Consider the following 72,089-nt stretch of genomic DNA (forward strand, 5'->3'; position numbering starts at 1 on the left):
CCAGCATCCACGTAGATAAAAAAGTATTTCTTTATTATATCCAATTAAAAAACATATTTCGCCAGGTCAGAGGTGCTCCCTACCCCAAACACTAGAGAAAATGATGACGTCGGCTGACGCATTTCAGCACATGCGTGCCTTAGTCATGAGGCTATGACTAAGGCACGCATGTGCTGAAACGCGTCAGCCGACGTCATAATTTTCTCTAGTGTTTGGGGTAGGGAGCACCTCTGACCTGGCGAAATATGTTTTTTAATTGGATATAATAAAGAAATACTTTTTTATCTACGTGGATGCTGGATCTTTCCAATTTTTGCATTTCCAGTTATAACCTGAAATATAGCTGAATATTAACTATTGCACAAATAATAATGTACACAGCCATATGTAAATGCTTCTCCATTCTGTGCACAGTGTATGGTATTGACAGTTCTGTGAACTATAAAACTCTATCTAGGTCAGTAGCTTTTGACAACACCTACATATGTTATCCTGTGTTGACTGATTGACTTGTGTTCTATAAGGGTGCAGCTATAATACGTGATTCTCAGGTGTAGACTTATTGCCTGGGTACAGTCTCCTCAGAGATTCAGACTGCTTTGTCCTTCCCTTGTGCTTCCCACATTGCAGATCTAGGGTGGCTATGTACATCTATATACATCTTCCCAGATACTGTAACATCTCTGCCTGGTCAGGTCACTGCACCACCCTCTGCTCGCGTGCTGCGGCGCAGGAGGCGGGCGCAGTTTGGTTCTTGGCTTAAAGTTTTTGGTCGCACTGTGTGAACTCTGCTCTAGTTCTGTGATTGCACCACACCCGTCTTCTGCCAATGTTGCCTCTGTCCATTAAGTGGTTAATCTGGCCTTGCCCTGTGATTGACAGCTGCCTTTCTGTGAACCCCATGGGCGGGTTCTTCCTCCCTATATAGCCTTGGCTCCCATTCACACCAGGGCTTGCTATTGACGTGTGCATACTTGCTCTTACTGTCCCTGTTTTGCTTACACTATTATCCTTGACCTTTGGCTTTCCTCACTGACTATTCTTTTGACTCCGATTTGGCACTGCATCGCTCGACTGTTACTGACCCTTGGCTAGCTGACCTTCCGTTGTTGTTTGTCTTGTCTCCGTTTTGTGTTTCACATATTCAGGGAGGGAACGTCTTCATGGTTGTCGCCTATTACCTAGGATAGGGTCTGGCAATAGGAAGGGAAAGTTAGGGGCTTCAGCTTAAGGCTCACTGTCTCTTGTGCCCTGTCCCAGGGTTTAAACAGTTACTGGGAATTGCTGTCCTAGCAATTCCCTTACAGATACATTGTGTATTATTGATCTAATGCTCTTACAATGAAAATAAAGCAACTGTGTAAAAAGTTGATGCTGCGGTCATTTTCCCTTCTAGCTGTCCATTTCTTCTACCTAATATGTTCTGTACAGGAAGAAGCAAAGAACAGATAAAAGGGGGTGTAGGATCAATGTTTAGATGTGTGCTTGAGAAAGGGAAGGTACTTAGAATTTTTGTTGCATTTGATACAAGTTTTTAGACCATTGGTCTATATTACATAATAAAGAAGCAAAGAATTAAATTTGTCTCACAACACATCCGTTCACTAGCAATTTTACACCGCAACTGTACATATCAGGGCCAGCATTCAGAACCCCTCTATTCCAGGCAGGTTCTGGGCCCAGAACTCTTGGAGGGCCCACTGGTTGTTGGAAATGAGTACATCCATCAGAACATATGGAAGCGCCCATTGTCTGCTAATGGCCCAGGAAGTAAGTAGTGCTACACATTTCCTCATTACTTACTTGTAGATCCAGTACGCTCTGTCCTTTTCTTGCTGAAGAGCTCACATGGTTATATGTGCCGGCACTCAGAGATTGTGAGGGGGGTCCAGGAAGGTGCAAGAAGTAAGTAATGATGTAATCCATAGCATTGCTTCATCCCCGAAGCCCTGCTAATAGAGATAGTACGTATATGGAGCAGTTGGGTCATTATACTGTTTGCATAGGGACCATTAAACTGTGTGGGAGGGTCCAAAAGTGGCTGTTATAATGTGTGGTGGCAAAATTTGACTATTAAATTGTAAATGTTAGTAAAAGGGGCCATTATACTGTGTGTGTGTGTGGGGGGGGGCTAAAGGGGCCAATAACACAGTGTGTGTGTGTGTGTGTGTGTGTGTGTGTGTGTGTGTGTGTGTAAAAAGCAGGCAATCATACTGTATGTGGGAGCAAAAGGGGTTTGTTATACTCTGTGTTAGGTATAAGTGGCCATTATACTGTGTGTTGGGCATTGAGGGGGCTGTTATATTGTTATGCTGCAGAATGCAAACTTGCCATCAGTTAAACCAACTACAGGAGCAGCTCTGTGGATGAGATTTCTACATTGTTTTTATTTATCAAAAGGAAGCTGGATCACTTACACTTACACTTACACTTATCACTTACATATCGGTGGTATGAGTTTGAGTTTCAAAGTACAGAAAACCTAAAGGAGTTTTCCAGGATCTGAAGGTAATTGATATAGGTGACTTACCCACAGGATAGATCATCAGTATAAGATCAGTTGGGATTCGACACCTGGACCCCATCCCGTACATCTGTTTTCGGCCAAGAAAGCCATATAACAGGTATACGTCCTGTGGATAGGTCACCCGTATCAATTACCTTCAGATCCTGAACAGCATACCTTATACTCACATTTTAAACCAGGGGCGGATCCAGGGCCGGGTGAGCCGGGCAACCGCCCGGGGCCTTGCGCTTAGCGGGGCCCCGCGGCGCGGCCGGGACCTAACAAAATGGTCCCGGTCGGCATGTCCCGACTCCAACAGAGCTCAGCGTTAAAGCAGGAGCTGAGCTCACAGCTCCTGCTTTAAACGCCTATGTATTTCATCTCATCGGCGGTAGGACGCCGATGAGATGAAATACATAAGCGTTTAAAGCCGGAAATGTCACAGCTCAGCTCCGGCTTTAACGCTGAGCTCCGGCCTCCGGCATTTGTAGCCATCACATCGCGGCTACAATATGTGTCTGAGGGAGAGAGCTGCGAGGGAACGAGGAATGGTGAGTGTGTGTGTGTGAGAGAGAACGTGAGAACGGCATGGCAATGAGGCAGATGGAGGAGGGAGAACGGCCTGACACTGGGGCAGATGGAGGGGGGAGAACGGCCTGACACTGGGGAAGATGAAGGGGGAGAACGGCATGACACTGGGGCAGATGGAGGGGGAAGAACAGCATGACACTAGGGCAGATGAAGGGGGGAGAATGGCATGACACTGGGGCAGATGGAGGGGGGAGAATGGCATGACACTGGGGCAGATGGAGGGGGGAGAATGGCATGACACTGGGGCAGATGGAGGGGGGAGAATGGCATGGCACTGGGGCAGATGAAGGGGGGAAGAACAGCATGACACTGGGGCAGATGGAGGGGGGAGAATGGCATGACACTGGGGCAGATAGAGGGGGAGAGAACAGCATGACACTGGGGCAGATGGAGGGGGGAGAATGGCATGACACTGGGGCAAATGAAGGGGGGAAGAACAGAATGACACTAGGGAAGATGGAGGGGGGAGAATGGCATGGCACTGGGGCAGATGAAGGGGGGAAGAACAGCATGACACTGGGGCAGATGGAGGGGGGAGAATGGCATGACACTGGGGCAGATGGAGGGGGGAGAATGGCATGACACTGGGGCAGATAGAGGGGGAGAGAACGGCATGACACTGGGGCAGATGGAGGGGGGAGAACGGCATGACACTTGGGCAGATGGAGGGGGGAGAACGGCATGACACTGGGGCAGATGGAGGGGGGAGAACGGCATGACACTGGGGCAGATGGAGGGGGGAGAACGGCATGACACTGGGGCAGATGGAGGGGGGAAGAACAGCATGACACTGGGGCAGATGAAGGGGGGAGAATGGCATGATACTGGGGCAGATGAAGGGGGGGAGAACAGCATGACACTGGGGCAGATGGAGGGGGAGAACGGCATGACACTAGGGCAGATGAAGGGGGGGAATGGCATGACATTGGGGCAGATGAAGGGGGGGGAACGGCATGACACTGGGGCAGATGAAGGGGGGAGAACGGCATGACACTGGGGCAGAGACGGGGGGGGAAATGAAACTGTGGGCAGATAAAGGGGGAGAATGGCATGAAACTGGGGACAGAGATAGAGGGGGGGGACATGAAACTAGGGGTAGATGAAGGGTATATATGAAAATGGGGGGAGATATAATTTACGGGTGACTGTAGGAGGATTATACTGTGTGGAATCACATGAAAATTGAATGAGAATGGGTGGAGTCAACATAAAAGTGGGCGGGGCCTAATTTGCTGCGGCGCGCTGCGCGCGCCGCACGTTTTGTTCCCTCTTTCTAGTCTTCAACAGTTGGGAAGTACAGGTTAGAAGTGCGAGACCCCCAGTAAGTAGGGCCCCGCCAAAGTCAATTGCCCAGGGCCCCGCAAACCCTGGATCCGCCATTGTTTTAAACCCATTTTTAAATATGTTAATCTCATTTACTGACTTAAAGTAGAAGAGTAAGAAACTTAAGATGTCAAAGGCGAAAATATTTTTTTTCTTTTTTTCTTGTGTTCAGTTCTTTATGTTGCTTCTGATTTTAGTGCTAAAGAAGCAAAACTTAATAGAATGCTTCATATGAGAAAGGATGGACAAACGGACAAATTAATTTTTTCTTGATAAACCAGAATAAATGTTTTTCATATCTATATGTTATACTGCTTTCTACCTATATGTTTTTATGTTCAGTGGCTATATATTATGTGTACTTTATGTATCAAATGGAATCAGCTATTAAGACAATTATCAATGGATCTTTAAGCTTATGTGAGAAAATGCCAACAGATAAAATCTGGTGATCTTAAAGGTGTTTTTCAGACCCAAATTGTTTTTTTTATACTGATTGACAGGATAGGTCATCAGTATGTGACCTATGGGTGTCCAACACCTGGATCCGCACAGATCAGCTGTTTTAGCAGCCTCCTGGTACCAGAAGCTGGTAGAGGACAGGGAGAGTGTGCAGCACTACTCCTATCCAAGTAATAGCAGCAGCACAACAGCGCCATCCACTGTATAGTTGTACTTAGGGGAATTGCAGCGCAGTGCCATGGTGAAACATATATAGTGATGCAGTAGGTAAAGAAATATACTATCCAGTTTTATGTACTAGCGCAGTATAACTGTTTTACAGATGGATATAGCATATGTGTGTCTGCATGTTTGTGGCTATGGGTGTGGATGTGTGTAATGTTCTCTTAATTTCTAGGAATCTGATTAAATTGGCATGATTTGGGAGGAAAAAATAACATGTATCAGAATGAGTACCTTACCTAGGTCTCTGTGCTCTTTCCAGACACTTCCTGTTCTTACAACAACAAATGAGGTAAAGCTACCGCAAGCAGTGATATTAAAAATACCTGCATTTATTTGTGGTGAGAAAAGAGAAAGAGCATTACTGCTGTATAAAAGTAATAGTCCCTACCTCAGACATTAGAAGATATTTTCCAGCCCACCACTTCTGCCAAATAGTGACAGGTTTGGAACAGTCAGAATATTTGTCCATATTCTTTCGAACCAGGAAGTTAGAAATACCTAGAGCTGTCATAGTCATATGCCTTTATATGTCATTGGTTTAACCCACGTGTAACATATGAACTTCTCTTCTGAGCACTAAAACATAAGATAACTACTGAATAGAGATGAGCGAGTAGTGAAATATTCGAGATTCGATATTCGTTTCGAGTACAGCCTCAATATTCGAGTACTCGATCGAATATTGAATCCCATTATAGTCTATGGGAAAAAATGCTCGTTTCAGGGGAAACCACTATTCGACTAAAGGAGAGTCACCAAGTCCACGAGTAGCAGGAGGAGAGTGTTTAGGAGGGCCGCTGTGCAGTTAAAGCGCACGGACCCCATTATAATCTATGGGGTCCATGCGCTTTAACTGCACAGCGCTTGCAGTTGCTCTAATATTCCATTCGGGCGGACGGGAGGCAAGCGTTAATGTGAACCAGCCCTTACTCATCCTGCAGAACCAGCATTGATTGGCCGAATGCTATACACTGTATAGCATTCGGCAAATCAACGCTAGTTCTGCAGCAGGCTCATCATTGCTAGTCGGGAGACCGAGCAGCTTGCCTAAGATCGGACCACAATGGAGACTGCTGTTGTCCGATCTTAGACTCCGCCTCCTCACAGACGAGCCTCCGGCAGAAGCAGCGTTGATTGGCCGAATGCTGTACACTGGCCAATCAATGCTGGTCAATGCATTCCTATTAGAAAAAGTCAGCTCCCACATAAACGCAAGCTGCCAGCTCTCCCGACTAGCAAGGATGAGCCTGCTGCAGAACCAGCGTTGATTTACCGAATGCTATACAGTGTATAGCATTCGGCAAATCAACGCTGGTTCTGAGTCGAAAGTTTAGGGGCCTTCACACGGAGTAAAAATACACGTGTAAAAATAAGACTCCCATTGACTTCAATGATATTTTTTACATGTGCAAAAATATGCCTGTAAAATGTCATTGAAGTCAATGGGAGTCTTATTTTTACACGTGTATTTTCACACGTGTATTTTGCAAAAATACACGCGCGTTTACTCCGTGTGAAGGCTCCCTACTACTGCGAATAGCGATAGTATTCAAACGAGTACGAGTATTTCAAATACCGTAGTATTCGTTCGAATACCTACTCGATCAAATACTACTCGCTCATCTCTACTACTACTGAAGACATTATCACTATTTAAAGCACAAATAAACTTATCTTTTTCATATTTTTTCTCACAACATACTGGCCTATTAGGAATTACTTATTAATTAGGAAGCCAGCTTTCTCATGATTAATTTAATTCTCTATATGGCCTCATACATACAGTCCTATGAAAAAGTTTGGGCACCCCTATTAATCTTAATCATTTTTAATTCTAAATATTTTGGTGTTTGCAACAGCCATTTCAGTTTGCTATATCTAATAACTGATGGACACAGTAATATTTCAGGATTGAAATGAGGTTTATTGTACTAACAGAAAATGTGCAATATGCATTAAACCAATATTTGACCGGTGCAAAAGTATGGGCACCTCAACAGAAAAGTGACATTAATATTTAGTAGATCCTCCTTTTGCAGAGATAACAGCCTCTAGTCGCTTCCTGAAGCTTTTAATCAGTTCTTGGATCCTAAATGAAGGGATTTTGGACCATTCCTCTTTACAAAACAGTTCAAGTTCAGTTAAGTCTGATGGTCGCCGAGCATGGACAGCCGGCTCTCAAATGATCTGAAAACAAAGATTGTTAAACATAGTTGTTCAGAGGAAGGATACAAAAAGTTGTCTCAGAGATTTAACCTGTCAGTTTCCACTGTGAGGAACATAGTAAGGAAATGGAAGACCACAGGGACAGTTCTTGTTAAGCCCAGAAGTGGCAGGCCAGGAAAAATATCAGAAAGGCAGAGAAGAAGAATGATGAGAACAGTCAAGGACAATCCACAGACCACCTCCAAAGAGCTGCAGCATCATCTTGCTGCAGATGGTGTCACCGTGCATCGGTCAACTATACATCGCACTTTGCACAAGGAGAAGCTGTATGGGAGAGTGATGAGAAAGAAGCCGTTTCTGCACGTACGCCACAAATAGAGTTGCCTGAGGTATGCAAAAGCACATTTGGACAAGCCAGCTTCATTTTGGAAGAAGGTCCTGCGGACTGATGAAACAAAGATTGAGTTGTTTGGTCATACAAAAAGGCGTTATGCATGGCGTCCAAAAAAAAAAACAGCATTCCAAGAAAAACACTTGCTACTGACTGTAAAATTTGGTGGAGGTTCCATCATGCTTCGGGGCTGTGTGGCCAATGCCGGCACCGGGAATCTTGTTAAAGTTGAGGGTCGCATGGATTCCACTCAGTATCAGCAGATTCTTGAGACTAATGTTCAAGAATCAGTGACGAAGTTGAAGTTACGCCGGGGATGGATATTTCAGCAAGACAATGATCCAAAACACCGCTCCAAATTGACTCAGGCAGAGGAACAATTACAATGTTCTGGAATGGCCATCCCAGTCCCCAGACCTGAATATCATTGTGGGATAATAACATCTGTGGGATGATTTGAAGCGGGCTGTCCATGCTCGGCCACCATCAAACTTAACTGAACTTGAATTGTTTTGTAAAGAGGAATGGTCCAAAATACCTTCATCCAGGATCCAGGAACTGATTAAAAGCTACAGGAAGTGACTAGAGGCTGTTATCTTTGCAAAAGAAGGATCTACTAAATATTAATGTCACTTTTCTGTTGAGGTGCCCATACTTTTGCACCGATCAAATTTTAGTTTAATGCATATTGCACATTTTCTGTTAGTACAACAAACCTCATTTCAATCCTGAAATATTACTGTGTCCATCAGTTATTAGATATATCAAACTGAAATGGCTGTTATAAACACCAAAATATTTAGAACTAAAAATGATTAAGATTAATGGGGTGCCCAAACTTTTTCATAGGACTGTATGTCTTTAGACTTCTTCCCCCTCCCCTCTCCACAGACTTCACTTCACTTAAACGCATTTGCTTGGATATAGAATATGAACTAAAATCACTCAGATAAGAAATAAAATTAAACGTAATAATAACAGGCTATGAGCTACAGGTGGGCATTACACTGTGGGGGGCACTGGGTCGCAACTTAATACATGTGAAAATAAAATAGAACTAAAAATAGCACATCAAGATGTATCTGAATTCACATAAACAAAAAGATAAGTAATGCAACACATAAATATATACACCAATCCAACACACTGGTGAAGCAAACACAAGCAAGATCAAATGAAAGCAAACAAGACTGGATTGTATTAGAGTGTATGGTGTAAAGTTGTACCACTAGAGGGCACTATACTATGTGTGGAGGCTAACAGCTTGTTATAGTCACAGCACAGTAATCAGACATCTGCCTGGTAAGGAGCTGTGTACCTGTGCGCTCACCACATGATACTGGACTGATTTTTATCCACTGGGATTGATACAGAAGTTATATTGGAAAATTTTACAACTTTTTATAATATAAACAATAACATTTGTCTCTGAATATTGGTCTGTTAACCCCTTAGCGACCCTTGACGTAACTGTACGTCATGGGTCGCATGGGGATGTATAGAGCGAGCTCACACGCTGAGCTCGCTCCATACACGGCAGATGCCGGCTGTATAATACAGCCAGGACCTGCCAATAACAGCAGCGGTCGGTGCCCGAGCCGATCGCTGCTGTTAACCCTTTACACACTGCGGTCAAACGCGACCGCAGCGTGTAAACAGCGCAGGCGGCATGGGCGCCGCCATGTTTCCCCGATCGCCGCCCTCCTGAACGTCACATGAGGGCGGTGATCGGTTGCTATGACAGCCGGAAGCCTATTGAAGGCTTCCAGGCTTGTCTCTGCACGAGATCTATTAGACGATGCCAGAGGCATCGTCTAATAGAAGTGCTGGGATTCTGCTATTCACTGCAGTACTGTAGTATTGCAGTGAATAGTATGAGCGATCAGACCCCCTAGGTTTCAAGGTACCTAAGGGGTCTGATCATAAATGTATAACAAGAAAAAAAAAAGTTTTTAAAAGTATTAAAAAAAAAATATATATTAAAGTTCAAATCACCCCCCTTTCCCTAGATTAGCTATTAAAGTAATTAAAGAACATTAAACATAAATATATTAGGTATCCCCGCGCTCCAAAATGCCCGAACTATTAGAATATTAAAACATTTATCCCGTACTCCGAACGGCGTAGCGGCAAAAAAAATAAAAACAGCCAAAAAGCGTTTTTTTCAACACTTTGCCTCCTATAAAAAATTGAATAAAAAGTGATCAAACCATCAGATCTTTCCCCAAATGGTATCAATAGAAACGTCATCTTGTCTCGCATAAAAAGACACCACAACCAGCTCCATACATGGAAATATGAAAAAGTTACAGGTGTTAGAACATGATGACACAAAATTTTTTTTCTATTTTGCAAAGTTTATCATTTTTTTAAAAGTATCAAAACATTTCAAATACTATATAAATTTGGTATCACCGCGTTCGTACTGACACGTAGAACACAGGTAATATGTCATTTGTACCAAAAAGTGAACGCTGTAAAAATTAAACCCATAAGAAAATGGCGCAAATGCATTTTTTCTCCAATTGCACCTCATTCTGAATTTTTTTCCAGCTTCCCAGTACATTGCACAGCATATTGAATGATGCCATTACAAAGTACAATTTGTCCCGCAAACAATAAGCCATCATGTGACTCTGTGAACTGAAAAATGAAAAAGTTATGGCTCTTGAAATGTGAGGAGGGAAAAACGAAAATGCGAAACCAAAAAATGGCCTGGTCCTTAAGGGGTTAAGGAGAGATCATCTACATAGGTGGGAGTCTGTCCCCAGCATCCCCATCAATGAGCTGTTCTCAGCAAGGAGACAGTTCAGTTCTCTGTGTAATGGCCAGTCCAGGTTACAGCAGATCAGCTCAGGTCATTCATATAAATGGAGCTAAACTGCATTGACTCAGTTCAGCCACTACACAGAGAACAGCGATGTCTGCTTCCTCATACATTATCTGTTTATTAGCTGCCTAGTACACCTGTATAAAGATGGTGCCGGGTGATCAGATATCTGATGATCTTTAAAGGGACTCTATCAGCAAAATTATGCTGATAGCGCCCCGCATATGTGTGAATAGCCTTTAAAAAGGCTACTCAGGCACCGCTAATCCAATTTTAAACCCCCCTGCCCGTTTTAAAATAAAAGTATAAAAACATATATGTAAGTGATACCTGAACGTGCACGCTGGGCGGTCGTGCACAATCCGACGTCATCTTCGGTCCCTCCTTCCTCTTCTTTCTTCTTCCAGTGACATCCTCCTGTCCTGGCTCTTCTCCGCATTCATCTTCTTTTCTTCCGGATATGAAGACTTTCGCAAGCGTTCTGCGCATGCTCGCGTAGTTCTAAGGATACTTGGAACTACAACAAAAATGGCGGCGGCACGTGCGCAGTAGCACTTCGGAGGGAGCGCTACTGCGCACACGCGGGATTTGAACACAACCCGCCGGAAAAACAGAAGATGAAGGCAGAGAAGATCCAGAAGAGGAGGACGTCTATTTACGCATACATGGGGCTCTATCAGCATAATTTTGCTGATAGAGCTCCTTTAACTGGTTCCATACCAACCATTGACTATGTGCATCCTGGAGGTGCACCCTTAATTCTGCAATGACATACCTGAACATCCTTTCAGATTTCAGCAGTTGCATGACATTGTACAGCTGCAAAAACAGGGAGCCAGCTGTAAAAAAGGAAAGGTGAAACACGTGTTGGGGCTTTTCTTCCCATTGGTCTGTATTCTCATATTTATTTATTTATGTATATTCATTTTGTTTATGGCCATTCTGAGACTTTATTGATGTGCTATGATTACATATTTTAACTATATGACTCCCAAGTGTATGAATTCATATTGCATTAGTTATATGAGAGCTGGAATACAGTACTTTTCACTGTTATGTCTGTGGCTGTATTTTGCGTTCTATGGTTTTAAATGGACAATAGAGTATTAACCCTTTCGTGACTGGCCTCTCATAGGCCTTGATGACCAGAATAGAGATGAGCGAACACTGTTCGGATCAGCCGATCCGAACAGCACGCACCCATAGAAATGAATGGAAGCACTTGTGACGCTGACTTTGCCGGCGGCCGGCCGGCGTCACAGGTGCTTCCATTCATTTCTATGGATGCGTGCTGTTCGGATCGGCTGATCATCGGCTGATCATCTCTAGACCAGAACATTTTTTTGCGTTTTTCCGTCTTCAAATACCAAACCCTATACCAAGCCCTATAGCTTTTTTTTTTTTTTTTTTTCTGTCAATGCAGCTCTATGTTTTTTTGCGGAAAAAGTAATGGTATTTGATGGCACTATTTTGGGGTAGGTACGTATCATTGATTAACTTTTATTAACTGTTTCTAGGAAAGAAAAGAACAGCCATTTTGTAATTCCCTTTTATTCTATAAATTTTGCAGCCTTCATCGTGTGGCTTAAATAACCTGATACATTCATTCCTTGGGTCGATACAATTAACTTGATACCATATTTGTGCCGTTTTTTGGGTTTTTTAAATTTTACTACTTTTGCTAAATAAAAACCCTGTAATAATAATTATATTTCCATCGCCACTTTTCAAGACTTATAACTTATTTTTTTTAAGGGCTTATTTTTTTATGGGAAGATGTTTTTATTTAGGACATTTTGGAGGATCTAGACCAGGGGTGGGCAATTAATTTTCCCATGGGGCCAAATTGGAACGGTTCTAGAGGGCCATGCGCGTCGCGGCAAATTTAGCTCCACCCACTTCTCTGCTGACTCCACCCATTCTCAATCATTTTTCCATGTGCCCCACAAAGTAAAATCCTCCTGCAGTCACCCTAACATTATACACCCCCACATATAACATTTTCCTCCAAATGTCCCACAGTATTAAGTCTCTCCTGGTGCCCCAGTAGAAACTAGAGGGGGCATTAAGCTGGGGCAGCTGGAGGGGACATTAACTGGTGGCAACTAGAGGCAGATATGTCCTCCTCCAGCTACCCCCAATGGTTCAATATCCTCCTCCATCTGCCCCCTAGTTTAATGTCCTCCCCTCCATGTGCATTCAGTTTAACTGCCCCCCTACATCTTCCCCTAGTTCCCCCCTCTTACTCACACATGCTGTCTCTTCTCTCTTTATCATCCAGCAGCCCAGCCGCTTGCATGAAGCACACAGTCCCGTGTGGCTCCGCCCACTAACGAGTCATAGCCTATCCTGGTGATAGGCTGTGATGACATCATTACAGGTCCTTCAAAAACCTTCCACTAGCTATGCGGGCCAGATAGAAGCAGTCAGAGGGCTGGATGTGGCCCGCGGGCCGCACATTGCCCAGGTCTGATCTAGACCAAAAAACTGCAGTTTTGTTTTTTTTTATTTCAGATTATTGGCAGAGGATTAAGGGGCAACAAGCACTGAAACGCGTAAGCAGCCCAACATGTGGCGGTTTTTTTGTCTTCACTTTTATGTTTTTGTGATTTTGTGTGCATTTTTTTATGTGAATTTTTCATTCGGTAGATGTGTTATTTTTAATTATTGTGCTATGGAGTATTAAAAGTTAAAGGGGTATGCCCAACTGGCTTGTTCACCAACCTGCATGCTGTATGCTCTATTCACTTCCTGGTTTTCTCAGTACATTGGTGGGCGGGGTTTCACTTACTGTCTCCCAAGCAAAGCCAGCTCTGCTATCTCTCTTCATAGCAGTACAAGTTTGCAGTCAGTAATGAGGGATTGGTTGGAAATAAATTAGCACAGTATCACTGGAAGATGCACAATATGAAGCTGATGTAGCAGAGCTGGATTTGATAGATGCAATAAACTCCGTTTTAGGTCTGTGATTACATACAGAGGTAACAGACTCCCTGTCTCAGCCCTTATCAGCAAAATTCAATTAGCCGACTGATGACTGGAAAAGCTGGAGATAAACAGCTCAGAAATACAAGCTCCTGGGTCCAGAGCACTCAGCTCCCCCTCCCCTATGTGAGAGCAGGGAGTTATGTCACGTGTCCTGGGCGGAGAGATAAAGAGCTCAGAAATACAAGCTGCTCCCGAGCACTTCACTTCACTTGTCTTGGGCGAGGAGATAAGCTCATCCCCAGATCCATGGTTATGGAAACACAGTGTAAACAATGAAGTGAATAAATTAAGATAACGGACAAAGAAAGCAGTTTTGATAAAGCAATGTATTTAGGAAAAGTCTTAAATCCACATAAGCTAGCAGTATAGATAGGATACTTGAGATGGGATAACCCTTTTAAGTTTTATACATTTTTTGGTTTCTTCTGTGATGCTGGAAACATTTTTTTGTTTTTTCCATTTGGTTTTCTCCTAGCCGAGAAGTTTTTACCATGTACGCATAGATTCCTGTTTATGGCCACTGTTTGAGTTGTCTGGTAATTTTTGGTTTTTTGGCTTCCCAAATATTTTAGATTGGGGATCAGATGATTGCATTTTTGCTAATTGCCCTTAGAGATAGAAAGTGTATAAATATAATTTGACATATTTATGACATATCGCCAGGATACTCCAGAAATGTGGGTATCCCACATTGTGGGTCCCACCCTTGACCGATGAGAATAGAGAGCACATCACCCAATTCATGTCTACGGGAATTCCAAAAACAGCTGAGCAGGCAGTTTCCCATAAACAGTAAATGATGGGTATACAACATTAATAATTTCTCAATCAAAATCAAAATCTATCATTATCAGTGTTTAGCTCTGATGCCTTTTAGCGCTGGAGTCCTGGGTTCGAATCAAGCCAAAGAAGACATCTGCAAAGAGTTTGTATGGTCTCCCTATGTTTGCATGAGTTTCCTCGGGCACTCTGTTTTTCTCCAACATATTGATATGGAATTTAGATTGTGAGCCCTGGACAATATCTCTCTGGAAGCACTATGGAATATAATGGCGGTATATAAGTAAGCATAATAAATAATAATTAATTAATGGATATGATACTAATTGTATTTTTAAGTGCTTCCCCCAAGGCGTGTTATTTAGCTTTTTCTTTTGTATGTACTGAAGCGAAACCTTTAAATTATCTCAGTTAATAAATGATTTCTTCAATAACCCCAGACATTTGGAAACAACTATATTAACAAGTACTGCAGCCATTTTCTGTCAATAAATGGGGCAATTTTTCAATTGTATCAACTTTTTTGTATCTTTTTCTTATATTATCAGCCATTTCAGAGAACATTTGGGGTTCCTGCACTAAAGAATCCATCACCCTAATGTTCTACACTTTATCTTACATTTTGTACATTCTTTGTTTTCCACAGACATAAGTAAGGGGGCAAATCCACTTCTTTAGATAAATTGTAGTAGTTTATCAATAGGTGGTAGGCATGAGGACCACCCAGCCCAACAAGAGGTCAGTGTGCCCCTCTGACTGAAAATGGGAACATGAGCAGGTAGTGAAGGCTGGGTGAGTTGTTGCCATGTCTGATAAGACCACATTAGGCCTAAGATTATTAGATATTACTCTCTGAGTTAGGTTGCGACTCAGGGGGTCCATAGAGCTGTATAAAAGATGAACAGCCTGAGGAATAAAGCTTTGAATAAAGCTTAGTAGGAATAAAGCTTAGTAGACAGATGAGGGGGAACATTGCACAGATGTGTAACTATTGAGTGCACACATTGATTGTCCAAAGCCCTCCATGTACTTCACTTCATTTATTAAATAGAGATATTAATATCTAGTCAACAACAACTAACCTGCTTCTTGAAGGCTTCCAGGAATCTTCTAGCTAAGACTTTAAGTAACACGGCAAAAAAAGAAAAAATCCTATAAAAGGAAAACAATGTGAGCCTAGGTATATGTATTTACCCCCCACAGTCTGAATTCTATCAGGTCACAGTTCTGTTTCAGTATTGTTGTACTTAGTTTAATTCAGTAGAGGCCATTAATAGAAGCGAGTTATGGGAACAGCACTGTGCTACCCACTGTCATACACTTCAGTGCTCATGCACTTTCTTTGCTTCATTCTCTTACAATCCCTAGAGTTATATAGAAGTAGGAGGAGACGTGAATTACTGGAACAATTTACTTTCTCCTTGCTGTGAAAAGTAAAAGATAATATAAATGGTTTCAATAACTTACACTAACTTTTGGGTATTGGTAGAGTAAAATAATAAAATCCTATTTTCACGGTATCACAATATTTATTTCTCAAATTCTCTGTAGCACAAATGGATGAGCTTTCAAGGAAAATGTTTCACATAGCTATTGCACAAAAGTATTAAAGCCTGCTGTGAAATTTTCATTTATATTTGATATACTACACTGTCTACCAATAAGTATTTGGACACCCTTGCAAATGAAGATACCTGCGGTTGTGATGTACATCATGCTTTCCGCCGTTAAATAGGAAACAGCACTGGCATTAGTCACATGCAAAATGAAGTGCAGAGTTGTCCAATTTCGAGAAAGGGGTAATTGTGGGGCACAACAGAAATGGTTGATCCTTAAGGGATATAACAAGCAAACTGAATTACCCAAAATCAACAGTGGCCTATGTGATTACGAAGTAGAAGGTGAACAGCGATTGTCAGAATGTGCCCTGAGTCGGCAGACTCCCGAAACTGGGAGATAGAGACCGACGGATTCTGGCCAGAGAAACTGCACCCAACCGATGGCTCACATACACCAGGAGTTTCAACAGGCATCCGGGAGTATTGTGTCAATCACAAGGAAGCATCTGCTGAGTTCTACCTACTATTGGATATGAATAAATGTTGTTTTTCTATTCAACCACAGGTGTCCAAATACTTATTGGTAGACAGTGTAATAACACTTGGTTTAGTGCAGGGAAGGGGTGCCCTCTCTATTCATATCCAGTAGTTAGTTCCATCATCTGTGCAAAGGAACTGATCCTGCAGTGATGCCATATCTGACCACCAGACATGAGGCCGCTGAGTAGAAGCCACATTGGGAACCCATGACAATATTGCTGAAGTACTGGAACAAGAAATCAATGCAGATGACCAGGGACCCACAGGATGAAGAAAATGTATCACTTTCTTTTTTCTTTTTTCTTTTTTTTTTTTTTTGGGGGGGGGGGAGAGGGAGGTCAGAGAGGAAATACAACTCAATTGTCAGAATTCTGTAATTGTTCCTGATCAAACTTTCCAGATATTCCAAGACAGGTTTAGGTCCCATCCTTGATACTAAGTATAAAATTTGTGAACATACCTGTAATGAAATCATGTGCATGTAGTCCTTCCTGTTCCTACTGATTTTCTGGGAACTAAAGTGTGTTTTGCTGCCATTTAGTGAAAAAATATAACATTAGCTTATGGAAATGTACTGCAGTTTCAATGAAGATATATATTATACATTTCAACAATGAAATATCATTTATTGGTTACTCAATTCAGAGTCAAGTTACAAATGTCAAGTCTGTGTAAATGTGGAGAACCTCATTACCTGTAGGAATTGGCATTAGGACCATTGATTGAAAAAGTGTAATGTGAATGTCACAAAGAAAAAAAACATTTACTTACTTTTTAGAATATACCTTTGTTCATCTTGACCACACAATAGTCATGTTCTCTGCCTTGATTTAGAGCATGTGCATCCTTATAATAACCAACCATAAGATCGTCCAGTTTAACCAGCTATTAGGCTGCATTCACACTGAGTAACGCTGGCGTTTTTTTGTGCTTATTTTTGCACATAGTGCCGCGTCAATGCCGCGTTTGCGCCGCGCTATTTTGCGGTCGCGTTGAACGGCGCAAACGCGGCATATACGCGGCGTTAACGCGGCGCTATGTGCAAAAATAAGCACAAAAAACGCCAGCATTATTCAGTGTGAATGCAGCCTTACAGTAAAGTGTGCGGAATATGGGTTTATTTTAAATGGGAAATATCAAGCCATGTGATCAACAATATTGCAAATCCTTATTCAGGCTACTCCTTCTTCTAGATAGCGCCTTAAAGTGTCACTGTCATTTGAAGTGTGTCTTTTTTTTCTTAGAATAAGCTTTTGTACACAAGGAATAGCTCGAATTCTGAACAATATATGACTTGTATTCTCCTCTATTTCTGAGCAGGCTCCATGTGATCAGTCAGCACATTAACCAGCACTGAGAGATAATGATGTGAGATACATACTGCTGCCTAGTGTGATCACTGAAGAGAAGGAGCAAAAAGATAGAGTTGGTTAATATGAAGACTGGGTGATCGCATAGAGCTACAGTATATCTGTATTTACAGGATATAGAGAACAGTTTACATCCTTTGCTATGCAGTGTCTATGTGTATCTAGAATGTCTGTATTGTAGAATGCTGTGTATAAGAGCTGTGGGCATGACTGATGGCTGCAGTGACACCCCTACCATAGGTATAGTACATACCCTTACCACAGCAACCAAACAAGCCAACTGTGTAAAGGAGTGTAACCGAATTTGGTCATGTTAACCCTAAAAATTTAGACTTGTACCACAAAATCTGTATAACATTATTGTGGCTGACAGCTATTCCAGGGTATTAGCTCCTATTTATATGAAATGACAAGTACACTTTAAGCCATCATACATCTCTATGCTGAACAGAGGTCTCGACTTAGTACAGTAGTACTTGTGGTCTATGTATTTTGGCTAGAGTATGAACAGTACAAAGTAGCAGCATTACGGCTGCTTGAGAGTGGCCTTAGAAACAGATACGCTTGAGATTAACCACTATTGATTTATAGATGGCTCTAATTTTGGTTCTATATTTTACTTTTTCCTTATTATGCCAATGAAAAATATTTGTAATGCTCTTTTCTCTTTGGGACCCAAAGCACAGGGAACGTTATGGAGTAGGGGGGTAAGTGGCTGCCATACAGGTTACAAGGGTCAATTGTTTTACAGGAAAATAATTTTTCCGATCAGTATATTTTTGCCATGTGGGAGGAGACTGGAGTAGCCAGAGGAAACCCACACAAACACACAGAGAACATACAAACTCCATGCAGAAATTGTCTGTAGTCAGATTTGAACCCAGGCCCCAGTGCTGCTGTCAATGTCATTTCTGTGTATTTATGTGTCATGATATCTTAATTATAGATTAATATTTCATTCTTTTCCATTTATCTAATGGTCTTTAAACTGGATATAAAGATATAGTCTTAAGTGGCACGGTGGCTCAGTGGTTAGCACTGGAGTTTGTATGTTCTACCTGTGTTTGTGTTGGTTTCCTCCCACACTCCAAAGACATACTGATAGGGAAAAAAAATAAATGCAAAAATAAAGCCATATTCTTGTGTAGACAACTGCTATTAAAGTGAAGGGAAATTGAGGCATTAAAGCATTGTTCTTTACTAAAGGCAACTTGTCACATGGAATATTCTGTTCACACTGTAAGGAGCATGTTACAGAGGAGAGGGTGCTGAGCAGATTTATATATGTTTGTGAGAAAAGATCCAGGATAACCATTTAACAACTAAAATCTGTACTGCCCCTATGCTGAGAAGTCATGGAGGCCATCCTATCAGTGACTGATCACTTCCCTTCTATGACTGGGCATACATAGCTGTCAATCACTGATAGGACCGCCCCCTTGACTCTTCAGCATACATTTTAATAGATAAATTTCAAGTTATACTGAATCTTTTCACAAAAACCTGTACATCAATCTTTTCAGCTCCTTCTATTCTATTACGTAATGCCTGTAGATTGAACAGCATTTTCTGTGTGACAGGGACCTTTTAAAGTAGAATATTAGCACCCTAAATGGTTGCCTATCATACCTACCTTTCATCTACCCCCTTATAACAATTTTGCCGTTACTGTCTTTCTTTGCATGGGTGATGGTACGTTTTTATTCGTGTATGGGGGGGGGAGGGGCGGATTCAATATGATCTATCATTGATTTATTGAAGCCTCTACTTTTTCTATACTGAGAAGACATAGAAGTGGTCCTATCAGTGATTGTCAGCCTACCCTCTATGACTATGTGTACAGACATAGCTCTCAGTCACTGTTAGAACTGGCTATTTGACTTTATAACAAAGAAAAAGCAGTTGTCAGTTACCCAACAAACCTAGAAGTCAATCTGCTAAACTACTCCTGCTCTATAACATGATGCCTAGAGATTGCAATCCATTTTCCTGGTGACAGTTCCCTTTAAAGAACTCACTCATGTCTGAAAAAGAGATATATAGATGCCCATACATCTCAGATAAATATTGGCGAATTCTGATCATTTCAAGGATTGGCTAACAATCAAATGTGTATAGGCAGTCCCTGTCTGTATATGCCTGGGGAAACAAGGACTAGGCAACATCTCAACATTCTTCATTCTCTGTTCTAGGGGATAAGCTGTTTCCAGAGGTTTCCCTTGAAGTAAGCATTCAGACTTGCTTGATCTCTTGTCTTTGAGGCGGTTAAGGGAGATATTTGTCTTAGGTGTATAAATGTAATTATAACCAGGTTCCTAAAAACATTGTAATGGCTCATGCACACAACTATATGGAGCTATAATACACTTCCAGTACTATCTATGGGCCCATACTCTATTTCATGTGCCTCCAATGTAATACATACGTATGTAGTCATTTTCTGTTAAATATTGTATGAATGCAATCGAAACAAAATGAAATCACTAGTAAATAGTATAAAGAGAAGTGCTTGGAATAAAGTTATCAAACATGTTCTGAACTGATGATTAATTGTTATTTCAGTCATGAAGCCATGGCTTTATGAGGTGCGTCCAACATACTAGTCTAAGGTCAGATTGGCAATACAGTCTAGAGTCTACAGAACTGGTAATATTGGCAAAATTAATATGTCATTTATAGGACCCAATACTCTCGCCAAATGTTTAATTAAAAACAAACAAGCAAAAAAAAGATAATGAATCGTAATGTCGGGTTTTATCTCAAAATGTAGTAGCCTAAAAGTGAATAAAGCTAAAGAGAAAGGGGGCACTCCATTAAATAAAGCAGAAAAAAACATGAATTTTTTTCACATGCGCAATATTTCATGCTGCAATATTCTGCTATATTTTGGACATGTGTACTAGTTAATATATATGTATATAGTGGCAGCCAAAAAAACTGCACCATTTAACAAAATGTAATGATTGTCTTTTTCCATTTCCATCCTCTTCTCTTCTGGATGACGAGTATTTGGCAATTTTGTACGTCACGTGACATTTTTCTGTTGATTTCGTAGTAGGAGGTATACATATCATCTGCAGGGACTCAATTTATATGCATCACATACATTTCACACTGGTGGTGCATTCTTTTTGGATGCGACTGTATATATATATATATATATATATATATATATATATATATATATATATTTATTTATTTATTTATTTTTTTTTTTTTTGCTGCTTTTGGGTTTAATTTTTTTTTGTAGATAGAAAGAAAACTGTGAGAGAAATATTATAAAGTAATGTGTGCAAAAATTGCTTGTAAAAGGTGAGAAAGGTCCTTTATCAGTGGACTCATGGAATAAAAGGTCATGATAGTTTTGCTCACATTATTTTGTAGTGCTGACATTTTTTCCATTTGTATATTGGAGGACACTTTTTTGCTGCCTTTCTGTGGTTTGCACCAACCACTGCTAGTCAATGAAAGAGAGAGAGAGAGGTACATCAAATGAAGTGGCAAAATATCGTGTAAACTGATGCATAAAATGGTAGTTTGCATCAGTTTTATTTATTATGTTTGGGTTATTTGGAAAAAAATAAAAAGATTCTGACTGACCCAAAAGACTCTATGAAAAGACGCAGAAAAGAAGTGTGAACAAGTTGTAAAACAAACTAAACATACACAGGTTCACTGTATAACTAAAGAGAAACTTTAGTGTGCTTGTATTGTCCAAAGATAAGCATAAGGATAGTTTGAGGATAGTTGAGGATAGTTTACTTATCAGGTTTCACAGTAACTGGTCTCCTGTACTATGTTATATTCGAGGCTAATAAAAGGAATTAGATAAATGAAAACACGGACTTTGGGGGTCCTTAGTCATTTCATCTGCTGCTCAACTATTATTCTTAGCATTAGCACTATATGCCTTGAGTTACTAGGAAAATAAACCAATACAAACCAGTGAGGGATCTCGATAAATGGCATATATATATATATATATATATATATATATATATATATATATATATATATATATATGCACACACACATATGTAATAAAAGAAACATTACGTTCTAACTGTCTGCAGCAGCTTGTTTCTACAGCATTTGCTTGAGTTTCTGCAGCATGTAAGAAAATTTCCAGATATTTCTGCAACAAATGTAGCTATTTTTTCAGCATTTTCAAGCATTTGTAGAAAAAAAAATTCATACACTTCAATAATTGGTTTGTATATACTATTATTTATATTTATATTAATATAATTAGTTATTATTAATAATTAGTATTTTTTTTTTTTAGCTTTTTAAACATACGTTTTTTCACTGGCAGTGCTGTACTTAACATGTTGTTCAAATACAAATATTAAATAAATTTATTTTATATATATATATATATATATATATATATATATATATATCTTAGTGATTAAGATTTCACTTCATTGTGTATTATTTATTACTGTTAATACACTGTAAACTAAACTCCATTTACCAGCTATCTATCCCAGCAGTTTTAGCCTGGCTTATAAAGTAAGCAAACAACAGCTAATAGGAGCCGAGGGCAGCGCAGATCTGCAGGAATACATTTCCACCAGCAGATGGCGCCTGCTGAACGTGCTTTGAAGCCACAGTCTCTTCTATCTGTATGACATCAACAGACACTCAGACAGGTGAGCCATCAGATTTATATCATTACTTTCCGTAATTTTTATATTGTTTCAAGGACCCGCAATGTGTTACAAGCACTGGCCGTATAAATGGATACCACTGTACAGCTATCATACTAATGATTTAAGAAATCAGAAACGCCTTGTAATATAAAACCTGTGTGAATATAGGCGTACAAATAGTAAAATAATAATATATAACATAATAAGAGATTTATATAGATATGTATATTATCTATGTCTTTTGTTCATAATAATAGTAATGTAATGTTTATTAGACAGAAGACACTGCTGATAATAATAACCTGCTTTTAGCTCGGAGATCCATAATCTTTCAGATGTTAAAGATATAAGGAACACAATAAAGCAGCCAGAATTCGCGTCATACTAGGAACAATTCGTATTAATTCAAGGGTAATTCGAATATTTTTTCTAGAACTAAATACAATCCGAAAATATATATAGTCATAGTAGAAATAATGTATTAATCTACTTTAATGTTGTTTTGCACGATAACGAATATCAGTTCTTTGGGTTATTATTCTCTATCTTTTTTGCAGTGACTCGACTTCATATATTACAAGAAAAAAATACAGTCACAGCGAATTTCAGAAAAAGGTCTTCTATAAAATAACCATTGGGCTGTGGTTATTGTGTACAGGATAGTACAGTCCAGACTGAGTACTTAGCTCCTGGTCCTGGGTGTTAGAAGTTTCCAGTGTGCAGCCTTGTATGTACAGGAGTATTTACAGTAGTATCTGTCCCCTTGTAAGCAAACACACTGGAGGTGCTATATTCTCCTATACCTTATGTGTCATGCTGCTCTGCACTCCAGACTTTACATTTCCTGGGACACCAGGGCACCAGACACTACTGGAAAGATCAATGTGCAGCCCTATAACAGCCTGCCACTGCCATGCTTCCCATACACACAGGCAGGGGGCTAAAGACAAATAAGAGGAGGGCAGATTACATTACAAGGTGGATATACAGCTCAGTGTCGCTTCATTATTTAATAAGGAAATAAGCCAGACTCTTAAGTGTTCCCATTCAACTACAACCAGAAATAATAATAATGCAAAAAATGCCTAGGAAGTATGAGGCAGAGGGAAGGATAATGTGTCACAGGCCGAGAGCACACAGGGATTTCATTTCAAAGAATCTATGGACGTTAGTGAATTATAAACAGCAAGTCCTGTGCTCGTACTCTCACCATACTGCACCCTTCTATATATACGAGTGTTTTATGTTATTTTGACTACTTTCATATATATATATATATATATATATATATATATATATATATATATATATATATATATCAGAAGTGGTGCTCTGACTGAAGTCCAAAATAATAAAGGAAGACAAAGCACCTTGATAAAGACTTTATTCCAGAGCAGAAACCTTGCTGATGTTTGTGCAAATAAACCTTCAATTATTTTTGACGGTGTAATTTCGGAGTGAAGCTTTTACATAGATAGATAGATAAATAGATTATATATATATATATATATATATATATATATATATATATATATATATATGTATATATATATATATATATATATATATATATATATATACATCCATGTCTTTCCTCTAAATAGTATATGGCATGACGGTCTTCTCTTGAAGTTGTTGTCAGGCTGTGCGGATGATGATGAAGTAGTAGTAGTAGTAGGTAGTAGTAGTAGTAGTGGTGGTGGTGCAGACGGATGTGGTCAGCTATGGCGCTGAGTGGTATTTCAGGTACTTGTCCTGTCACCATTTAGATTCTTATCATGTAGCTGAGAGTTAGGACTGTCCAGCAGGCAGTCGGCTCCTGAGTGCTGCTGTCTGTCTATGTCTGTCCAGGCTCCTGCTCCATATCTCTCCCATCTACCCCACAGCTCACATTGTACCGTCTAGCACATAAGATTGATGTCGGTGATGATGATGATGAATCTTTTCTTCTGTCCTGTACAGTCCATCCACCATACTTATTATGTGCTCTCCCTCTTTCCTTCTGAGTTTAGTGGATATTTACGTATGTGCGTATTCGCGGGCGTATATACACTCACAGTTTATTTTATTATTATGCGCAATGGTAATATAATAATATAATAGTGTTTGCAATAGCAATTTAATAACAGGGAAAAAAATAATAAAATGTATTATTGTTGTTATTATTAGTATCATTACTGTGGAGAATGTGTTACATATATGTAGCCATAGATTGTGCTGCAATATTAAAGTCCTGTAATAAATACTAGATTAATGTCTTATAGATACTTGCTCAGAGATAGTAAACTAATCTACGTGTGGTTACGTTTTAGGTAAAATAAAGAAAGACAAACTCCGAGTCTATTCCACAACACTGTAATATATTTGTGTATTTGGAGCCGGTACTGGCCCTGTATACATGTAGTACTGGTGTGCGGGGGAATTAATTGCAGGAATACGCATTCATTTACACAATGCGATTACCGAAGGCTTCATAAAGCGCCCATAAATTTCTCCGTGCATGTAATTATCATCGCGCTAATTATCATTCAAATCAATTACTGCTGCCATATTGTGCTCGAGACGAGTATTAGGCGAGGACACCAACTGCGACCTTGCTGAAGGTCAGGCGCGTCACCTCCACCCAAATAGGATTAGGAGAAGGACTATATCTATCTATCTATCTATCTATCTATCTATCTATCTATCTATCTATCTATCTATCTATCTATCTATAAATATATCTATATATCTCTATCTATCTATAAATATATCTATATATCTCTATCTATCTATCTATCTATAAATATATATCTATAAATATATCTATATATCTCTATAAATGTATCAATATATCTCTATCTATCTACCTATCTATAAATATCTATCTATCTATAAATATATCTATATATCTCTATAAATGTATCAATATATCTCTATCTATCTAGCTATCTATCTATAAATATATCTACATCTTTATCTATCTATCTATCTATCTATCTATCTATCTATCTATCTATCTATAAATATATCTACATCTTTATCTATCTATCTATCTATCTATCTATCTATCTATCTATCTATCTATCTATCTATCTATCTGTCCCATGGACATCTTATAACGATATATCCGATACACTCCGCTGATTTCTGTTTTGGAGCCCGCACACCTTCTATAAATCGCATTATCTGATACTGGTGCCTAAGAGTTAAAAACTTTGTTGTACACCCCAGGCTTCTTGTGTTTCATTATACGTATTATGCGCGTTGTATTATTTACATTACGTGTATTCTAAGTGTTAATACATTGTCATAGATTGTATGTAGATACATTTATACCGTTGCTGTGAATATCTTGTATTATTAGAAATATTTCAGCTCATTTACCTGCTTTTTATCGATCGCATTTCAGGAGTCTGTATCATTATATTGTATATGGCTGTTGCAGTCGTCTTCTAGATGATACAAGTCACTAACCTATGTGTTATACCATCAAAGGTCAGATGATTTTTATTTATTAAAAGAAAATCATGTCACCACTTGTGTTTACCTGAATATGTAAGTAGACACAGATGATGAATAAATGGATAGACAGACAGACAGACAGACAGACAGACAGACAGATAGATAGATAGATAGATAGATAGATAGACATGTAGATGGATAAAACCTGTTTTATTTCATAAATGCAGACCTGGTGCATGGAGCTATAACATTCTGGCTATTTGTCGGTGTTTCTTGCAGTTAGGAGTATCCAGAAGCCCCATAATGCTGGAGTCAGACTGTACAATGGCAGTTCTCCAGGAGGCCACTAGGTGTCAGTAGGGGACAGTTGATTTGCACTTAATCCTCCCCTGCAGCTTTCAACAAGATGAAGAGCCATAAAATGATTGGGGATATCAAGCGAGGCGCCAGGTGAGTAATACACTGGATAATCCAGAGATATGACTCTGTCCTCCTACCCACCAGCGCCACAATAGTTACTCATTAACGTTACTATATACAAATAGGATGCAGGGAAGACCAGTTTGGAGCCAGCCTCTACCTGTAGGGCACTGGCCCAAGTAAATATTTGTTTTTATTTAACCTCTTACACCCTGGACAGGAACTTTCTGTATTTCTGTCTTTTGTCTTTGAGGATCAGTCACTGTAAATGTGTCTAGGATTACATTGTATGTTCTGTCTTAGTCTACCATGGCTGTGACTCTTCCATTTACGCCAGGATCCTATGTTGTATATAGCTATATGTTGTTTCTATCCTCTAACCTTCCTCAAGGTATACGTGTCATCTGTGATCAGATGGAATAGATCGATAGTTCACCAGGCAGTGTTCTTATGTACAGTATGTATAGCAGGCTCCAGGCTGAGGTGTGGTAACCTAGCAGAGCTGTACATGATTCAGGTATACAGTATGGAGACTGGCCACTAATATGGCCGAGACAAAGGCTGCAGTTGTCATATAATCTTTCCATATCCCATCTATCTGCAGTATTTGTATTGTTGTTGCAATGTTTTGCATAGTATCTTTATTAGAGATAATAACCACTACTCCTCACCAGACTTCTAAATATAATGCTTTACTTATAACCCACTTCTATGGCTTTACTTGCTATTCTTCATAACTATTTAGTATATAGAATAAGTACAGTATATGATATAGATTACTGCAACTCGGGGTATTTCATCTGATGGAATTGACCACATTTTCAATAAAAATATGTGTTACAGATATAGATAGGTAGATAGATAAAATAAATATAAAAATAGGTAGATAAATATAGCATTTCAGTCTTTCTCTATCTTCTTTCTATCTATCTATCTATCTATCTATCTATCTTCTAGCGATATATCTCTTTTCCGAAGAGAGATAGAGAAATATATATATATATATATATATATATATATATATATATATATATATATACACACAGTATATATATATATATATATATATAGAGAGAGAGAGAGAGTATATATATATATATATATATATATATATATATATATATATATATAGTGTGTTATATTTTCGAAGCGCAAAGAGGATAAAACATATCTACATCTATCTCAAAGAAAAGTAGAGTCAGTAATATACAGATTATTATATAATCTATAGGTCAAACATATATAAATAAGACGGGTACTGATGTAAATTTTAAACAATTTCCAATACTAAATGTTTGCATAAAAAGGAAGTAAAATACAAAATATTGGATGAATTGTATAATAGTATCCTATGGAGCAATAAATATCCCATAGCATTAGTCAGTGGGAGGATTGAAAAGGTTATTTCAAAATAAATAAAAACAAAACATTAAACCCAAACGAAATGAGCACAATGGGAATGAAGAACATTTGGAGTAAATGAATGGTAATGTGCATAGAAGGGTCTGATGGCATATACACATCTAGAATAATCGTGTAGGGAAATGAGTTGTGTGTAGCTGGTAATTTCTGGATGGCTGAGAGGAGATATCAGCGTGTATGTTACATTGTTATCGATCAGTAAGCCTACAGCCCTGTGTTCTTAATAAACCGCTTACGATCAAGAAATAAAATCAAAATGCTTCATCTGATTGTTATTTGCAGTTTGGCACAAGCTGACTACATCCGAGCCAAATCCTGGCTTTCTGAGCAGGAATCTGGAGGTCACCTGGAAAATAGACAGGACAGGAAGCCTATGCAATGTACCGGGCTCCTATGGCTGAAATATACCTGTCTGTGGACTGGACACAACTGGCACTGTGTCTATGTGACCGAGAGAAAGATGATGTCCTATCTCTAAATACATCCCCACCGTCACCGAGGGGTATTACTTACAACTTACATCCAGCAGCTGCCGAGATAGCCCCCTACCCTCATACTAACAAATTCATTACTGAATGATACAGTCACAACAGTCATCGAGGGCTCTGCAGCTAACAAAGACATCACTGTGCCATGATATCAGTGTGCTATCTATCTATCTATCTATCTATCTATCTATCTATCTATCTATCTATCTATCTATTATCTATCTGTCTATCTATAATCTATCTATTGATCTATTCTCTATCAATCATCTATCTATATCTATTCTATCTATCTATCCATCTAGAATTCATTGAGCGGGGATATCCACGGATTGGTGATATCATAAGATTACATATAATATCAGAATATTATTATTATAAAAAGATTTATGTATTAGATATATTTACTAGATAGATCGAGATATTATATCAATAAATTAGATTTTTATTTGATAGACAATTAGATATTATATTAATTAGATAATTGATAAATAGATCGATATGGTATTTGTTAGACTGATATCAATGATATTAGAGTTTATTTTTTATTACATAAAAAGATAGTTTGACAGATATAATATTTATTAGATAGATATAATATTAGGTATTTATATTTATTAGATAGATATGATATTTATTAGATAGATAGATAGATAGATAGATAGGATATTTATTTATTAGATAGATAATAGATATAGATAGATAGATAGATAGATAGATAGATAGATAGATAGGATATTTATTAGATAGATATAATATTAGGTAGTTTTATTTATTACGTAAATACCTAGATAGATAGATATGATATCAGATAGATAGATATTGTATTTATGAAATATATATGATATTAAGTATGTAGATATATTTATTAGATAGATAGCCATATATAGATATTGTATTATATATATGATATTAGTTAGGTAGATATATTTATTAGATAGACATCACAGCAGCAGCACATGGATGTGTGTAGGCGAGCTTTTTTACATTTACACCAAAGTAAAATCAGAATAAGCGATATGGTACAATTCAATAAAAAAAAATTTATTGAAAGTTGTAGAGACTTTGAAAATAAGGAAATACAAGGGGAACAATATCTATGAAACATTCATTACATCGTGTATATATATGCATGTATGTAATTATACCTTCATATATTATCAGCAACACAGCTCAGGGGGAATAATGAACATAGGCCAACAGGGCAGGACAATAAGGTGATTGAGACACAATTATTTATGGAGAAATGAGATTTGGGGTGTTCCTCGGTGTGTATTACCTGCATTATACATGTGAAGCCCTACCCCCTCCGGATTCATTTCTCTAATCTTGAAATGGGTATGTTTAACTCTGTGTGCCATGCACCTTTTACTGCTATTCTTTTGGCACCTAATAGGTTAATCCACGCGAAATAAAAGACAATGATCGAGCAGTATTTACACAACTATGTACAATTTCAATAAATTAACGTTTAATAATCAGAATGTGTATTCTGATTTATTTACATGAGATACCAAATAATTACATAAATACTTTCCTGTTTTCTACACTTGCCCCTCCTGATGATATACATATACATATATACATACATATCTTCAGGGGGTAGGCTCTTCCCACAACATTACTTATTTAGGGCACTTAGAGCAAATGATTTATTCGCATGCAAATGCTCATTCTGTCACTGAAAATAGCCAAAAACTAACGAAAAAAAACAATCTCTTCGAGCAATGGCTACAAATAGGGACTGGAGAAGGGCCTGATCTATGGATATATGATATCTTCAAGTTTTAGTCTGCAATGAGCTCTCTCGCTTACTGGTTCCCGTAGAGATTGACACATGCATTGGCTGTTGGGGCTGACTAGTGGTAGCTATATGTTGATATTGGCATTATCACCTGGGTAGCAGCTTACAAGCTTAGCCCCTGTCTGCTCAGTGTTGGTGCTTGTGCATGGGACATATGAGCACACTGACTACAGGACGCTTCTGGAACATACAAAGTGCAATGAGAGAAAAGTTTGGAATGGGCAGGGATGGCGCCTCCTGCCTGTCAGGGGGAGCCGCTCCTCGATCTGTCCTGCTTGGAATCTAGTCCACTGACAAGACGCTGGATATTCTGCAGTTCACTGCTCGGCTCCTTTTCTGCACACAGTTTAGGGGACAAGGAGACAGATCCAGAGGACAGAGTTGAAGATCTGCTAGTTAATTCAGAGTCCAGGGCTGCAGAGACAGGGCTGGGCACCAGGCTGGGGGCTTTCCCGTCAAGAGTGCCATTGGGTACTGTGTGTAGGGCAGTGGTCAGCAGGCTGCCACTCTCAGGCATGGGCACAGGGAAAGAGTAGGGGTTATACCTCAGCCTGGGGCGGACAGCATTCAGGAAAGGGTGTCTGTGGACAGCAGAGGAGGCTGCAGCAGCTGCGGCCATATATGTGTAAGGATAGGAGAAAAGCCCTCCAAAAGGAGACATAGCCAGACCCTGTAAAATAGAAGACAATCATCATGTATCTTTATATCAACATCTGCTATTCATATCTCTAATTCTCTATGACACAGAGATGTTACAAAAATCCACACACCTATTTCTCACACCTATTCCATCAGATTGAATTATAAAGGCAATTGTGTTTTGTAAAACATTATATATGTCTGACAATGACTGTGGATCTGATAATACATAATTCTGCATGATGAAAGAGGAATGGGTCAAAATGGCCCATGCAGAAGGAAAGCACTAAGTCCCTTAGCTAAACAAAAATGGTGGAGGGGATAAGCTATTCAGACACAGAGCAGTGGTCCTGTATCAGGTCAGAAACAAGCCAATTGCCTATCATGTCGAGTAAAAGCTATTCACAACTGCAGATTAGTGCAAACAAAACGCACATTTGCACTAAGGGCGATGATATAAACCTAAGCAGTAGTGAGGAGCATAGTCTAGGCTGGACCTTAACACATAGCAGTATGGTGGCGCCATGAGGCATGACTCATTTACCTGAGAGGCGAGGACGTGCTGTTGGAGGTGGAAAGGTAAGGAAGATGCCCCTGGTAGTCCTTGAGATGAAGAGGCCATCCCTGTAGAGTCGATGCTGTTCACGCCTGATGCTGCTCCTGACACTGTGGCCAGTAGTGGATTGATACCAGTTGCCATGCTGGAAAACGCCCCTCCCATAGCAAACTGACTGGGATGAAGAAGCAAAGGGTGTGAAGCCCCCAAGGGGTTAAAGAACTGTTGCCCAGTCAAACCAGGGGGAAATCCCAGGTTCTGCAGATGGCCTTGGCTTAGAGGGTGGGAGCTGCTATCTGTCTGTACAGTCAGTGGTGGGTAATGCTCCTTGGAGGGTTTGGGATCGTCCAGTTTATGGGAGTCTCTAGCTGAGGTCTTGAGGTCCTCCACACTCAGGACTCTGCTACTGGAAGATATCTGGCCCGGACTGTGCCTAGAATCTGGAGAACTCTTCCCAGTCCTCATACTCTGCTCCCTGCCTCTGCTTCCCAAGTCCGATGGTAGCAAAGACAGCTTAGAGGGGCTCCTCATTTCTTTAGAGTGCTCGCCAGTGGTTGTGGAAATTTTGGCCGAATCCCCGGTATCTTGTGCAGACTCATCTTTAATATCGTCATCACTGTCTCCTTCACTGTCACAAAGGCCTTAAAACATAAGCACAATTCACTTTTAGCAACACTTTATACTCCCACATTATATAGTTACATATCATACATGCAGTATAAAAGGGAGGGAGGAAATACTATATACAATTGCATCTGAATGAAAAATCATTAAAAAATATATGAATAAATACTAAAAGGCTAAATAAATATATAGATAGATATAATTCTGTAGAATTTATTTATCATATATAATTTTTTGTATTTTTGTATGGTCTACAATACTTCTATACTTGTATTATTTGAGAAACTCTGCACAAACAATTCTTCAACCCTCAGGAGATATATTTGGACATATGTAGTTAAGATATTTTCAGTTTATTTTCATTTTCTATGAATATAGAACAATTTGTGTTACTGGGTACACTTTGTATTTGCTACAAATAATAATAATTCTATAAAATAAGACAGGGTCATAAACCACAGATCCAATAAAGGACTTTCAGCAATGCAAGGGTTAGTAAGCTAGGAGCCTGACCTTGTTCTTGTGTCTTAGAGACCGCTATTGAAGGCACTAGAAGTTGGATAAGTAAAGGGCAAACTGTGGCACGGTGTAGGGGCTCTGACAAGGGCAGGGGCTGAGAGTGATGGGGTTAATGGGAGATTAGGATTGTACCTTTAAGGTTTGAAGTGCCCACTGTGGATGCGCTTGGAGAGGAGGTCTGGGCGAAGCATTTAAAGGCAGTCTGCTCACTGGAGGACTCGTCTGAGCTGCCATTATCTTTCTTCTGCTGCTCATCAAAGGCTCGCATGGACTGGAGGCTCAGTTGTTTCCTTGAGAAAGGCAAATCGCACATTTAATGTGTATAATTCCCTGCTTGAAATATAAACAGCCGGCAGACACAAGTATTTGACCTTTGCCTTATAGTCCTAACTACTGCAGACCTGGCTCAGCCCCAGTAATCTAGAGAACAGGGGTTAACCAGGGGGGACATGGACTTAGTAAACCTCCCCATTATTCTGCACCTTAATGGTAATAATATCAGTAGGAATTCTAATGACCGGACAGGCTTGTGGCTATGGCATATATGGCATAAGCACACGTATAAATCACAGCCATTACTTTCTCACCTCCATTTTCCCTATGTATTTATACACACATATTTGAGAAATGCTACAGAGGGAGACTAAGTCATCTAGCATTGGGGCTACAAAACAAACAGCTGAGATGGCTTCTATTAGCCGCACAGTGAGATGGTGAGATATGTGGCAAAGAAGTGTCAGGCCGAGGTGTCACAAATTCTTAGGACAGGCAGAAATGCTAGAAATGAGAATTCGCAGGAAAAGCCCTCGAAATGTTCAGTTTCATTTTACAGTCCCTGACGGTGCCAGATCTCTGCCCTTATAAAACACAGAATGTATACATTTTTATTATATATAATTATGACATGTAAATATCCAGAATGAGGAAACCCTAAATGGCTGCACGTGAGGACTCCACATCTCATATAAGGCCCAACGAGGAGGTGAAATAACATTTACTTTAATATTACTGGAGCAGCCAAAATACGCAGTGTTCCCCATCCGTGTTTGCTTAAACTGCCTTCACTTTTATGATCACATTCTCAAAACTGAAATCGTTTTTTTTTTCTGGTCATTTAATAGAAACCAACATTTCCTGTAACTTTCATGGGGATTGAATAAAATTAACAATCTCATAGGCACAGCAGATATAGAATATTGTATCCAGAAATCCCCAATATGTATGAAGAATTGCAGCAAATAAACATTGGCCTACAGTTATTCCTCCATGTCTAGCACATAATAACTAATCAAGTAAAAGTAACAACTATATAGCTAGACATTCATATAGAAATTAAAACATCGATATTATCATATTTAATAGATATTTTGTACTGATTCTACTAATTTACCACGATATAAAATAACTAATAGCATAGAACAAACTAATAGAACTAATAAAACTATTTATAAATAAATATATCTAATAAAATTATGTCAAGTAGAGCATATATATACATACATATATATGCTCTATTTGACACATTTGTATTATATATAAATTAGAATATATATATATATATATATATATATATATATATATATATATATATATATATATATATATATCGCTTTTAAAAAATTCTGTCCAACTCTTGCCTGGAGCTTTAGGAGTTAACATTGGCCTAACCTGGTGCCTGGACCAAAGGAGTGGTTTAATAAATATGTACCCCCTCCCTAACGAAATAAATAATTACAGGCTGCCATAGACTCACCTTTTCTCCCTCCTTCCATTGCCCGTGTCACGGAAGCCTTTGGCAAAGGGATTGTTATCGATTTTTAATTGTGTGATCTGGGGATAGAGAAGGAATAGGCGATAATGGATATGAAGACATTGGCATAGAATAAATGGTCAGCCGTCTAGCTGTGGCATTTGGGGGCTCGGTGGGGTGCTCTCCTTCTACTTCATTAGCTCTTCTACTTTCATAGGGAAATGTTTTTTAGATTAGAAGTGGACGCGCCTTGCGATTGTGCTGCCAGCATTTGTTTTCAGTTATCTCCCCCTCTCCCCCTCTCACCTTATAGTAGAACCAGCCAAAGTCACTATATTAGGCTTTTCTTTAACCCCTGTATTTTATGGGTGTCCCATAGAGATATAAGGGGGAAAGACAATAATGCAATATGCATGTGTGTGCTGTCTCTGCAGGGTTGTAATGATTTTAACGTCCTCATAAGAACAGAATGCAATTTCATTTTATATAGTAAATATCCTATTTCTGGGATTGAAATACATATCATTGTCCTGGCAGAAAAGTCCTAGTCACAATGGAGTCCGGGCATATAAAGTAGCACCAAAAGACATACCCAATAGGCATCAAAGCTAGCCATATTATAGCATGTTACCAAAGTGAAATGGGCAGAATATGTAGGATATGTGTAATACGTTTGATAGATCATTAGAGAATAACACCTATGCCAGTATATCTTGGTAATAGTAAGTATATCTTTACTATTGTTAAACATCTCATAGTCTCAATATTGTTAAATATTTACAAGCAGCACATACATTAGCACTTTGATCTTTTTCAGACATACTTTGTACAGACAAAAAGTGGAAAGTCCACTTTTTAGAGAGTTCATAGACTCGTGTTCAGCAACACTGATGATACCCCCCTCTATAACTGATAAGATAGGCAGGCTGGAGGTGTTGTGGGGGAAGGGTGCCTTCTTGACTTGCACTATCAATGCATAATAAAATCTTTGTGGAAAAAAGCCAAACCACGTTGGATAAATCCCTATAAGCTTCTTACCTTATCATTCTGGTATGCAGTCACAGCAATGAATTCGGTCTCAGGGAACACATAGGTTCTGAATGTGCTGTAGGGGAGTTTCATAATGTCATTTGCTCGCACTATATGGAACCTGGGCTGATATTTGTGCATGGAGTTCAGAATAGTCTGAGAAGTACAAAGAGAAAGTAATGTCAGGACTGAGGAGGACTCGGGGCTAAACTATAGCTATACAATGCTATCTGCACAGGTATATGGACGCCATCCTTATTGCAGGACCATGTGTATCAGAAACTGACATTATAGCAGGACTATGTGTATTATAATCTGACATTATAGCAGGACCATGTGTAATATAATCTCACATTATAGCAGGACTATGTGTATTATAATCTGACATTATAGCAGGACTATGTGTATTATAATCTGACATTATAGCAGGACCATGTGTAATATAATCTCACATTATAGCAGGACTATGTGTATTATAATCTGACATTATAGCAGGACTATGTGTATTATAATCTCACATTATAGCAGGACTATGTGTATGATAATCTGACATTATAGCAGGACCATGTATAATATAATCTCACATTATAGCAGGACTATGTGTATTATATTCTGATATTATAGCAGGACCATGTGTATTATAATCTGACATTATAGCAGGACTATGTGTATTATAATCTCACATTATAGCAGGACTATGTGTATTATAATCTGACAGTGTATTATAATCTGACATTATAGCAGGATCATGTGTAATATAATCTCACATTATTGCAGGACCATGTGTATTATAATTCACATTATTGCAGGACCATGTGTATTATAACCTCACATTATAGTCAGCACTTTAATATACAAAGAACTGACTTCTTACAAGGAACAAAAAGTAAGTTACTGAATAAACATGTTTGTAAAGATATGGTTCTGTCTTTATCGAATGTTTTCATAATGTGCTTACATAGAAATCCATTGAACCAATAGATGGCATATAAAAAGAGCCCGAATTTTTTGTATATTATAAATAAAATAAACCATCTATAGTCCATCTGGTGAAGTAGAAATGTTTATTAATAATATACGCAGACTGTTCATGAAGACTTTCCCGCAGTTTATGAGGAAAGTGCTTAGAAAAGCTTTCCTTCTATCTCCCAAGCTCATTTATTATATCTCATGAATTAATAAGCCCTTCCATCTAATAAAGCCAGAATTCATTTACTTCTAATTCACACACGTATCGCAGTCTTCAAGGCCGCACTTTGCTATCTAGCTGTGGCCATCTATACACACAGAAGAAAAAAAGAAACTTTAAAAAATGAGCCGGGCTATAGTCGGTAAAAGTCAGTATGTGTCTGCAGAAGCTCGCTTTACTTATATCTAGACATTCAGCAATAAAATAAAATTACAGGGCACCTATATACAGGTAAATTCGTATCTACAATTGTAATATTTATAAATGTAGAATTAGAGAAATAAAATATAATATAATATAATATATATATATATATATATATATATATATGCGCGCACATTATATTGATATATTTTATTATTATGATGATGTATTAATTAATGGTAATAGAATCAGAATTGCAATGACTTACAAAGCCATGTTTGTCAGAGATGTTGTTAGTAAGCTTGAGTTTATGGAAAGTGACCACTTTAGACATCCATTGTTCTCCTGTAGCCGGGCTGTCCGGGTGAATGTACATTCTCTTGGGCATTTCGGGGTCAGCTTTTCCAGCCACCATCCAGCGGGAGTTATGGAACTTGTATCTGCAGTCGTCTGCAGCCACTATATCCATAAGGAGGATGTATTTGGCTTTTTTGTCAAGGCCTGTGCATCTGACTTTAAATGGTGGGAACATTCTCCTGGAGAAATAAAAGGGAGGAGATGTTGTGTGCATTATAGCTATATTCTGTAAAATCCTTGCATTACCATATATACAGCCTGTCTATCTATAAGGAGCACGACGCTATAAGCGAGAGATCAAAGCCCTTCAGTTTAATGTTTAACCTTGTCAGTTGCAGTTAGTGCTGCTTCATTTGCACTGAAGGAGTTAATGTATGTGGTGGGCCTCGGAGGGTCCCAGTCCTTGTTTTCTACCTGATATTCTATCATTTCTACACATATGTATACAACACCCAGATGATCCCGAGGTATACAAGTTCAGCCTTTACTAGAAGGCCACAAAGGCGCTACTATCTATTCCAGCAGCTAACCAGGAAACGCATGACATCATAAAAGAATCATCATTCTTCACTAACCTTTCATGCAAAACTTTGACCACAACAATCATAAAAGGGTAACAGAGAGGGTGGGGGAATCTCTCAGACTTTTATGCTACTTCAGTAAGTGACTTTCCAATCCTAACATATGACTGCAGCCATGTTCTGTATGCCTGCATATACATAAGTTACACGCAGGACCTCGGCAGGGAATGAGCACTTCATTATTTCCCAGGTATTCAGTCCTTTCTGGCTTTGGCAGGACAACAGTAGATCTTCGAGGAGATAGTCCAAGAATTTCCATTCAGACTCTTGAGCTCTTTTCTCCTAGCAGCTCCTCACTGTCTGCCCTTGCTGTGTCTGTGTGTATATTTAGTGTTCATAGATAGGAAATATACAAAAGCTTTGACTCACCTCCCAGATTTGGTGATGACCATCTCAGTCCCCCTCTTGTGGAACTGTTCCCAGAGATCCTTGGCTTCCAAGTGAACTTTTGGATCATCTTCAACTTCTTCCTCTGGTTCAAGCGTTTTAAGAGGCCTTAAATGAGAAGCTGCCTGGTGACCCAGAGAAGAAAAGGGGATGCCAGTCTCTGCGGCACCCACTAATTGATCCATGATGGGCTTGGCTAGGGCACCAGGAAGGGATAGAGCAGCCCCATTGGGTGGCAGTGCCAGAGTTGGAAAAAAGGGAGGCTGGTGTCCAAGAACAGCGCTCATTGCAAAGTCCGGTGCCCGGTGAGATAGGAATGGGTGGTAAGCCATGCTTGACCCTGAAATTACTGGATCTCTCATGGATAAATTCATCCAATGCGACCCTTTGGATATCACAGCTTAGGGTTTAGTCCACGTTGAGGGACTTTCACATGTACATAATAACAGAAAGAAGAAGTGCACAACGTCCACAACTGCTGTCAATGAAAAGTTAGGAATGGCTGAGACTCCTAAATCTGGCACACAACAAGAAGTATACTTAGAATCCCAGTTCCTTATAGGCAAGAAGAACACTCCTTAATATGAGTCCACCTTTGTGCCCTGAGGAGGACTCGTCAGATGAAAGTTCCTTGCTCTTCTCTGCAGACAGCTTCCGTGCAGACTCTTCCTCGTCTCAGTCGTGCAGTCCGGTAAGGAAGCAGCACCACTTATAGCAGCATTTTTCTTTCTGATGTTCCCCTTTACTGAATGGTGACTGAGTGTTTGAGCATGCAGCCTGCAGGCTTAGGAGATAGTGTGGACAGAATAGTGATGTGCAGAGAGAGGGAGAGAGTAGAAGAGAGTATAACAGATGGGGACACAGAGGAGAGGAAATAGAAAGAGCTGCGAGTATTCTCTGTGTCCTTACACCAGATCCCAGGGATGTGTTGTGGCAATGCTACGAGTCCAGACCTAGTTGATTGGCCCTTTGACGCTTTTGGACCAATTGTGTGGCTGCATAGGCGTGGTTTTGACAGGTCTACTGGATGGGGACAGGGCTGAGTTATAAAAAGAAGGTGTCGGAAGCTGTAACGTTGCAGCAAAGCATCACTACTACATAATGCCGTGTGAATATGTCAACATGATCAGATGGGAGGGGATAGAGCAGGAAGGTGTAGGGGCTGGAAGAACACAACAGGCTATTCAATCACTGGCAGGGAAAGTCAGTAACCTCTAGGTGGCTTTGTAGGAAAGACAGAGAGAGAATAAACACATCGAGCACAGGCAGGGGGAGGAGGGAGGGAGCAGTCTGCATGTGTCCACAGAGGGCAGCCTTCTCTCTGACACCCCAGCTGTAGCTTGGCGCTCCCTTCCACAGCCTGCTGGCCACTTCCAATCTTGACTTATCAGCAGCCTCTCAGTGGGGCTCCCATTTCATCGCCTTGTTCCTGCACAATGGCAGGAAGGATAAGTGCGAGGAGTTCAGAGACTTGGGGCTGGACTGAGGGAAACTGAGCCCCCTGTACATACTCTCCGGCATCCATGTGTAATGTGCGGCCAGTCCCTGCGGGGAGCCTCATAGCACTGCACTGTGAAGACACAGCATTAGTCTAATGTATATCTATATCATACATGTATGAATCTATAGAGCACTCACTATAGCTGTGTACTAGATACAAGCACACACATACCACTGTCTATCTGATTCAGAAGTGCTAATGACTGTACAGGGACTTAGAAGTCTTCTTAGCTTGCTACTTATCTATCTATCTTATAGTAATATTTGTTATATAGTCCTACACGGATTAAGATAAAATGTATTTCACTATTGCAATGATTATTATTCCAATTATTATCATCATTATTATATTTTCAGGCCAATCTTTAATAATGAATGGTACCCAACAATCTAAAAAACTGCAAAGGCCAAACGTACTATAGAGTATCCCATAATCCAGAGCCCTGAGCAGTTCCTGTAGTTGCCCCCCACCCCCCAGGAGAAAGTGTATGTTGTAGGGCTAATGCTTGTAATCTGGCAGACAGTGTGCACTAAATCCGTGTGATATCTCACCCTGGGATCACTAGGACAGATTGCCGGCCCTGTAGCCTTTCTTCACCCCAGTCCTATCTGTCCAGTGATCAAGACATCATTTGTAAGACAACCCGTGAAATGTTCAGTCCCTGGCTGTGCTGCTTGTTCACCACACAATGGGTGGGGGTCAGGGGGGTGACCTTATTGGAAATCAAGGTACTAATCAAGTTGCATTGTGTAGGACACATTTATGTGTGATCGTATAAAACAGTGTAGAGAATTGTTACAGCCGGCAAAGGACGTGTTAAATGTGGAGCAGGAAGGGGTTAATGGCGAGGGTAGATGGCAGAGCAGATTGGTGTAGTGGAGGAAGAAGGAGCCGCATTGTGAGATAGGAGCGGAACATCTGAAGTGATTAGCTCTCCCAACATTGCATTTTTCACTCACATACTTAAGAGCATTCGGCGCCAGCCTGGTCAAGTCTGTTTAGTGGCCAGAGTCTCGGATCCCTCTCATTCACCAGAATCTATTGGATGGGAGGGGGCTCAGTCTGCTACAAGAGGGATCAAGGCCAGCCTGCATCCTCTATCCCACCACAGGCAGCTCGCCTACGGTACTGACCTCTGTCTATGGATAGCAATATTCAACTCACCTAGATATATTTATATATATATATATCTTATAAAATGTATTTATTTCTTAACACACTAGTGTAGAATTTATACATATATTACATTTGTGTAATATATATCGTCATATATAAAATACAGTCACATTACAGTAGAATGTAGAGTCACACTAGTGCAAAATATATAGTCACACTAGTACAGAATATATACAGCCACACTAGTGCAGAATATATACAATTACACTAGTGCAGAATATATACAGTCACACTAGTGCAGAATATATACAGCCACACTAGTGTAGAATATGTACAGTCACATTAGTGCAGAATATATACAGTCACACTAGTGCAGAATATATACAGCCACACTAGTGCAGAATATATACAATCTCACTAGTGTAGAATATATACATGTATTACATTTTTGTAATGTATATCGTCATATTAAAGTAGAATTTAGAGTCACACTAGTGCAGAATATATAGTCACACTAGTGCAGAATATATACAGTCACACTAGTGCAGAATATATACAGCCACACTAGTGCAGAATGTATACAGACACACTAGTGCAGAATGTATACAGCCACACTAGTGCAGAACATATACAATCTCACTAGTGTAGAATATATACAATCACACTACTACATGACATATCAAGTCACACTAGTGTAGAATATATGGTCACACTAGCATATGTAGTCAAACTAGTGTAGAATATATAGTCACACTAACATAGCATATATGTAGTCACACTTCTCCAGCCATACTAGCATAGAATATATGTCCTTACATTAGTATGGAATATTTGAATATATAGTCACACTAGTACAGAATAAATACAGCCGCACTAGGATAGAATATATGTACACATACTGGTATAGTCACACTAATGTAGAATATTTACAGTCATACTACATAATACATGTAGTCATAGTAATGTAGAATATATATTGACGCTAATGCAGAATATATACCGTCACACTAGTGTAGAATATATGTAGACATATTAGTGTAGAATATAGTCACACTAGTGTAGAATATTTACAGTCACACCAATACATAATATATGTAGTCATACTAGTGTAAAATATATAGTGACACTAATGTAGAATATATACAGTCACAGTACTAAATAATAGATGTAGACACACTAGTGCAGAATATATATTCAATCACAGTACCATATAATACAAGGAATGTATATATTTATGTGTGTGTGATATATATACATACTGTATATTACACACCAGTATATAGACACCGTAGTGTAGAAAATGTAGACTCTATAGACTAGTAGAACATTACATATGGAAGATGTGTAACTGTGAATAGCAGATATAACCTGACGGACATCACTCTCTCATGTCTATCTATTATATGTAATATGTCTGCCTTTCTAGGAAATTGTGTGCAGGTATTATTCATGGAGATAAAGAGGCCATTGTATCTTATGTATGAGTGCCAGTGTGTACGTGTGTCAGTGGAGTACACGCCATAGTATTAGGACATGGACGAGTTCCTCCTTCTTCCCCCAGAGGAGCCCTAGTTAAATCCTTGTGGTTACCATTGATCTGAGGGCTGTAGCCTTCAGCCGCGTGTCACTTAATTGGCTCCAATTTTCACCTCCACTCGCCACAAAGAATAACATTGTGAGAGGACAAGCTGAGGGGACACTGCGACATGTGCCACATTGCCTGCGACACTGGTGTATGTGCACAGCGTGAGGAGACACCACCTGATGGTGTTTGTGTAAGGGCGGGAAGGCGGAGGGCAGCCGGCTACTCTTATGGCCTTCTCTAGGATTGACAATTAAGAAGTTCACTCATATATTGGCGGGAAATCCAAACTAAGCGTGTGCGTATAGAGAGATGACACTGCCATTACCTCACACATGCATTAGCCGTACGTACATGCAGCCATAATGAGGTAAAGCCATATGAAATATTAATCTAATGCAGCGGGCCACACAAGTGCCATAGCCAGTCAGCGCCCTAATGCTCAGTCAGACACCAGTTGTGGCCATTCTCTCGGCAGCTCATCCCTCAAGTGCTGCTAGGTCTGCGGCCTCCCTCCTCAGCTCCCCAGACAGCAGTATTGTGGAGGGAGGCTGCAATCTTCTAGGATCAAAAGCCGGAAGGTGCGAAGCGGCTTTGTGTCCTGTGGCCGCCTCCACTCACCCTCCCGAGTGCGATAAATCTACACTGGCGCCGACTCTGCCCTGCCTGATTAATTTGCAAGCAAACAAAGAAAGATCTGATGAGCAGCCATTCTAGTTAAATATTGGCCCGTTCTGCAGCTACTTGTTATCCCCTCCTTCCAGCCAAAGTCCAGCCGGAGCATCCCCTGCCTCAGCTCCTCCGAGACACCAGGCATGTCTAGGCTCTGCTGGGGGAAGTCTGTATCTCACCAGCCATTTATTCTATAGCAATACCTATCAATAAGCCTACATAGCTGTCTATTCACTACAGTTCTACTGTCTACATATCTGGCGGTTTATCTAGTTTTATATACATTTATATGCCTATATATTTTTGTTCTATCTTTCTATCTATCTATCTATCTATCTATCTATCTATCTATCTATCTATCTATCATCTCTCATTCAAAGATACATTATCTATCTATTATCTATCTATCTATCTATCTATCTATCTATCTATCTATCTATCTATCTATCTATCATCTCTCATTCAAAGATACATTATCTATCTATCTATCTATCTATCTATCTATCTATCTATCTATCTATCTTTTCTCATTCAAATCTATCTATCTATCTTTTCTCATTCATAGATAAATATCTATCTATCTACTCTCATTCAAAGATACTCTATCTATCTATCTATCTATCTATCTATCTATCTATCTATCTATCTATCTATCTATCTATCTATCTATCTTTTCTCATTCAAAGATATCTATCTATCTATCTATCTATCTATCTATCTATCTATCTATCTATCTATCTATCTATCTATCTATCTTTTCTCATTCAAAGATATCTATCTATCTATCTATCTATCTATCTGTCTGTCTGTCTGTCTGTCTGTCTGTCTATCTATCTATCTATCTATCTATCTATCATCATTCAAAGATACTTATCTATTTATATCCTTATCTGTCTATTAAGTGACCTTTCTATCTATGTCATATATATCTACCTATCGATCTATGTTTTTTTTTCCTTAACATCCATTACTTATGTACAATATTAAGTTTTAGAGTATTTTCACGCATAGATTTTTTTTTTCCTGTTTTTTTTTTTTTTTTTTTTTTTTTTGTGGGAAAATGTGACTCACTACATATTAGCTGTAAATCAATAGAAAACTATGGGGAAGATTTACCATAGTTGTCTAATAGTTAGTGTAAACTTATCATAAATTGGGTTGTTCTTTAGATTGTCAAGTCTAACATTATTTGTTGGTTACTTTATAACAAAAAGTTTGTCAAAATTTTGACATTTTGTAGCAAACTGTGGGGGAAATGTATGCAATCCTTGCAGAAGATTTGCGACTGTTTGGGATTATTTGCATAAAAATTGCAAGACTTTGCACTGCCGCACCATTCACTTCACTATTGAAATGAGGATGGGAAAGTGGTCCGCCTGTTTAGCTCAACTTTGACTTTTTAAAATTGTTGCAATCTCACTCCAGTGAGTGGGCGTCATAGAAGAAAGAGTAACTGAGGACAGAAGTGCTAGGCTTATTGATAGATATCAAACATTGCACAACATTTGAGCAATTTGGCATAAATTACACCAACACTGACTCCAGCCAAACAGACTTTACAAATTCCTTCATAGTACATGTCCCCCTTTATCGCATCTTAAAGCAGAGGCCCAATGTTGCAGAAATGCATTGTTTTTTGTTGAAAATTTTACTGCATTTTTTTCTAAAACAAACAAACAAACAAACAAACAAACAAACACTGCAATGTAGGTCCTTAGCCTGAAACACATGTTCTTTACTTGTAAGGCATATCTCTTAGGCACATCTAAAGTCTTCTGTGCACCAGAAATAGAAGTCTGTGCTAGTAGGGAGCTAACATACATTTGAGTCCCTGACATCATTTTTAATGTATTTGTCAGGATGCTGTAGGTCGTGTTCCTACTAAGCCCTATCCAACCCATCATTTTGGAAAAGTTACATAAAATGTTTAAAGGTCACCAAAATTTGCGACTTGTGTATGCTTGTTCTTTCTGAGTATGGGTGCTGGTAGGTGCAAAAGACAGAATGGAGCACATTTACTATATAAAATCCATTTAAAAAATGGCCTACTTTAGATGTTTCCTGCACCTCATTTCTAAAAAGTATCAGGAAAAGAGGGTTATCTAAGTGGAAGTTCTTAAATACACTAGATCTATCTAGGTAAAATATATGCAAATCTATTCTCCAGGATGTAATTAGAAGAACAGTGCCTCTGTATGCTGCCCTCTAGGGACAGCCCCCTTAACATCATGCATGACTCAGTTAAAAAGCCTACGGACATGATGCGGAGTTTATTGCCAAATTAGTATTTCTATTCCAAAAGGAACAGATTCCCAGCTATGGACAGGCTTTTTAACTGAGCCATGCATGATGTTAAGGGGGCTGTCCCTAGAGGGCAGCATACAGAGGCACTGTTCTCCTAATTACATCCTGGAGAATAGATTTGCATATTTTTTACCCAGAATCCCTAGCTGAGCAGGAATGACTTGTAAGTCTCCGTACGCCTGTGTAGGCACACATTCTCCCTAATGTGTATGATTATCCCCTGACCCTAGATCTATCTATGCTGTGAGCCGCAATAAGTTTGGCACAAAATATTGGTCTAAAAGTATGCTAGTGCCATAAAGAAGAGCAGAAGGCACATTAAGCAAAAATGTGGGTATAAGAGGTACAGTTTTTGGCACATAGTTTTTGTGGCTTTTTTCACTTTCTGAACAAGTGGGTGGGAAATGGGTGGAGCCTTAACTGACTTACATATTTTGCATATGCAATATGCTAGGTACTCCTTGTACTCTATATGTGGGGCGCTTGAAGAGAAGTAATTTTATGTTTACCAATTACTAATAAACTTCTAATATGCATGAATGGCGAATACACTGGTTCTATTGTATTCTATGATACATATTAACAGGCATATTTTTGACTAAGGCATCTAAAGTGTGGCAACCACATGGTTGCTACCATAGCGAATGGGATCCCCATCCCCCAGAGTATGATCTAGGAGTATGACAGCTGGGAGCCTATTGTAGGTTCCCAGGCCTATCATTAGTACAGTACTATTATAGGCTGCTAGTGGCAGTGCCTAATAGAAGAGCAGTGATTTTATATTATACCTCAGTACAGAAGTATTGCGGTATATTACATGGGTGATGAGACCACCTATGGTTTTAAACCCTCATAGGGAGGGCTAATAAAGTATAAAGAATAAAAAACATTTTAAAAGAATTTAAAAAATATATATTTTAATCAACCCCCTTTCTATAGGTCATATATTAAAACATATAAACAAAACATTAGGTATCTTGTGTCATGAGGCCTGAACTAAAAAATAACTGAATAGATATCCTATACAGTGACTATTGTAGCTGAAAAAAAGGAAAATCGCCAAATCACTTTTTTGGGCCTTTTCGCCTTGAAAAAAAAATTCAACAATAAGTGATGAAAACTTCACACATTCCCCAAAATCATATCAATAAAACTTCAGCTTGCCCTCTAAATAAAACTAAGACATTACAAAGCATCATACATGGAAATATAAAAAAGTCACAGGCGTCAGAAAATGGCCATTCAAAGAATTCTTTTTTTCAAAGTTTAGAATTTTTGTAAAGGTATGAAAACGTAACATAAATGATATAAATTTATATAGCTGTCATCGTATTGACTGTCAGAATCTAGATAACATGTTTTGTTTATTACATAGTGAATGCCATAAAAAAAAATCTTAAAACATAGTTCAATTGCAGTTTTTATCCATTTTTTTTTTCAGCTTTCCAGTTCATTCACAGAATATGAAAAGGTACCATTTGGAAGTACCATTTTTTCCATAAAAAATAAGCCCTCATATGGGCCTTTGACTGGAAAGTAGAAATGTTGTGGCTCTTGGAAAGTGGTGAATGAAACAAAACCTACCTTGTCCCCTGTGTCTTTCCCTTCTTCCCAAGATCTCTCAGTTATCTGCATTCACTTTCATACTCCATCGTCCAACATTTCCATCCATTTAGTTATTACTATTGGTGTGGTCACATATACACACTGCTTCCATTGCAGATTCCCTTTGGTACAATAAAGAAAAGCTGAAGGAAAACTGAACCTGACATCCAACCAGTGTTCCAGGCACTGGCCCAGACCTGCAAGGAGCTGGAAAGAAAAATGCAGTATGTATTTTTTTTTTTTTATCTGACTCCTGCACAAGTCTGGCACCTTCTGGCACAGCAACTGATGCATTGGATGCAAGAACAGATCCTATACCAAACTATGGGATCCATTCTGGCATCAGTTTTCCTTCGACAGTTTCTGCACATCACATCTGAGTAGAGATAAGCCCCTTAAGTAGGCCATACAACCATACTCATCAGAAGTTTATCATTGAATTTGACAGGCCAGCTGTCCATCTAATGTGTTTGGGGTCTGTATGATCCCCCCCCCCCCCCCTCCTCCGATTGCAGATGTTGGGGAAGATAAGATTTAGGCAATAAGATTGCAACTGCCAGTTGTTTTTTTCCTCTGGAAGTCACCACATGGCTCTGACATCCTTTTTCTTTCTTCTTACCATTCAGGACATATGTGCATGGCTGGCTCTTGCTCCTGCTGGCCTGGCACTTCTTAGCTTTTGTCCAGTGACCTTTTTCTTCTTGAAAATTGCATGTATCGGCATCTGGGGTGAAAGTCACAGCTATCTCAACCCTTGCTAGTGATGGGATAGGTGTTAGGGCTTTACCTCATGGATTGTATTTTCTCTCTAGTCCTACATTCATTTTGTTACGTGCCCATCTGATATTCGTTTGACCTATAATGGACACTAGATGACTGTGATCTCCCTTTTTAGTTTTTACTCATTTTACTACTTAATAATTATGTTGAATATCAATATAATTTGTAATATTTAATATTGTGATTTATTTTATATGGTAAAATGTCATAGCATAACTATATAGTAACTGTTCACCCTGAGTAATTTGGGATCTTGCTGGCAAATATAGGGTACAAATATAATGTAATCTGTTGTATTTATCAAAGTCATGCAGCATTTCTGAAAATACAAGTCAGCTTGTAACTGGTCCTTTATATCAGACTGTTTATGGTTTCCTAGTATGCAGCCTAACACTCAAGGGTTGTGGAACATTTTTAGGAATATGGCATAAAGACGGGTAACAGTAAGCAATGCTGCAGTCAGTGCAGCCAACACTACTGAAGCCCCCCATGTACTGTCAGGGCATAACAGGATTGTGGGTAATTGCTTTAGGAACTTTATGCTAAACTAGTTGCATGATAACATCTTGTCTGCAGTCCTGACTGTGCTTTATTTCACAGTGTCCCAGCAACAGAACAATTTACCAACACAAGGTTTTTTTTGAAGGGACAGTCTTAGGATCTCATGTGTATACTTGTGTATGGAAACCATTTTCTGTTAAATTGTTCTTTTGTCTTTGTATTTTCACATTTCTCAATATTACAAAGAGATTGCTTCCAATAAAACAAAATAGTTTAGTAGCAGAAAATATTCTTTAACGCAAAATATAAGTATGACTCACCTGAAATCCCTCTACTCCAGAGTCAACACTCCAGTGGTCTCCACCAGCCTTTGCTTACTTGTCACATACATTCACATGACCCCTGCAGCTAGTCACTGGCCACAGCATTCACTTACAATACGTGCAACTTTTATTGCAAAAGCCAATGACTTTTTTTCTGCAGCTATGTAGATAAACTGTATGGCTAAGGCCCCATGGGATGATACGCAGTGCTAAAGCGCGTGGGAAAACCTGCGGTGGGCATGCATCGTGGTTCTTCCTGCAGCGCTTTAAACAGAAAGTTCACAAAGTTTTCCTCTGCGGACTTTCTGTTACAATTATATCTATGGGGAGGCTGCCAGTGTTTCCATAGATATAATTGACATGCTGCAATTTCCAAAACCGCACCAGTTTTGGAAATCGCAGCGTGTCTGCGCTGCGGTTTTTACAGCAAAGTCGGCATGGGATTCCATCCACTTTGCAATTACTGTAAAATGACATAATTTTTCCTGTGGCATTTCTGCCGCAGGCAAATTGCAGCGTTTCTGACCTGTGGGGCCCCGGGCTATGTCATGTAATATCTGCAGGACAAATAAATAAAACAGGTCAGGCCAAGTTCACACCTGCGCATGGGCTTCCATTCGGGAAGTCCGCTTGGGGCCCCTTTGAGCAGAAATCTAATCTGCATAAAAAAGTGGCTACCTAAGACTATAGACTATAATGGGGTCCATGTGGTTTCCGTTCGGTTTCCACACAAAAATTCGGAGAGAAAACTGCTGCTTGCAGGACTTTTCTCTCCGCATTTTTCATGTGTAGAGGGGAACGGAATGGTCCAAACACAGATGTGAACCAAGCCTCAGGAACAATTGGGGCATTGCCTGAAGCTCTGGGGAATTTAAGGTTCTAGATATCATAGTAGCAGTGATAGTCACAATGATATAAAAGTACATCTGTACACTGGTAACAATTGTGTACAACAGTGGTGTGAAAATGTAAATTCAGCTTTAATGTTAAGGGGTTATACTTTTTGAATATTTTTGCCAAAAGCTTGGATCTTCTTCCTCCCATACACAGACATGTATTCTAACTATGAGCGTGTTCTCAATAGGCATTACCTGTGAGACCACCACTGACTGCGGTTTATCTCCCTTGAGAACTAAAGGATCACACATTATGAAATCCCACATGCCCAGCCCCTTATTTATCTGGAGGATTGTTGGGACAACCCAAACACATTATGCTAGGTTCACTCTAGTGTCACCTCTCTGTTTGTCAGAAGACCAGAGCAAATGAGAAGCAGACCACTAAAATAACAATAACACACAGACTTCAACGGAGCCCATTGACTATAATGGGGTCCGTCAGGTGTCCGTTGTTTTACAACTGATTTAAATCAGTTCCACGGAAAATGGAACCCATTGAATTCAGCGCTGTTTTTCAGCGCTAATTCTGCCGCAAGCTATCGTGCCAGAATCAACGCCAACTTCCTCTGTGTTAATGCCCCCTTATATGGTGTAGAGAGGAGATCTGAAATTATGTTGGTGAAATATTAATATGTCACAAATAAATAGAAAGTAAAATGTAACACTATTAGAGGTTGCAACAGTTCTTGCACAATTATGTAGTTATTAATTCAATAAGTAAAATCAATAGATTTCCTAAAATTACCCAAATCCCATAAACAGCTGGCGCCACCCCATTGTGGTTTCTACAGTATGTAAATCTGTCAGTCACAGAAATAGTTTCACTACACACATTTCTATCTATTTACTATGTAGAAATATCACTGGTAAAGTTCACATAGTTAGCACTTGTAGAGCCAAGTGTCCCTATTTTAACTGGAGGTCGCCATGTACTGCTCATGCCTTTATGAAGGAGCTTCTTAGCAATGTTTCCATAAGGCTCTTGAGAGCCTGCTTGAGCCTAGTGGAGACACAGAGCTAATGAGATAGTGTAGGCAGATGTTTAGAACACTAGAGCTGCCCAGCCCCAAATGGCCCCACATTGTACACTAATAATACAAGCCAATATACAGCTCTTCCTCACAGAGTCTAATGCAGCTGCATTAACTACTTTGCTTTCCACATTTCTATGTCTCTGTAAATCCATACCTCCCTTAATCTGTTTAAGACCAGGAAGGGTATATAGTATCAAAGCTTACTAGGACAAAACAGCCCTGCTCTGCTCATTATTTTAATGGTGTTTATCTGATCGTACCCAATTCCCATTCAATTGTTATGATTTTGTTATTTTAAAGGCATCACAAAATCCTGGAATACAGGTGCAGATATTTGGCACAGGTAAACTGAGGGTGGCTGCCCATATTAGCTTTCCTGTAGATAAAGAGCACTGTACACATTACTTATGTTTTACAATACAAGGCCTCAAGCTGATAAGCCAAAGCATAACTTCATATTACAGCTTCTAAATATAGAAAAATGGAGGGTAATGCATTTCAGGTAAGGATAACACCTCTTATACATCTTTATGTGAGTTCCTTGTAGAATCCAGCACATTCTCATATTACAAATACGAAACTATATGTAATCCATGTCCTTTGCTGTTAGGGTTACTGAATAATAAGAAAGATAACTAAATGTGACTGTAGTATTAGTTCACCATGTGTCTTCGTACATACAAAACTTCTGCAGTTGTTTCCTTAACTTCACTGGTTGTAGATTGTATTGATGAGGATCAGAAGCATGGTCGCAGTTTTTCAGGAGCATGTGCAGTTCAAGTCTGTACAAACCACTCAGACAGCACTTGGACCCATTGTAGTGAATGGATCCTTACAGACGTCAATTTTTCCATGCAAACCCAATTTCTGGTGCCAGAATAGCACATGTCAATGTGCAATCTTAGATTCTCCTGGGCTGCACAATAACAACACACAGAGATTTACACATACTTTTTATCATCTTTGGTTTACTAAGGCAAGATGGATAATTAAAGAACAGTTTATAATTTATAGTTCCACCCTTATTTATAATAGTTTGAATCTTATAATAGCCACTCTTATTTATAATACTTTCCCCTCGTAAGGGGGCTACTTTTAGCAGGAAACTACAGTATTATTTATAATGGGTGCTATTATAATGGAGACTGTTATATATAAGGAGGGCTATTATAAGGGGAAATCCTATTAATATTATAAAGGTGAATGTTTGTGAGTTTGTGGGTTTGTGTGTTTGGATGTTTGGATGTTCGGATGTTTGTTCCTCAATCACAGCCAAACGGCTGAATGGATTTTGGGGAAATTTAACACACACCTACATATTTCCCATGAAAGTGCAATAGGCTACTTTAAATGTGGGTCACTCACCCCAAATCGCCACCGTCACCCTCCAAACACCCCTCCGGGCTCGGCTGTAGAAGCTGGCATTCGGCCAGCGCTGCTCTGTCTCAGAGCCAGTACTGCGGCACCATAGGTTGGGGGCTCAATGTGGGCGTGCCGATTCACCAGGGACACAGTGAGGAAGATGGCGGCTGCCCACAGGGTCCCGGAGCCGCAGCTATACCACGCTGCCTACACACATCGCGGAGGAGGCTGCTGCACCCCACACTACACATACAGGTCAGTGCAGTGGGGGAGGGGTGTCCCAGGGGGGAGGAGGTGTCCCCAGGTCCACAGCTTCAGTTCCCCCCTACATCGGCCCCTGTGTAGTAGCTCTCACCTTTGGCTGATGCCGGGCCTGCTCTTCTACATAAACGCCACAGGGAGCAGCATGAGAAGTGTGTGCAGGCAGCCAGCAGACACAGGAGCAGAGGAGAGAGACAAGGGTGAGAGCTACTACACGGGGGACGATTTAGGGGGTGGGGCCAGGGATGGGAGAACATGAGACTGGGGGGCAGAGATGGGGGGGCAAGACACTAGGGGCACATGAAGTGAACTGGGGGCAGAGAAGGGGGGACATGAAGCTGGGGGCAGAGATGGGGTGAAGAAACTGGGAGCAGAGATGGGGACAAGATACTGGGGGCAGAAATGGGGGGGACAAGATACTGGGGGCAGAGATGGGGGGAAAAGATACTGGGACAGAGATGGGGGGGACAAGATACTGGGGGCAGAGATGGGGGGGACAACATACTGGGGACCGAGATGGGGGGGGACAAGATACTGGGGGAAGAGATGGGGGGGGACAAGATATTGGGGGCAGGCCCGCTCTAGCCACAAGTAGAGGGGCGTTGGGGCCCACAGTCCGCGCTGCAGGTGGTTTGCGCAGGCATCAGGGGGCCGCCAACGAAGTCGCAGGTTATAGCTAGTTATATATAAAAAGGCAATTAAAATGAGGAGACTTATAAAGAAAAGGAACTATTATTTATAAGGGTTGCTATTATAATAAGGGGAATACTAATATATATTATAATACTATAGCTGGAAACTATCCTACTAATATTATAAATGTGAGTTTGGATGTTTGTATGTTTGTGTGTCAATCACGCAAAAACGGCTGAACAGATGTGAATGAAATTTGGCACATAGATAGATTGTAACCTCAATTAAAACATAGGCTACTTTTTATCCTGGTAAATGACATGGCTTTGCGACTGTTATGAATTTTTTTTCATATACTATATTACACTGGTCTTATCTCAGCTTCTGAGAAAACCAGGGCTATCTCTCTGTGTAAACACACGCTAACCCTCAGTGTTCATGCATTTTCATATTATCTGATCTGGTCCAGGCACTGCAGACAAACTGAGATGGGCAAACACCTTCAATCCAAATTGGCAGTATTCCAATTTTCAACATGCCTGGAAAAAGAAAATCTAATTTGTCACAAACAACAACAGCTATGAAGGAAGTCAGAAGTCACAGAGCTCACCTCAAGCGGAGCTGAGGGGAATCATCAACACCAACAACATGCTCATTATATGGCATCCCAGCGAACTGCTGAGATACCGGAACAATCATGGGCACAGTGCGAGGAACGAGTTCAGCGGCAAGCCAGCTTGAGAGCTGCCAAAACGCTGGAGCAGGCGGATTATCAACGCCAACAACACACTCATTATATGACGTTCCAACAAGGTGCTGAGATGCTGGAACAATCACAGGCACAGTGCAAGAAACAAGTTCAGCGGCAAGCCAGCTTGAGAGCTGCCAAAATGCCGGACCATGCGGCTCATCCAAGCCAACAACATGCTCATTATATGGCGTCCCAGCGAGCTGCTGAGATACCCAAACAATCACGGGCACAGCGTGAAGAACGAGTTCAGCAGCAGGACAGCTTGACAGCTGCCGAAATGCCAGAGCAGGCGGATCATCAACACTAACAACATGCTCATTATATGGCGTCCCAGCAAGCTGCTGAGATGCTGGAACAATCACAGGCACGACGTTTGGAACAAGGTCAGCAGCAGGACAGCTTGAGAGCCGCCAAAAATGCTGGAGCAGGCAAACCATCAACATCAGCAATTTGCTGAATATAGGCAGATCATTGACACCAACAACCCACAGACGAAGTTATTTATAAAGGCATTGTTATTTATGAGTAACTATAATATATAAGATGACTATTATAAGGGGTAACAATTATATACAATAGCCCCCATATATAATAGTTCACCTATTATAATAGCCCCCCTTATATTTAATAGTCCCTCACTATAAATAATAGCCCCTTTTACAAATAATAGTTTTCCCACAGTTTCTCCCTTTTAGAAATAATAGTTTGCCCCTTATTACAGCCCCCTTATAAGATCCCCCTTCCCTTTCCAGAAAACAATCATTCCGTGATAAATGGAACATCTGAAGTATCTCCTTGTTTTAACACATTGGTGGGCCCTATGCAAATATTTCATAAGTGGGCCCCCACATCACCACCTAGAAATACCTGACCTGCACACATTATAATGCTCCCTCAATGGCCCCCACATAGCATAACGTACCTTAGTGGCTCTTTCACAGTATAGTGGCTCTATACAATATCCCCCTTATAATATTCCCCTCCAGGTTGCCCCCCACAGATTTATGTCTACCCCATCGTGTCACTCCCCCCCAAGTTGCCCCCATTGTGTCATGCCCAACTCAAGATGCCCCCACAGTATCATGTCCCCCATAGTAACATGACCCACTCAGATTGACCCCACAGTATCATGTCTTCATCCCAGGTTGCCCCACTTTATCATGCCCCTCATCCTCCAGGTTGCCCCCACACTGACATGCATCCCTCAGGTAGGCCCCACAGTGTCATGTCCTCATTCCAGTTTTCCCCCACAGTATCATACCCCGCAACCCTACCGTTTGCCCCCATAGTGTCATGCCCCCCCCCCCGATGCCCCCCACAGTTTCATGTCGTCCCCTCCTACGTTGCTTCCACAGTTTTGGGTCTCCCACTGTACATATCTGAGAAATAAACAAAGCTTAATACTCACCTTTCCCGTTCCCCCATTCACTCCTTTCTCTGATCCTGAAGTCTTTAAGGAGTAACAGGCACTATGTGATGTCATTACATTGCGCCTCCTGCTCCCAGGACACCTGGAGCAAAGACAGCGGCTGGGTGGTAAAGCAGGGAGCGGACGGTTCCCTACTCATCACTGGCTTCAACTGTGGAAGCTCCTGGTATTCGAGTCAATAGGCTCAAAGCCTGATGCTCCAGATCCTGAGGGGCCTCTATGGGGACAGGGCTCTGGACAATTGACCAGTCGGCTCCCAAAACTGCCCCTGATTATTTTGTATGGGGAGGCTAGTAAGGAGGCATTATAATTTGTGAGGGCTGCTTAGGGGACATTATACTATGAGGCGTCATAACTACATGCTATAAATTAAAGTGCAGTATTACTGTGTTAGGGCACAAAAGAACTTGATAGGAATGGACAGGTTCGAAAGGGACATGGGTTAGGGGCACAGCTTAACACAAAATAATTTGCTATGCTATGTGCACTGCCCCACTAATCCATCTTTGTATCCTTTCAAAGTTGGAAGGTATATCTAAGGGGTGGCGATAGGGGGGCCCACTTATGAAATCTTGCACTGGGCCCCATGGGGAGTCAGGGGGCTAGGGGGGCCCCATGTCAAATGTTCGCCTTGGGGTCCCGCCATTCCTAGTTACAACACTGCGCTTACGCATATAGCTGGTGCAGTGGGATTGTATCTGCATTGTTATATCTGTATTTGCGTCATGTTTATTTGTAAAAACATTAGTACTTTATCTGTTTAATGATCAAGCTACAGTATGCAGTACAAACAGATCATACAAAAGACATCCATTTGCAGGTTTTGTATACAGCATATAAGTGAGTCGATGTGAAGAGGGAAAACAGTATAATATATACCTTAAGGTATATCCATAACCTCACATATTCTTTTTGTTAGTTGATATTGTATAATGCGTATAGGCACTCTAGTAAAGGCTGCCAGGCTTATTGACTTTTTAAAAGCCAATTCAAATGCAATCATATATACATGTATAGAGGTTTGTTCAGCAGGCAGTAAATTCATTATACAATACAATAATGAAGTGGCGCCTTTTTAGACTGAACTGCTCATAGAATATGATTAATATAGCCTTATGAATCATGCCAACCCCAGTTCAATGCATGTCAAATTTTTCTTTTTATCATTTCTGATATGGACTTTAAGGTATGAAAGGATAAAAGTTATTCTTTTTTAGCTTCTGTGAAGAATTTGCATACAAATCTTTATTTACATAAATGTGCATTATTCCCTTCATTCTCTTCAAATCCATTTATTTCTGTCAGCCTTACAGAATCATGAAGGTGCTCATACAGTATGTTAGTTTGATGTTTGTAAGCTATAAAAATATAATATTTTATACTAGTTCCCTGATTTGAAGTAATATGGAGGCATACCCTATTTCCATATCCCTTATAGTTCATAAAGAGGCACAGAGGACTTGCAAAAAACTGATTTTTTTTTTTTTCATAGCTTGTACGTCAGTTTTCTGGTGCACAAGAAAACCGGCCTGATCGCCAGGTCCCCCACTGATCATGAGGACGGCAGACTGAAAGTCTCCTCGTGAATGAAGCGCCAGTGCACCTGCATTATCCGCGCTCCATACACTTTTATGGGACTGACCTGCACCTGCAGCCCAATAGAAGTGAATGGAGCGCACTGGTACTCCATTCACAAGGAGGCCTTAGCTGGACTTTCAGTCTCCCCATACTACTAATCACTGGAGTCCCTCGTGAATGGACACTTATAACTTGTCCTGTGGATATGGGATATTTGTCCATAACGGGATAACCTCTTTAAATGTTTAGCCTTCTAGTTCACGACTGAACAGTTCTGAAAAATATAGGGGCTGATATATTATAATTTACTTTAAGAAAAAGTGGTCTCCTTATTTTTATGCAAAAAATTTCACTTGTGCAAAAGATATTGGGGGGCAATGATCAAGACTGGCATTTAGTATGCTGAGCATTTCACTTATGATGAGGCCCACACCTCGCCATAAATCAGACACATTCAGGGCCAAACAAGTCCTGATAAATTATCCCCACAGTGGTTTTCCCCAGCATATTCCAGTGAAACTTTGTACTTTCGCGATCACCATGTGATGAAATATGGATTATCTACCTCTGAAGCAAGAGGTTTTGGGCACTCGGCGTGCACTTCTGCGCAACCTATATATACATCTTTGGAATTTTGCATGTAGAATGGTGCTCAGTATGGCACTATTATATTAAGTATACAATGTCACCCATAAATCCTACATTAAAAAGAGACCAAAACACTTAATGATACTTAAAGTTTATAAAGTACCTAGGGAATGTATTACTTTTTTGTATGATTTAATTATGTATCAATAAACATTTAGTGATTTCCATAGTATTTCGGTATATTGTGTGATGCTTGATTTCCTGGTAGAAATATCGGTACAGGGTTATGAGCATAGCCTGTTACTAATGGGCAACACCAAGAAGGAACAATCTTAGAATTATGGAAATAACAGGACTGATAGACATGTTAATGATATGCAAATAATAAAAAAATAAAAAAAATCTCAATTTATTTAGTATTGAGTATGAGCATCAAGAGTAGATATACATGAACTTTCATGCCTTGACATGCTATCAATGAGGCTATGAATGGCTGTCTAAGAACTGTTATGTAACACTGAATGTACTTTGGCACACAAATCATTAAAATTTGCTGCTGGAAGCTTTCTTTCCAATTGCTGACCGATGATGTCTCAGATGTGCTTAGTAGGAGACAAATCCTGACATGCTGCAGACCATGGTTACATGCTTGTGCCATGCAGATTGGTCACAGTAGCACAAGCAACATGTGGCCTGGTGTTGTCCTATTGAAAATTGGCTCCTGTGGCACTATGGAGAAATGACAGTACCACCGATTCCACGACCAAAACAATGTAATGCTGAATTGTTACTATTCCTGAAATGAAGACTAGAGGGGTCCAGCGATTGTATGTTATGCTATTCCACACCATAAACCCTTGACCGGGACCAGTGTGATGTTCTCTTGTGAAGGTGTCTTCATGGGGTTGTCCAAGTGATCTTCCGGCCAATGTCTGGTTGTCATTGCATCCAAGCAAAAAGAGGATGAAAGAAGATAGACCTCATTGTCATTTTGCAGTACACCATGATACCGATAGTGATAGTGAGAGCAGTGGCATTAGGACTATGGAATACCTGTAACGTGACATCGAAGTTCACTTGTATTCTTTCAATTGGACGACCCATCTTCATACACTTCTTCTTGCCATTCCATTTTGTTGTTGTTCTCCCAAGCACTGGTACACACAATGTTGAACAATGCTGGCATCTCAACCTAGGTGCATAGCTGCCAAAGACAAAAACCAAAGTCTCAGTGCAAGGATTCTGTCCCTGTTTGTGACAAGTGACAATAACTGGTACAGCAATGAACAGGGGCATTACACAATCATCCCAACACCACTTCATCCGATTATTGATGTTTCATGTGGCTAAAAAAACTTTGCTGTCAATTTGGCTTTTATGCCCCTCCACATGCCACAGATAGGAGGTAGGTGCTTGAGAATTTAATGATTTACCGATCTTAGTGACACCTACTACTTCTTCGGTTTGTATAAACCTATAGCTTGTCCATCTTGGAGTTGCAATTTTAAAGTTGGGAATTGTATATACCCTCAGGTATAATTTAATTCACACAAGAATATATTGAAGCTCTATACAACAAAATTGTCGTTATGGCATATAGCAGATGTTTGATGTACAGTGTATTATATGCTGTGAGCTTTCCTGGTGCACACACCAAACATACACAGCAAATACTTTGTGAGTGCACTTTGCCCACATATGTGACCATTAGAATTGGTTTTCATGTAAAATAAAATACAAATGCAGTAAATGGTATACCGGTTTTCTGGCAAATTTCATAATATAATATTAGTAGTGATTTTTTTTGTTATATGTCTTCTGCATTATGTGACTATTAGGAAAGCAAGTCATATGGCAAACTATGTCAATTTAAGTTATTTCACTATTCCTTGTATATTGTGTTATGATTATATTTCTTAAATCAATACAATTACCAAAAATATTTGCAGTGGACACAATACTCCTATCAATTTCCCATACAAGAAATCATGATTTGCCAGTCACATATAGAAAAGTATATTGTTTAGTAATAAATGATCAGCTGATCCCAAATCATATCCTATAGATCCCTTTAAGGCAACATTGGCATTTAAACCCATGCCTTTTATTTTGAGCATTACACCAACATCACAGGTACTTTATTAAAGTTACCCTCCATTTATTATGTGGCAGATACCCAATAATCCTATTTTATCACTAGTGGTTTAGCAGTCTGTACTATATAATCATACTTTACTTGCTGTAATGGGAATTAGTTCTCCATTACCATTTCCTAGTGATTCTGGGATAGACTTGGGTTATACCTTTCTATGTCTATGAAATAGTCTAGGTATCTTGCCTATAGCAATCACTACTTCTCTAAGTACCACTGGAGGTCTAGGGTATAGATCTATCATTATACTAGAAGAAATTACTCTCTGTTAATGTATAATTCATTATGTGACAACGGGAATATCGTTCAGTCTTATACCACATACATGTGCTTAGTTAGCAACTTGTAAGGCCACATACACGCAAATGTGTTTTTAAAAGTACAGACCCATATGTCTTAATGGGCCCATACACACAGTCATAGTTTTTGTGTCAGTGTGTTCAGGCGGAAATCAAGAGCTACAAATTATGGAGCATGTCCTACAGCTGTTCGTAATAACAACTCAGTTCAGTGAAAACCATGAATAAGGGTCGGTTCACATTAACGTATGTATTCCATCTAGGGAGAGTCCGCATGGAGACCCCCCCGTATGGAATACAATCGCAATTGCAAGCGCTGTGCTGTAAAAGCACACAGACCCCATAGACTATAATGGGGTCCATGTGCTTGCCGCACACTGCCTGCAAGAATCATTTGTGCGGGCGGTACGTGGCAAGCACATGGACCTCATTATAGTCTATGGGGTCTGTGTGCTTTTACAGCACAGCGCTTGCAATTGCGATTGTATTCCGTACGGGGGGGTCTCCATGCAGACTCTTAACTGGACGGAATACATACGCTAATGTGAACCAGGGGTAAGACACATATACAAGTCCATCTGTCATCCGTGCCATTTTCACTGACCGACAGACCGCACATGACCACGTGCATTGAGCCTTATAGAGGATACGGATCTGCATCTAACAGGGAATGAAACATTTATTATTGATATCATGCATCCTATAGAACCAGCCACCCTTCCATATCTCTCTATAGAAGAATACTTCAATATGTGACTTTATCTGTCCAAAATCTGACAAAACAGCAAAATATTCTGTAGATCTGTAGAGAAGTCAATGCCATTGAAATGACTACTGCTACAGAATTACTATCTCTTATATCTGTTAATAGATAGTCGGATATCGATTGTCTCACCTGCTCACGGGCTGGGAATCAGTAGGCTAAAACTAAAAGAAAAATGTGACAGACATCTGAGCGTTAGTATGAGTATGTACATAGACACAGCATAGCTACTTATATTCTTTTGGAGCCTCTCCAGCATTGTGGAGAAACTTTGGAGGATGCGGAAAGGTCTAGAAAATATCATCCCTCTTCTTGTGTTGTTATTTCTCCCATCATGAGATGGGACACAAAATTTAATACCCAGAAGAAGAAATAATCTACAACCACCACAAGCTTTACAACCAGGAAGCTCCATTGATGATGTTGATTCTTTCTTCTCTTTTCTAGTAAGAGATAATGAGTTTGGAGAGAGAAATCAGAATAAAGGGTTAATATAGATGTTTTACCTATAGTCTATAGGCTGTAATACAAGATAACAGGATAACTTGGCAGTGTTTGCTCACCAGATCGGATGAATAACTATTAGAGATGAGCGAACAGTGTTCTATCGAACACATGTTCGATCGGATATCAGGGTGTTCGCCATGTTCGAATCGAATCGAACACCACGTGGTAAAGTGCGCCAAAATTCGATTCCCCTCCCACCTTCCCTGGCGCCTTTTTTGCACCAATAACAGCGCAGGGGAGGTGGGACAGGAACTACGACACTGGGGGCATTGAAAAAAATTGGAAAAAGTCATTGGCTGCCGAAATCAGGTGACCTCCATTTTAGACGAATAGTGGATTTCAAATCCGGGTCATATGAGAATGTGAACTTTGTGACTATGAGACAGGGATAGCTGTACAGGCAGGGATAGCTAGGGATAACCTTTATTTAGGGGGGAATGTTATTAAAAATAACTTTTTGGGGCTCTATCGGGTGTGTAATTGTGATTTTTGTGAGATAAACTTTTTCCCATAGGGATGCATTGGCCAGCGCTGATTGGCCGAATTCCGTACTCTGGCCAATCAGTGCTGGCCAATGCATTCTATTAGCTTGATGAAGCAGAGTGTGCACAAGGGTTCAAGCGCACCCTCGGCTCTGATGTAGGAGAGCCGAGGGTGCACTTGAACCCTTGTGCACCCTCAGCTCTGCTACATCAGAGCCGAGGGTGCGCTTGAACCCTTGTGCACACTCTGCTTCATCAAGCTAATAGAATGCATTGGCCAGCGCTGATTGGCCAATGTATTCTATTAGCCTGATGAAGTAGAGCTGAATGTGTGTGCTAAGCACACACATTCAGCTCTACTTCATCGGGCTAATAGAATGCATTGGCCAGAGTACGGAACTCGACCAATCAGCGCTGGCTCTGCTGGAGGAGGCGGAGTCTAAGATCGCTCCACACCAGTCTCCATTCAGGTCCGACCTTAGACTCCGCCTCCTCCGGCAGAGCCAGCGCTGATTGGCCGAAGGCTGGCCAATGCATTCCTATGCGAATGCAGAGACTTAGCAGTGCTGAGTCAGTTTTGCTCAACTACACATCTGATGCACACTCGGCACTGCTACATCAGATGTAGCAATCTGATGTAGCAGAGCCGAGGGTGCACTAGAACCCCTGTGCAAACTCAGTTCACGCTAATAGAATGCATTGGCCAGCGCTGATTGGCCAATGCATTCTATTAGCCCGATGAAGTAGAGCTGAATGTGTGTGCTAAGTACACACATTCAGCACTGCTTCATCACGCCAATACAATGCATTAGCCAGTGCTGATTGGCCAGAGTACGGAATTCGGCCAATCAGCGCTGGCTCTGCCGGAGGAGGCGGAGTCTAAGGTCGGACCTGAATGGAGACTGGTGTGGAGCGATCTTAGACTCCGCCTCCTCCAGCAGAGCCAGCGCTGATTGGTCGAGTTCCGTACTCTGGCCAATCAGCGCTGGCCAATGCATTCTATTAGCCCGATGAAGTAGAGCTGAATGTGTGTGCTTAGCACACACATTCAGCTCTACTTCATCAGGCTAATAGAATACATTGGCCAATCAGCGCTGGCCAATGCATTCTATTAGCTTGATGAAGCAGAGTGTGCACAAGGGTTCAAGCGCACCCTCGGCTCTGATGTAGCAGAGCTGAGGGTGCACAAGGGTTCAAGTGCACCCTCGGCTCTCCTACATCAGAGCCGAGGGTGCGCTTGAACCCTTGTGCAGCCTCGGCTCTGCTACATCAGAGCCGAGGGTGCGCTTGAACCCTTGTGCACACTCTGCTTCATCAAGCTAATAGAATGCATTGGCCAGCACTGATTGGCCAGAGTACGGAATTCGGCCAATCAGCGCTGGCCAATGCATTCTATTAGCCCGATGAAGTAGAGCTGAATGTGTGTGCTAAGCACACACATTCAGCACTGCTTCATCACGCCAATACAATGCATTAGCCAGTGCTGATTGGCCAGAGTACGGAATTCGGCCAATCAGCGCTGGCTCTGCTGGAGGAGGCGGAGTCTAAGATCGCTCCACACCAGTCTCCATTCAGGTCCGACCTTAGACTCCGCCTCCTCCAGCAGAGCCAGCGCTGATTGGCCGAATTCCGTACTCTGGCCAATCAGCACTGGCTAATGCATTGTATTGGCTTGATGAAGCAGTGCTGAATGTGTGTGCTTAGCACACACATTCAGCTCTACTTCATCGGGCTAATAGAATGCATTGGCCAATCAGCGCTGGCCAATGCATTCTATTAGCGTGAACTGAGTTTGCACAGGGGTTCTAGTGCACCCTCGGCTCTGCTACATCAGATTGCTACATCTGATGTAGCAGTGCCGAGTGTGCATCAGATGTGTAGTTGAGCAAAACTGACTCAGCACTGCTAAGTCTGCATTCGCATAGGAATGCATTGGCCAGCCTTCGGCCAATCAGCGCTGGCTCTGCCGGAGGAGGCGGAGTCTAAGGTCGGACCTGAATGGAGACTGGTGTGGAGCGATCTTAGACTCCGCCTCCTCCAGCAGAGCCAGCGCTGATTGGTCGAGTTCCGTACTCTGGCCAATCAGCACTGGCCAATGCATTTCTATGGGGAAAAGTTAGCTTGCGAAAATCGCAAACTGACAGGGATTTCCATGAAATAAAGTGACTTTTATGCCCCCAGACATGCTTCCCCTGCTGTCCCAGTGTCATTCCAGGGTGTTGGTATCATTTCCTGGGGTGTCATAGTGGACTTGGTGACCCTCCAGACACGAATTTGGGTTTCCCCCTTAACGAGTTTATGTTCCCCATAGACTATAATGGGGTTCGAAACCCATTCGAACACTCGAACAGTGAGCGGCTGTTCGAATCGAATTTCGAACCTCGAACATTTTAGTGTTCGCTCATCTCTAATAACTATCCTTCGCTCCTTGACAGAGGGAGGAGAGTATTGTGGTTTTGTTTTCCTCTCATTACATCTAAGTGCTCGTTCACATCTGTGCCCGGGAGTCCGTTTTGCAGGTGAGGAACGTCTCCTCTAGTACTTGTCTATGGACGAGCACTATCAGGAGGGGAGGAGGTGTTCCTCCCTGCTCTCACATTACAGCGCTATAGGCACTGCTGTGAGGAAGGGCGTTCCTGACTGACTGTTAGGAATGCCCTTCTGACAGTGAAGAGCCACTGTACCAGCACCGATAGCTCTTCACCTGGGGCACAGATTGTGAAACCTCACAGTGTGCTGAATTCAGTGATGAAAGGTCCTCTTTAAGCATGCTTCTTGCCAGACCACACAGAATGCATCCAGGCTATAGCAGAAAAAGCCCATAAATGACATTATTTTAAAGAGGACCATTCACCATCTCCACTAATTCAAGTTTTTAGCATCTGTTAATAGGTGCTGCTCCATTGTTCCAACACAGTTGGAATTTTCTCTTTAGCCCCCCCCCCCCTCATTCCTGAGTAAAAAGTGTAGTTAGTTTTGATGCCTAATGTGCTATTTAAAGAGAACCTTTCATGTCCTCCTTCACATGCAATTCTTTATATTGCTAGAAAGTCGACAGTTCACTGAATTCATCGCACTGTCGGCTTTCCCGTTATGTGCCCCGTTATGGGCTGGAGATGACAGAAACACCGGAAGTTCAGTTTTAAAAATATTTAATTTTACATAGAGAGGACATGATGTAAGGAATAGCTGAGAATTACTGGTCTTATGTAGTAGTGCAGGGATTATATCTCGAGAGCCCTCGCGGGCAGGGCCCTCTACCCCACTGTGCCAGTCGGTCACTGTTAGTATTATATCTACCTGTATATTTTGTGTATTGTATGTAAACCCCCAAATGTAAAGCACCATGGAATTAATGATGCTATATAAATAAACAATAATAATAATAATAATAATAATAATAAAAAAAACTGTCTGTCGCTAGGTTCACACTAGCGTTCACCTGTCCGTTCTGAGCTTTCCGTCTTCTGCATGCCAGAAGTCGGAAAGCACAGACCGGGTCCGGCCGTGAGCGGCGGTGAGCGTTTTATGCTCTCCGCCGCGAAACCGGATTTTTTTATCCGGACACAGAGTACTGCATGTCCGACTCTGTGTCCGGATTATAAAACCTGGTTTCGCGGCAGAGAGTGCAAAACGCTCACCGCCGCTCACGGCCGGACATCTCTCTCACCCATTCAAATTAATGGGTGAGAGAGACTCCTGCAGGTTTCCGTCTCCTGCCTCTGTTTTAGGCAGGAAACGGAAACCTCAAGTACGGAGTTCACAACGCAGATGTGAACGAGCCCTATACCAGGCATGTTAAACTCAGGGTACCCCGAGGGCCACTTGAGTAACAAGAGGTTGTTGTGAGGGCCGCACACAGCAGCTAATGTCACACACGTATTTTAACATCAGTCATGAAACAAGATATGAAGTAGTAATATGTAACAGCAACTAATATATTTAACAAAAATACAGCAATTAAAAACTAAACATTTATTTGCTATCATTTTTTTCCATCTTTTTTAGTGTTTTGTCCTGAGGCTTGACACCTCTTTGTGCTAACAATTGTTGGTATATCAGGCTGAAATGACAACGCAGTGCCTACTTTGATCAAAGATGATAAGTAATGATCAGTCAGCCTTGTTCTCTGAGAAGATTTTGTTAGTTTCATAAAAGAAAATTATCTGTTTACATATACACCCTTCATCTGCGCCAGTTTCATGTCCCCCCTCCATCTCTGCCCCCAGTTTCATGTCCCCTCCATTTCTGCCCCCAGATTCATGTCCCTCCCATCTCTGCCCCCCAGATTCATGTCCTCCATCTCTGCCCCAGATTCATATCCCCCATCTCTGCCCCCCAGATTCATGTCCCCCCTCCACCTCTGCCCCCAGATTCATGTCCCCCCTCCATCTCTGCCCCCAGATTCATGTCCCCTCCATCTCTGCCCCAGATTCATGTCCTCTCCATTTCTGCCCCCAGATTCATGTCCCCTCCATCTCTGCCCCCAGATTCATACCCCCATCTCTGCCCCCAGATTCATGTCCCCACATCTCTGCCCCCAGATTCATGTCCCCACATCTCTGCCCCCAGATTCATGTCCCTCCATCTCTGCCCCCAGATTCATGTCCCCTCCATCTCTGCCCCCAGATTCATGTCCCTCCATCTCTGCCCCCAGATTCATGTCCTCTTCATCTCTGCCCCCAGTGTCATGCCGTCCCCTCCTTCATCTGCCCCCAGTTTCACGTTCCACCTCTATGTGTACACACATTAAACTTACCTTCTCCAATGACTCCGAGTCCTCGCTCCCCCACCGCACTCTCTCTCTCGCGCGCGCTAACAGTTGTAGACGCGATGTGACGTCATCACATCGCGTCTACACAGCGAGTAGCAACATGAGTTTTGTACATCTGCGGCCTGCACAAAAGTCTCAAACTTTGTCTCTAAACTTTAGAGACAAAGTTTGAGACTTTTTTGCGGGCCGCAGATATGCCTGTAAAGGGCCGCATGTGGCCCATGGGCCGCATGTTTGACATGCCTGGTCTATACCATCCCTTAGGTTGTGTGTACGGGGCCTAAACCAGACATGTACAGTTTTACAGACAGTTTGTGGAGATCGACTGATTTAGCAGTGGCTGTGAAAAGACAGTATAAAATATTACGGAAAGACAAGAATAAAGAAAAGAATGTGAGGCATGTCTGAAGTCTGTGTATCTGGGGAATACAATTAATTTCTGATGTGTCTCTTTTCTCTGGCTTGTCATCTAGTTTTAGACCTTATTCACATGCCAGTAAAATACGGCCCTCTGAAGGAGAGACTGAATAGGTGTAATGTCCTTTTTTTCATGGAGAGGAAAAAAGGGCCAGCTAAAAAATGAACATGTTCTATATTTGACCATTTTGATGGACACACGTACTCAATAGAAGTCAATGAGTCCATTTTTAACAGATGTAATAATAGATTGATATTCCAGTTGTGTCCATTGAAAACACATGAGTGGGTTAGAAAAAAAAAAAGACCAATGAAATTCATCTGTGAAAAGAAAGATTCAAAATGATTCAAAATTTGGTTCAAAAAGGGACAAATGGTCATGAATCAAAGGCACAAGGAACAAGGGTAAAGACCCACGTAGCGGGCCGCAGCAAAAAAAGCACTGTATGGAAACGCATCCCGGTTATTCCCGCAGCACTTTTCACAGAAAGTGTGCAGAGTTTAGATGGTTTTGGAAATTGCAATATCTCCACTGCGCATATTTTTCTGCAATGTGGAGACTTTAAAATGCTGTGGTTTTTGCTGCGGCCAAACTGAGGCATTTATACCACGTGGGGCCCGGCCCTAAGAATGGACTAATTCATGTGAATAAGGCTTTAGATTTCATGCCAATGGTACTATTAACGTTACTGGTAAAAAGCATACAACTAATGCAAAGATTATTGTTTACCAGATGAACTTCTCAAATGGTTTACTTTTGAATGAGGATTTATGAATGAATAAATGAATGAATTTATGAATGATCTATTTAAAGCAGACCTGAGCATTGTACGGCCCGCGGGCTACATCCAGCCCTCTAATTGTCTCTGACTGGCTCACATAGGGTGTATGGCAAGTTGGCTAAAGGACCTTATGGAAAAACAGAGCTGCAGAAAACCTACTTTTTCACATTTTTGCAGCATGTTATTTTTATCTGCGGAATCACAAGCTTTTTCCTAATAGGGGACTGAAAAGGCAAAGAAAAATGCAACAAAAACTTAATGGAAACCCCTGCAGGAAAAAAAAGCAATGCAGTGTTTTTCAGCTGTGTTTGTCTAGTTTAGGCCTTACACAGGGCAGAAATTATGTGTTTTAGCAGCATTAGGGACATATAGTGTAACAAGGGGGTGTGTGGATTTTTGGAGAAGGGATGTGTCTGAAGGCTGCCAGGAGGGATTTCATTGCTATCGATTTGCCCCTGTAATTCACAGGAAATCCTGAACACAGGAGAGACTGACCTCCTGTTTACATGGGAGACCATGCTCTGGATTGGTGGTCGCTCTAAGGATTGCACACTGCTCATAATGGAGAGGTTCAAACTGTAAGGAAGCTAAAACAACACAGAATATTGTTAAAATATTGTTGGTGAATTTGCAATTTATGTCCCCCAAAAATTTAAGAAGTGCTTTCTTAAATGGGTTATTAAAAAAAATGTAAGGCAATATATAGTTGTATAAAAGAAAGCAAAAAAATAAAAATAAAAATACTCACCTCCTAAAGGTACCTTTTTCCAGCACTGGAGATCTGGTCACTGGGGTTTCTTATAACCTTCAGACCTGGCCTGAGTGGTTAAGTATTCATGAACAGTATATGACCGATTGGGCCAGTGATTGATGGAGTGGTCATGTGAATCAATTCTGGCTGTACACTATCAGCACAGTGGATGCAATTCTAAAATAATTGTCCAATTCAATTTTACTGGCGACCTATCCAAAGGATATGTAATAAATAAGAAATGAGTGGGTATTCACACCTCTCCCTCCGTTCTTTATCGGCCACTCCCCTCTACCAATCCCTTTACTGGCCACCTGTTGCCCAGCGAATAGAGTTCAAGTTATTAACACTAAGATACAACGTCATCCACAACCTGTCCCCTCCATATATCTTCAACCTAATCTCTTGCTACCTGCCCACACGTAACACCAGATCCTCCAATGACCTCCTACTCCACTCTGCTCTCATCCGCTCCTCACACAACTGTCTCCAAGATTTCTCCCGTGCATCCCCCACACTCTGAAACTCATTACCAAGACACATAAGACTGATCCCCACAATCACAGGCTTCAAGAAGGCCCTGAAGACTCAACTCAGGAAGGCCTACAACCTCCAATAACACTATCACCACACCGCCATCTGTTTAGTCTCTCTCCTTACCTTCTGTCTCTATCCCTCTTCCCTCATAGATTGTAAGCCCTCGCAGGCAGGGCCCTCTACCCCTCTGGGCCAGTCAGTCATTGTTAGTATTATATCTGTTTGTATATTTTGTGTACCATATGTAAACTCTCAAATGTAAAGCACCATGGAATGAATCTAATAATGTACAGCATCATGTAATTAATGGTGCTATATAAATAAATAAATAATAATAATAATATCCGACAATCAGGATGCCCTTGATCAATTGCTTGAAGGGGTCATGGTACTCAAATGAGTGCCGAAATCGCTTCAGTGTTTACATTGCACACCACCTACTTCATAGCAGAAGTGCAATGTAATTACTGCCTTAGCCCATGAAAGTAAATGGCTGTAAAAATATTTTAAGGCTGTTATGAAACAGGCTACATGCAAAATAAATAGTGAAGAGGTCACAGTGCTCATGTGAGCGCTGCAGTCCCTTTGCAGTCTTTGCATTTTAAGCACGGGGGCTTGTCTTATGAAGACTGGTACCATGTATGCCATTCTTAACCACTTTTGTGCACTGGTGCATGGTATGTCAGAACTATTAAGAGACTCCAAAAGGCATTGAAAGAGGTTTTACACGTCAGATATGAAATTTGGTATATTTCATAGATTTCTGGTAAAAAGGGCTAAATATTGCGCTAGGGAGAGACTGGCACAGGTACTTATTAGACCAAAATGTAAATTAGCAATTTTTGAAAGAAATAAGCACATTAGACAAAAATGACAACTTTATCATTCCCTTTAAGACAAAAAAGTTGAATACCAGGTATTATTGATCATCCCCATTTTGTCACAATTATGTGTAAAAATGGTGTAGAACAGCAGCACTCCAACCTATATATTTATGGCTGTGTGTAAAAAACTCAAATTCTATCAATGCTAAATATTCACACAAAAGTGAACATTAAAATAATTATTGCAACTTTATTATAGCAATATGTGTTAAAATATAATGAGATAAAATCAAAAAACTAAGTGAGGAGGGGGGTCACAAAAATAAGAAAGTGCTAAAATAGGCCTTACGTTACCAGTAATCTTAATATAGTAAAAAAAAAACCTGTAATGCATTGTTACTGCGGTTTTTCCTACCGTGCTTTTTTGTTGCAGCCTGCTACATAGGGCCATAGCCTTAGAGTGACGTGAAAATCTAGGGGGGCTTATTGACCGTTGCATGATAAGGTTTTGATTACTGGTTATGATAAGAATATTCCATATCTTGTAAGCCTTAGGTGAGTTATAGTAATGGGGTAAATAGTTATGCATTTCATTACTTTGTGTATTACAAATAGAATCGCTGTACATCATTCTAACCTGCAAACAGTCTCTTTTGGTCCAGTAGTAATTCAGTCATGGTCAATATTATTTCATAATACTTTCTCTTGAAGATTATTTAGTTGTTGTTTTTTTTACTTGTATATCGCCAACATATTCCGCAGTGGTTTACAAACATTCTGTACTATTATCAGTGTTTTGTTTCTGTTTGGTTGACTATAAAAGGTTTGACACTATCTGAATAAGTCAATAGGGTGGAGTACAAGGTTCCTTCAAGTCTTTGACCAATTACAGTCACTATTAGTCACCTGTGAGGTCACATGTAGACTACTCAGCTCTGAGCATGTAGAGGAAGTTGCTAAATTCTATATTCTGAGTGGGATAGAGAGCAGCTAAATCAAAGCTGTCTAAAGATGGGTTGCTCTTTAATTTGGAGGAGTCTCTGGTTTGGCTGATATGGGCTAATTTTCATACTTTTTCTCAAGGAGTGTTGCTTAAAAATAAGTTTCTATATTCCACTGGGTGTCTTCAATTAAAACAAGTAACACCTCCTCCCCAGTTACATGCAAGTCATCTCATCTAGACACTATCCTGCTTGCTACTGACCAGGGGCAACAGATGTCGAAGGATAAGCCACTCTTGTATTTTGGTGGAGTCTCTGGTGGTGTCGACATGAACTAAAATTGGTATATGATTATTTATAAGCAACCATTCTGAAAGATCACAGTGCTAGTTTTGAAAATTATTTCTTACAATCCTTTGATTACACTTGTCCCTAAATCTATAGTCATTCAGTGGGGTGTATATGTATATATATTTCATACCTCAAACTCCAGTTCTTTGGCATTCAAGGCATGAAAAGTTACAATTTTTGTTGCATCATGTTTCAAAAAGGTGGGTGGAACAGGGAGGGAATGTAAGCCAGTTGGGGCGGGGGCTCTACTGGTGTATGACAGTGACAAACATTTGTGATTTGCCAATCAGAATATTTTTTCTATGTGGGAGGAAAACCGAAGTATCCAGAGGAAACCCACACATAGGGAGAACATACAAACTCTACACAGATGTTACCTTTGGATGGATTTGATCCTTGGACCCCAGCCTTGCTTGTGTAGATTTCATGTGTGCTGCAGGAAACCTCCCTGTGATGTGCCAAGATGACCAGCAGGCCTCCTAATAATTCTGGGCCATCTCATGCCAATGCAGTAATACATGCACATAAAGCACTGGTCCTATTAAATCTGCACAAGTGTATTAGTGTATATTTTTTAAGTAATTGTAAAACCTGCCACAGCCTCATATGGGTTTGATATAATCCACATGACAACCAGGATATGTTATATTGTAGGACACATTGCTATATAGTACATAGTGTTATGATATTGTAGGACACATTGCTAAATAGTACATATTGTTTTATACGCCATTGAAAAACTGAATCCAAACTCCAATTGATTTATAGATGCAATGGTAAATACAGTACTTTTGACAGAAAATAAAAGACTGGCTGTATCTGAACAAAAAAAATAATGCATTGCTATGATTATTATGAAGATTTTATTTTATACGAAAATTATAACAGAAATGACATGGTTGAAGACATTTTAGATGCCTAATTTACAAAGTAACATTAAAGTATTTTAACTACTGTTAGTAATAGAGTTATCTTTGATTTAGCAATAATATGTAGATATAATAAACATATTTTTATTTTAAATCAAAGATAGTTCATTAATTCAGAAACAGCTCCAATTTTTTCCTGAATGGGAAAAAAAAATTATCTGGAAATAAGAAAACTTGCCCTGTATTAAATAACATATTGTAGCTATTCTATGTAGATTCTGCAAACATTTGCTGACATTTATGATAAATTCGCTATAACAAATCACAGCCAGGTTTCACTGTACATAAGAAGGTTATCACAGCCAAAACCTGAAATCTAAACCCACACAAATAGCGAAGATATTGATGGCAGAGCATTGCAGGGGGATGTAGGCAGACGAGATGGAAGATGTCTAGTGTCAGTCCTGGCACCTGAGTATCAGCTACTGCATGGACAGTATTTGTAGACAGAAACAGATGGCATGGATGAATGGATGGATAGGAGATAAATATATCGATCAATAGATAGATAGATAGATAGATAGTAGATAGATAGATAGATAGATAGATAGATAGGAAATATATAAACATGATAGATGATAGATAGATGATTGATAGATAGATAGATAGATAGATAGATAGATAGATAGGAGATAGATAGATAGATAGATAGATAGGAGATAGATAAACATGATAGATAGATAGATAGATAGATAGATAGATAGATAGATAGATAGATAGATAGGAGATAGATAAACATGATAGATAGATAGATAGATAGATAGATAGATAGATAGATAGATAGATAGATAGGAGATATATAAACATGATAGATGATAGATAGATAGATGATTGATTGATTGATAGATAGATAGATAGATAGATAGATAGATAGATAGGAGATAGATAGATAGATAGGAGATAGATAGACATGATAGATAGATAG

The 72,089-nt window shown here is 40.3% G+C and overlaps 1 protein-coding gene across 1 annotated transcript; it reads right to left on the bottom strand.

The window, feature by feature from the left end:
* Positions 1-29,180: 29,180 nt before the first annotated feature.
* On the bottom strand, positions 29,181-38,642 carry TBX3 (T-box transcription factor 3). Its single transcript, XM_075276592.1, has 7 exons — positions 37,719-38,642; positions 36,680-36,947; positions 35,088-35,234; positions 34,053-34,129; positions 32,432-32,589; positions 31,145-31,797; positions 29,181-30,631 (listed from the first exon to the last, which is right to left on the bottom strand). Exons 1-7 carry the CDS (start codon positions 38,108-38,110, stop codon positions 30,206-30,208), a joined length of 2,121 nt encoding a protein of 706 aa, XP_075132693.1. The 5' UTR covers positions 38,111-38,642; the 3' UTR covers positions 29,181-30,205.
* Positions 38,643-72,089: the final 33,447 nt, after the last annotated feature.

Source organism: Leptodactylus fuscus, chromosome 1 (assembly GCF_031893055.1).
Source record: "Leptodactylus fuscus isolate aLepFus1 chromosome 1, aLepFus1.hap2, whole genome shotgun sequence".
Lineage (NCBI taxonomy): Eukaryota > Metazoa > Chordata > Amphibia > Anura > Leptodactylidae > Leptodactylus > Leptodactylus fuscus.

What these genes read in the sequence shown, in the direction of transcription:
- TBX3 (XM_075276592.1), bottom strand. Translation starts at nt 38,110, where the DNA reads ATGAATTTATCCATGAGAGATCCAGTAATTTCAGGGTCAAGCATGGCT. An exon ending in CTGCATACCAGAATGATAAG is followed by an intron (nt 34,130 to 35,087) that starts GTAAGAAGCTTA and finishes CTCTATCCCCAG; the next exon opens with ATCACACAATTAAAAATCGA. An exon ending in GGGCACTTCAAACCTTAAAG is followed by an intron (nt 31,798 to 32,431) that starts GTACAATCCTAA and finishes TTATGTTTTAAG; the next exon opens with GCCTTTGTGACAGTGAAGGA.